This window comes from Ixodes scapularis, unplaced genomic scaffold (genome assembly GCF_016920785.2).
Source record: "Ixodes scapularis isolate PalLabHiFi unplaced genomic scaffold, ASM1692078v2 PGA_scaffold6__148_contigs__length_123643588, whole genome shotgun sequence".
NCBI lineage: Eukaryota > Metazoa > Arthropoda > Arachnida > Ixodida > Ixodidae > Ixodes > Ixodes scapularis.
Genome location: NW_024609881.1, coordinates 63001113 through 63073201, shown reverse-complemented (window position 1 = coordinate 63073201; position 72089 = coordinate 63001113). Strand labels below are relative to the sequence as shown.

The 72089-nt window shown below is 44.9% G+C and overlaps 2 protein-coding genes across 3 annotated transcripts; both read left to right on the top strand.

Moving 5' to 3' along the window:
- The first annotated feature begins 20063 nt into the window (after positions 1-20063).
- Positions 20064-26609, top strand: LOC120841412. 2 transcript variants are annotated; one of them, XM_040212303.1, is made up of 6 exons: positions 20713-20761; positions 23110-23267; positions 24255-24347; positions 24726-24843; positions 25868-25909; positions 26593-26609. In XM_040212303.1, exons 1-6 carry the CDS (start codon positions 20713-20715, stop codon positions 26607-26609), a joined length of 477 nt encoding a protein of 158 aa, XP_040068237.1. The 2 variants fall into 2 exon arrangements, 1 of the variants encoding a protein (XP_040068237.1); XR_006078445.1 differs by lacking the exons at positions 20713-20761; positions 24255-24347; positions 24726-24843; positions 25868-25909; positions 26593-26609 and adding an exon at positions 20064-20118 and having other exon boundaries at positions 23110-23160.
- An 18419-nt stretch (positions 26610-45028) lies between these two features.
- LOC120841363 (venom metalloproteinase antarease-like TtrivMP_A) lies at positions 45029-71518 on the top strand. Its single transcript, XM_040212245.1, has 5 exons — positions 45029-45059; positions 46154-46265; positions 46492-46659; positions 53983-54115; positions 71429-71518. The coding sequence occupies exons 2-5, from the start codon at positions 46171-46173 to the stop codon at positions 71459-71461; spliced, it is 429 nt and encodes a 142-aa protein (XP_040068179.1). The 5' UTR covers positions 45029-45059; positions 46154-46170; the 3' UTR covers positions 71462-71518.
- The last annotated feature ends 571 nt before the right edge of the window (positions 71519-72089 follow it).

The following is a 72089-nucleotide window of genomic DNA, read 5'->3' as shown; positions in this document are numbered from 1 at the left end:
CCGAATGAGCATGTTTTCGTAAAGAAGATATTTCACCATATAATTCTATGAGGCCGCTCCTTCAATCATTTACAACTTAAGAAATTAAGGGCGTGGTGACTCAAGAGCACCTCGTTACCGCTTTTCAACTCACGAGATTGCGAGATTTACCAATAAGAGCGCTAGACAACCATTTAGAAAAAAAAATCAAAGTTATAATATTAAGCCACACCCTGCGCTTTTTATTGCTTAGCGATTGTGAAAGCACCTATGAATAAAATCACTGCAGTAAAATTGCTCAACCCCATTTAAACCCCATGCCTTCTTAGGCTGTGTTGCAAGGCGTAATTGAAATTCTTTTCGCCCGCAATATCACGCACGGTAACTGCATGATAGCCGTTGACCTTGTCCAGAACCTTGGAGAATTCTCCTATAGAATTCAAAAGTTCGATTTTACGTAACTTTGTGAAGGCATTCAGATGCTTCTTGATAAATAGGATCATACATTGGCGGCAAGAGCTGCAACAAGGCTAAAAATAATCAGTGCAGCCGAATACATTTTACCGTGTAACAACACACATACAGCTGAGAAATGGAGAGAAGAAACTCGAAGAATGTCTGTCAGAAACCGTTTCAAAAAGAAAAAGCATCAGCGCCCTTTACAACCACAATATACAACATTTAGAATATAAAAACGAAGAAAAATAGCGGCGTACTCGGGAAATGGCATTCATGTCGCAGGTGGCACCTTTGACACTTGAGAGCCATCTAGTAGCAGTGCGAATAGCTCCGATTTCTTCGCTAGATGACGGTGATAGGAGAACAAGGTCGTCTAACTTGAACCACCCCCGACTTGGTGCCTCAAAGGCGACTTAGAGGGACCACATTGTTTGCAACGATTCCTTCCTTTCCTAGGGTATTCCTTCGAAGACGTTCGTTTTTTCTAGTGACGAGAAGCTGCGTATTGCCGCCATTAGATGGTCGAGTTTGGCTCGTCACATGGTGGGTAGACTACCTTTTGAAAAGGGCCTATTGAAACGTTTAAAAAAAATACACCAGCGGTTTGCTTATCGCGGTGGATAATAAACATGGCTTGAACTGACGACACATGAGCGGGAGTTGCTGTGGCCTTTCCTTGTTGCGCACGTACCTCCTGCGGCAAGGCATGAGCACTGGTGTGTACGATGACGTAGCAAAAAAAGCCACATGTTAACGCCGTGGTTAACGAGGCATATATATGTCACGTGACCAGCCCCTGGGAGGCGCGGAAGTACAAAGGCGGTTTCCGCTGAACGTCTTCCGGGAATTTCTTCTTCTTTTGATTTATGGAGTGCGATTATTGTCGCCGAAAAACAGCAAAAAACTGGAATTAACCGCATATTCGTTTACTTTACGAGCGTCATTAAAGTTGCCGGCAGGGAAGGTCAAACCAGCATTCGAGGACTACGTCGGCTAGAGGGTGTTTCCAAGCCAGATCGTGCAATGATAGTCCGGGTCACTGTTTTTATATTTATGTAAAAAAATATATGTTAAAGCCATAGAAGCATTGAGCTCTAGGCGAACGTCGTAGCTAATTTTCTACAGGAGATAGAATATTTCGAAGCTCTAAGCGTTGAAATTGCCAAGGTTTCGCATAGACTTCTGCCTATCTCTAATACTCTACTCAAGACACTGTATTTCAATTACTTTTGTTAGGAATTCGGTATCTTGCAAATATACTTAAAAATATTTACCACTTTTTCTTAATTACATTTTTGAGCATCTTGTGCTCATTATTTCAAATACATTTTTCAGTCTTTGAGAGAAGCGTGTAAACGGAATGGTTTACCGGAATAGACCACTTTCGAAAATCGCCGCTTCAGAAGGTCCATGTGTGAAAATAGGTGAACCCGTGCTCGAGCGAGCGCAGGTACTCCCTGTAACAAGGAAGCAAGCACCGGCTGGATCTATTGGGCTGCAGGGACTTAGATTGGGCTCCTGCAGACTTGCTTTTGTTCTTATTTTTGCTTATTTTTTGTGGGTGCGAGACACTTTTTTTTCGAAAGCCAATAAGATGTCACTCTGCTGATTTTTTGTGTGTGTGCTAGTATTGCACGTTTGAGCCCTTCATCAGTTCTCCCTGCCCTCCGTCGTATGCCGTAAAACGCTTAAACTAGACGGAATTCGCAAAACCACGGGCACTTACCACAACGCGCAATGCCATGGAGTAGGAAGCGTCATCTGCTCTTGGATACAAAATTAGATGTCATGAGTTGCTCCCCTCGTTGTGTCCAATATAGCGACAGTAGGTGATTATGCAACGCGTTATGGGAACGTCCCATAACGCGTTGCATTATGGGACGTTCCCTATAATGACGTCACGTGTGACGTCACGAGGGTAAATCTTTCCCGCTAAATTAAACGGGCAGATTTTTCCGCTAAATCTAACGAGGAAATTTTCCCGCTAAATTTAGCACGGAAGTTTTTCCGCTGAATTCATCAGAAGAATGTTCCTGCTACATTTGGCGGAAAACTTTTCCACCAAATTTACCGGAAATATCTTACCATCGTAACGTGACATCACACGTGAAGCCTCAACCCGGAAAAATGTTTCCGCTAAATTCAGCCGTAAAGTTTCCTGCCAAATTTAGTGGTAAAATTTTACACTCGTGAGGTCACAAGTGACGCCACGTGTGACGTCAAGTAAATGAATATGATATCACGTGAAATTTAGCGGAACACTTTTTAAATTTAGCGGGAAAATTGGCGTCATGTGACCTCAACTTCAATTCAGCTTCCTCGCTAAATCTAGCGGGGAAATTTTCGCTAAATTTATCAGGAAATTAATGCAAAATGTCACGCTAAATTGGAGGAAAGGGTACGGAGGGGGAGGAGGGGTATGCCCTACCCTCCGTACCCTCTTATCCCCCACCAAAAGATCTGCGCTGCAATTCGCCATTAGAGAGATTTATAAACGCCTTTAATTTTTTTTTTTTGTATAAATTAAAATTTTTACCTCAATTTTCTGCCTGCATTGATTAAAAAAATACTACTAAAATGATCTTATGAGAATAAGACTATAAATATTACCCTTTGAGAGCCTTACACAGGATACTAGGGCACCTGAGGCAAACAAGTTATCATCGATGCGCAGAGAAGTGTAGCTCGGAATTTCGCACTGTTCCCACTGCCCCTGCTGCAAGTCCTTTAAACCTAATGTCTCGTTTTAAGACTTAACTTTTTTTCATGATTGTGTCAATGAAAACTTGTATACACCCTCGGAAACACAGTGCTTCCTTAATTTAACGCCGACACGAAGCTGTTAATTTTTACACTTTTTGTGCTATTCCCTGGCTGTTCATTTTTACACTTCTTGTGCTATTCCTTGGCCTACGGTCGAATTATGTGGTGAAGTCTTGACTCCCCGATAACCACCCAGCCTGTAGAGTTATCTACTTAACGTCCCCGAATGAAAGCCAACTTGTTTCTGAACAATGTCGGCGTGTAAATACTGTTGGTTTTGGGGGAATGTCACGCTAAATCTTCGCGAGATGGAAGTTCGTTTTATGCAGCACTGCATGCGAGAACCGGATTTCCCACGCCACTGTGCATCTCTAATTGTGAAGCTTCTAATGGTGTCCTTATTCCACCGAGATTTCCTCCACAGAGAGAAGCAAACGTCATTGTGCTTCGAGGTCACATGCGCCACATCACGGATGCTTGCTCATCCGGGTACTCCGCCAAGAGGCGAGGATTGCCGCATGGTTCCGGCAAGAAAGGAAGATGGCGTCGAACGACAAGTTCGTTGGCGTGTGCAAAAGCCTTGTGGGAAGCTTGAACTCGCCGCGTCCTTACACCAAAAGCGTAAAAGTTGACGGTGCCATATTGCTCGTGTGGTGGACTCACACGACAAGAATTTTCTCCAGGTAGAGGAGCATATGTCACCGTGTTTTGAGGTTATGTGGGTCTCGTCACTGACGGTTGCTGTTCCCCGTACTCTGCAAGGAGCCAAGGACAAAGTGTTCCATTCCTACGGACTGTCCCATCGCTCCGGCGAGAAAGAAAGATGGCGTCGAACGATGAGTTCGATTAGTTTTTTGTGATCGTGAAAAGCATGGTGGATGCTTGAAGTCGCTGCATCCTTAAACTAACAGCGTCAAATTTGACAGTCCGGCGTCGCTCCTATTAACGTCGTTGAAACAAAATTATTCTCAATATCAGTCTGTCAACCTTGGCGTTGTTGGTGCAAGAAGGTGACACCTTCAAGCTTCTACCATGCTTTCAAGACACAAGATCGAACTTGTCGTTTGACGCAATATTATTTTCTTGACGGAACGGTAGGAGAATTCCCAGCTCTCGGCGGGGTGGCTTAGAGGATTAACAAGTATTGGTGACATGGCGCACGTGACGCCGAAACGCGATAACGTGTGCTGCTTTATGTGAAGAAAACCTTTTTGCGACTACACGTAATTTGTGGTTCGATGTTTAGGCAGTGGAAAGTTTAACAAAATTGTGCATTTGCAGGCGAGCTGGTGCTTATTAATCATGATGTTGAAACAATGACTATTAGCAGTGCGAGTAATAAAAAAAGAAAGAAGAGGGACGAGCGGGATTTGGATGCACGAGCGCGGACAATACCGAACGATTCGTAACGCTTTCTGATTAAATCAGTTTTTTTTATAATCCTAACATGGCGCAGTCGACACCAGCAAGAATCACAGGTACGTGCTAGCTGAGGCACACGACCCAAGCATGCATTTTATTGAACGCCTGCCAAATTGACGCAAGATATGGCCGACTCTACAAACGATCTCGCGGAGCGCTATGAACAGCTTCAAATTGCCTACGAGAAGCTTGAAACTGATATGACGACGATCAAAGAGCAGGTACGTCAAAGTCAAGAACAACGCCCGACCACGGGTTCAGCGCCGCAAACACCGGACACAGTCCCAGTCCCACATCTTGAGCATGCAACAGTCACAGACGCAACAGTCGGGAGAGTCCAAGAGGCGACCGGTCGAGAGCCTGCGATCCCTACCATCAACGAGCTTCTCGCCATCATCGCAGGGACTCAACAACGGATCGTTGGGTGCGTATTGACAAACTCACATCCCCTCGAAGTCCACTCTACGATTGACAAGTCATCCGCCATACCCATTTACAACGGAGATATAGAGACTAACGCTTCTCATTGGCTTGAAGAGGTCGATCGCGTCGCCTCTCTTGCACATTGGACGTCATCCCTCACCATACTGAATGCGTTGGCTCGACTCAAAGGACCTGCTAAGGACTGGCATACAGTATATGGTAAATCAATCCGTGACTGGGAAACGTGAAGCAAGCAGTCCTCGAACGCTTCAAGAGGAAGATAACAATGCAAGACTTCATCGAGTATCAGGTTCAACGGAAGCTCCTGCCCAGCGAAACTCTTGTGCAATACATTTACGCCACGAATGCCATGCTACAAAAGTCGCCGTATAAATCAGTGCCTGAGGACAGAATCTCATTGATCTTGCTTGGCATTGCCGATGACAAATGGGCGAACCCTCTGGCGTCCCACAATTGCAGTTCGGTGCTCGAACTTATTGTGAGAGCAATGTGCATGGATAGCCGACGGCCACTAAAAAAGAGCAACTACGCAAACGAGGAACACCAAGAGCTGTACCGGAGGACAGCTCCAAGCTTCGAAGATAATACACAGTGCAACACAATTAAAAGCTACAACTGTGGCAAGCCGGGACACTTCTCAAGAGAATGTCGCATTCCGAAGACACTCGCCACTCTTCGGGCGGAAGAAAGACGCAGCGCACACGGTCCGACGGCGTCCTCTACAAGACGTTTTGAGCAAAGCGATGACGAACACTGAAGCCGTACTACCATGCCAAGAAACGTTTATTGCTTCCTACGTTCAAGCGGGGACGACCTACCCATTGTTTGTGGCAGAATTGGTTCAGAAAAAACTGTGAAAGTGTGCATCGACATGGGCGCAAACGTCTCGATCATTCGCTCTACAGCTATTCCGCCCAACTCAAACATCATAGTTCATCCTAATAGATCTGATATAAACGTTATTGGAACACGAGTAACACCCGAAAAAGTCAAAGCTAGGACAATCACGGTAGGCACTACTCAAGTTTGGCTACCTGAGGTGTTCGTCAAAAAACTACCTGCCCCTGTCGACATCCTTCTTGGATCAAATTGGAGACGACTTGCCAACGTGTATATTACCTTTCACCCCAGCAACGACGTTACGGTATTTCATCTGCCTCAACGAAACATGCTTTAACGTTTTAGTCAAAGCATATGAAGTGAGCTAGCGGGTAAAACACTCATTGCATTGTCCTGTCAACGCGAAGTTTTTATTGCCACAATTCCTGTGAGTGCAGCAAAGCACGGCGATAGATTTGTGAAACTAGAAACGCGACCCAGTGCCCCAAACACCGAACTTCTCAAGCACATCGAAGTGGCCGTCAAAGAAATGACTCAAGATGTATCGGTCGATCGACAGAACCAGCTTCGTCACATTCTACTGACATATCGCTCAGCCATTGTCGATGGCGAGAAAAAAATAGGGCTATGCCCCCCTTCTGAACACTCGATTGATCTAAGAGAGAATATACCAGTCACATCTTACCCGTATACATGCTCTCGTGCTGATAACGAGCTTCTCAAAAGGGAAATCAACGTTCTACTACATCTTTTTGGCTTCTCTGCCATCTTAGCCATCACGTTTCCTCAACGTACCTTGCTGGCTCGTGACACTGATTTTATCTGGACTGAAATTCACGACAAGACCGTCAATGACGTGAAGAGAAGATTGAAGAGTCTTGCAATAATCGGGAACTTCAGGTACGGATGCCCAACAATAACTTATGTCGACGCTAGTCACACTGGTTTCGGAGCCTTTCTTGCTCAATTTCAAGAAGAGGGAGAACAAGTAATCGAGTATGCAAGCCGCAGTCTCAATGAACACGACTCGGAGCTCAATTCAAACACTCTCGGATTTGTGGCTCTTCACTAAGCCGTCACCGGAAAATTCGCCATTTTTGTTTGTGCAGAACCTTGATTCACGGTTGTCAGGGGCAACATGAGCCTTACGTACCTTGTGAAACAGGGTACAACCAACCGCAGATTCGCTAGGTGGACACTGGACTTAGCGGAATATGAATTCGATCTTGTAAACCGATCTGGAAAACTCAACGTAGCAGCAGACGCGACGTCACGACTTGACATGCCGGGCACAGCCCTGGAAGGCCTCATCAACAACGAGGCGGCTGGATGCTCACTGAAGTGCTCGGCGATTGTGCTGAGTCAGGACTCCCACTTCAGGAGTTTCCAGACGTCTGATCCAGAATGCCAACGTCTTAAGCTACTAAGAAACATGAAAAACAGTCTACTCGAAATTGACAACGGGATCCCTGTACGAAAACTGATCCGCAATGCACGGCAAAGCACGCGAATCGTAGTACGTCTCGCACTGGACAATATTTTAATGTGTTTGCGCCATGATAAGGTCGGACGTATGGACAGAAGAAAAACTTAAGATCAGGTTGACCGACCTTATCATGCGCCATGATAAGGTCGGACATATGGACACGCTCAAAGAAGGGTCTTCTTCCCTATGATTCATCGCACTCTAAGCTGGTCAAGAGAAGGTAGATAACTCTACTGGCTGGGTGGTGATCGGAGACTCAAGACTTCACACAATTCGACCGTAGGCCAAGGAATAACACAAGAAGTGTAAAAATGAACAACCAGGGAATAGCACAAAAAGTGTAAAAATTAACAGCTTCGTGCCGGCGTTAAATTAAGGAAGCATTGTGTTTCCGAGGGTGTATACACGTTTTCATTGACACAAGTATGAAAAAAAGTTGAGAAGTCTTAAAACGAGACATTAGCATTAGAGTGCTTGCAGAAGGGGCAGTTAGAACAGTGCGATATTCCGAGCTAGACTTCCTTTGCGCATCGACGATAGCTTGTTTGCCTCAGGTGCCCTAGTATCCCGTGTAAGGCTTTCAAACGGTAATATTTATAGTCATATTGTCATAAGACAATTTTAGTAGAATATTGTTTTTATCTCAATGCAGGCAGAAAATTGAGGTAAAATTTGTAATCTATACAAAAAATAATGAAAGGCGTTTACAATTCTCTCTAATGCCGAATTACAGCGCAGATCTTGAGGAGAGTGATAATAGGGTACGGAGGGTAGGGCATACCGGTCCTCCCCCTCCGTACCCTTTCCTCCCATTTAGCGTGAAATTTTACATAAATTTCCCGATTAGTTTAGCGAAAATTTCCCCGCTAGGTTTAGCGAGGAAACTGAATTGAAGTTGAGGTCACATGACGTCAATTTTCCCGCCTGACGTCACAGGTGGCGTCACTTGTGACGTCACGAGTGTAAAATTTTACCGCTAAATTTGGCAGGAAACTTTACGGCTAAATTTAGCGGAAACATTCTTCCGGGTTGAGGCTTCACGTGTGACGTCACGTCACGATGGTAATATTTTTCGGTATATTTGGTGGAAAAGTTTTCCGCCAAATGTAGCGGGAAAATTTTTCTGATGAATTCAGCGAAAAAATGTTCGTGCTAAATTTAGCGGGAAAATTTCCCCGTTAGATTTAGCGGAAAAATCTTCCCGTTAAATTTTGCGGGAAAACTTTACCCTCCTGAAGTCACACGTGACGTCATTATAGGCAACGTCCCATAATGCAACGCGTGGTTACGGCGACGTTGACGGCGATTGCGTCGCAGCTCAACCCGGAAACAAACGTCCAAAAACTGCGCCGCAAAAAAAAAAAAAAAAAAAAGACATGTTTGAGAGTAATTTTAGCAACGAACAACAGCGCATACCGGAAGCTCGGAGAATTCGTTTTGCTTTAAAGGTATTGTTTATTGCAGCTGCCAAGGCGGAAACTGACATTTTTTCTACATGTCGGAGATCGCATGTTTGACCGCTCGCTGTGCATTCTCTTCTCGCACCGCTGCAGGAGAATCCTTCTGTGACGCTTGAAAAATAGATTTTATGACGCTTAATAATAATAGTAATAATAATATTAATAATAATAATAATAATAATAATAATAATATAGCCTAACTTATTCACGAATGCATCGATCTCGAAGATGATGATCGAGTCAGGTCAAAGTCGGCAGGGGCTTGTGGGACGTGACTCAGCAAAGAATCAGCATTCAAAAAATTTAAAAAGCTAGTAATTTAGGATAATTTTGAAAAGAGAGAAGTCGAACTTTCTCAATTTTATAAGTTTTGGTAAAGTTTTATAAGTTCTTACATGTGACCCACATAAGTGGGTCACACAGTTCGAGTATTCTTGGTTCCCACCAGTGCCAGGCAGCTGGTGTAAAGTAAAAAATATTCCTACCCAATGTCGTTCCACAGCCCCTTTAATCAAAATACCTTTTTAGAACATAAATTTTGGAATTTAGCAGCGTACCTCCGAATCACCTACTGTCGCTATACTGGACACAACGAGGGGACGCACTCATGACGTCTAATTTTCTATCCAAGAGCAGATGACGCTTCCTACTTCACGGTATTGCGCGTTGTGGTGTGGGCCTGTGGTTTTGCGAATTCCGTCTAGTTTAAGCTGTTTACGGCATGATATGGAGGGTAGGGAGAACTGATAAAGGGCTCAAACGTGCAATACCAGCACACACACATAAAATCAGCAGAGAGACATCTTATTGGCTTTCAAAAAAAAAAAAAAGTGCCTCGCACCCACAAAAAATAAGCCAAAATAAGAGCAAAAGAAAGTTTGGAGGAGCCCAATCTAAGTCTCTGCATCCCATTAGATCCAGCCGGAACTTGCTTGCTTGTTAGACGGAGTACCTGAGCTCACTTGAGTACGTGTTCACCTATTTTTACACATGGACCTTCTGAAGTGGCGATTTTCGAAAGTGGTCTATTCCGGTAAACCATTCCGTTTACACGCTTCTCACAAAGATTGAAAAATGTATTTCAGATAATGAGCACAAGGTGCTAAAAAATGTAATTAAGTAAAAGTGGTAAATACTTTTAAGTATATTTGCAAGATACCGAATTCCTAACAAAAGTAATTGAAATACAATGGCAATTTGAACGCCTAGAGCTTCGAAATATTCTATCTCCCGAAGAAAATTAGCTACGACTTTCGCATATAGCTGAATGCTCCTCTCAAGAATATGGCTTTAACATATATTTTTTACATAAATATGAAAACTGTGACCCGGACCATTATTGTACGATCTGGCGTGGAAACACCCTCTAGCCGACGTAGTCCTCGAATGCTGTTTTGACCTTCCCTGCCGGCAACTTTGATGACGCTCCTAATGTAAACGCATATGCGGTTAATTCCAGTTTAAAGTTTTTCGCCGTTTTTCTGTGAGAGGAATCGCACTTTTTTCTAATTTGAAACAAGGAGAATTTCGAGGGAGGCTTTCGGCCGATACCCCTTTTGTACTTCCGTGCCTCCAAGGGGCTGGTCACTTGACATAATCATGCCTCGTTTACCGTGGCGTTTCCATGTGGATTTTTTTTTTGTTACGTCATCGTACATACCAGCGCTCATGCCTTGCCCCAGGAGGTACGTACACAACAAGCAAAGGCCTCCGCACCTGCCGCTCATGTGGCGTCAGTTCAAGCCATGTTTAGTATCCACCGCAGTAAGCAAACCGCTGGTGTATTTTTTTTACACGTTTGAATAGGCCCTTCTCAAAAGGTAGTCTACCCAACATGTGCCGAGCCAAACTCGACGATCTTATGGCGGCACTACGCAGCTTCTCGTCACTAGAAAAAGCGAACGTCTTCGAAGGAATACTCTAGGAAAGGAAAGAATTGTTTCAAACAAGGGGGTCCCTTTAAGTCGCCTATGAGTCACAAAGTTGGGGGTGGTTCAAGTTAGGCGACCTAGTTCTCCTATCACCGTTATTTTACGAATAAATCGGAGCTAATCGCACTGCTACTAGATGGCTCTCACGTTTTAAAGGTGCCATCTACGAAATGAATGCCACTTCCTGAGTACGTCCCTATTTTTCTTCGTTTTTATATTCTAAATGTTGTAGATTGTGGTTGTAAAGGGCGCTGAAGCTTTTTTTTTCTTTTTGAAACGGTTTCTGATAGACATTCTTAGAGTTTCCACTCTCCGTTTCTGAGCTGTACGTGTGTTGTTACACGGTAAAATGTGTTCGGCTGCACTGCTTATGTTTAGCTTTGCTACAGCTTTTGCCTGTAATGTATGGATCCTATTTATCTAGAAGCATCTGTATGCCTTGACTAAGTTACGTAAAATCGAAATTTGATTTTTATAGGAGAATTCTCCAAGCTTCTGGACACGATCAACGGCTATCACGCAGTTACCGTGCGCGATATTGCGTGCGAAAAAGAATTTCAATTACACCTTGCAACACAGCATAAAAGGCGTACTGCTTAAATGGGGTTGGGCAATTTTACTGCAGTGATTTTATTCATAGGTGCTTACACAATCGCTGAGCAATAAGAAGCGCAGGGTGTGGCTTAATATCATAACTTTGATTTTTGTTTTCTAGATGGTTTTCTAGCGCTCTTATTGGCAAATCTCGCAATCTCATTAGTTGAAAAGCGATAACGAGGTGCTCTTGAGTCACCACGCCCTTAATCTCTTAAGTTTTAAGTGATTGAATGAGCGGCCTCATAGAATGGTATGGTGCAATATCTTCTTTAAGAAAACGTGCTCATTCGGTCCGTTTACTATGCTGGTAGTTTACTATACTGAAAATTATTTCTTTAGAGACAAAGCAAAATAAAATTGCTACTAGGCTAACTCAAACCTAGTGTCAATTTGTTTATATTTGTGACATCAAGGTTCCGAGGAAGTTTTGGTATCGTTGTGTGGATCTGCTAATTTTAACCTTCTCGAGATTCGTCAGTCACTTATATTGAAGATCGCCGATCAGGTCACGATTTCCAATTTTTCTCAACCTCTTCCTCCCCTCCTTTCTATCCTGTCCATCGTTGCCCGTTTCCTCCTACCCTAGGGTGAGGAGGATGCTCTGCCCAGCAGAATATCGTATCTGGTCGTCGGCCTTTAATCAGCATCCACATGCTTAGTGCTGACTCCAAACTATGGGCCCGTGAACGCACCTCCGTCTGGTGCCGGGATCGCGTCCTAAAATGTAATTCCTCGATTCGCGTCTGATGACAACGTAGAATTGCCATGCTGTCGCCCGCCGGGATCCTTGCGATGTCACACCAGTGGTGGTACGGGCAAAAGTACGAGCGTTCACTTGTACGCTTTGCTGGCACTTCTAGCGCCTACCACCGGGACCCCGACATCAGGCAGCGTGACACTTCGGCTTCTGTGACGTCGTTCGTTGCAAATTTTGGATCACTTTTGATCTATTCTCTAAACTTGTATCAGCCAAGGGGCCTCAAGAACAAATAGAAAGCAAAACCAAGCTCAGCAGAACGGAAACAGATGTTTTCTTATCCGACAGCTGGTGTACGTCGGCTCTACGTAAAGGTCATGCGCTTTGTTCCTCCCGCTACACGAAGGAATTAACAGAGGGAGTAAATATAGCATACTGATGCAGAACGCAAGTTGCATTGTACGTGCACGAAATGCGCACTTATGCAATGCTTGTGTTTCGCCAAGCTACAAACTGCCAGCATTCCGTTATGGTTGTTGGGCAATGCAGGAAATTACTCTTCGCGTTGTTTCTAGCCTCTCGTTTGTTCCGTTCAGAAGGTATTCAATCTACGTTACTACATGTGGGTGACCGCCTCAAAACGTTCTCTCATCCATCATCGTAAAGTCAAATTAGATGGCCGAAAAGCGAAAAAAAGTTACGAGTATCTAGAAGATTTTTATATGAACAGGTGCGGAAAACGTAAAAAGATATAATGATTAATGATATAAAGGCTGGTAACAAGATAGCCTAGATCCTTTAGTTTTTTTTAGTTCATTGTGTGGTATGGGGCCACCCTAAAGGCAAATTGAAGTCATAATGCCTGCACGAGACGGTGGGGGTGCCACAGTTTTCCGGAAGGGTCTATTAGAAGATTTGGGGGGGGGGGGGGGACACATGAATCATGGGTTTATTGGCTGTGGTCTGCTTTTACTATTTTACATCACCGAAGTATTGACATTGTACGGGGGTTATTTTATTCTAAATTTATAGGCTTTGTTAATTTATTTTTGCTTGTGAATTGAAACTTTACATGAGGGTCTAGGCGCGATTTATTTTCTAAGAATAACACCGTGACATGTGACCGCAGATTTTTTTTTTTCATTTTCTTTTTGTCAGCAAGGATATGTTTGTTGCGGGTACCGCACGGTCAGATGACACTAGCGGTTACGTTCTAGGTGTCGTGTATCCTACCCTGATAGAAATTAGAAGCAGAAATCTGGGAGGCGCTGTTCAACTGGCTGAAGACTATGCCATAGAATTGAAGGAATCCAGTGTTTTGGGGGACAGTCTGTTTTTTTACCGAGGCATGGAAATGAAGAGGAGAATCACGAATTGGTGAGGAATGTTTATCTTTCTTAGAAAGGTATAAATTTTGCTCAGGTTTTCAAACTAGGCTATGTATTAGAAAATAAATATATGGCGCCTGTTCAGCTTGGTAGCATTAAAAAACTAAAACCAAGAAATTAGGACACTCGAAGCTAGGGTGGTTAAATGATGTGGATGTCGGTCAAAAGTTATTTTATACATCTGCTAGTAAATTTAGAGGTTCTTGCATAATTTAACCCGCCATGCAAACAAAATTGTTACTCTAATTATTGACAAAATAATACAAAACCTGTGACCATAAGTGTATATAGGCTGTCCAATGAGATCTGCGGTTCGCACGATATAGACACTATTGATAAAAAGGTTAAAAGGCGCGAACAAACAGGACGAAAAAAGACGCACGTAAAGGCAAGTACGACATAATTTTTAGTCTTTTTTCGTCCTGTTTTTTTGCGCCTTTTAACTTTTTAATTGATATGAAAAAACTAGCCCCAACCAAAGTTTTATTAGATACTATTTCCATTGTACTGATGTAAGTGGCTGGTACCACGGAACAACGGCCTCTCAGTACGGTCATTATCTATTCCGATGAAGACGTGCTGCGTAGCTTGGTTGTAGCGTGTTTGTAGCTCGGGTGTCGCAAACGCCGAGTGCATGAGCGCCTCTCTTGGGTAATTTCTACTGTTAGCGGCGTGTTTTTTTTTCGAGTCGCACCTCGCGAACGGGACTGGATATGTGGCCGTTTCTGTTTTACGGGAGATCGTTGTTAGTTTTCGAAGTGTTATGCGTTTTCGAGAGTGGGTTAGAGATTAACATTGTTGTCATAAGTGTGCGGTTCTAACGCTTTGGTAGATTGTTTTCTGTTTTAAAAGAATGCGGTTGAGCTTTATAGGAGCAAACGTTGTATAGTGGGCGTATGTACGATTTCGGTATACAGTGAGTGGTCATAATTTTTAGTTAAGGAATAGTTTTCCTCTTACCTACCTCTTAAACGTGTAACATGACGGTCTTCATGATTTGTTTTTATTTCGTAGCATGTCCAACGATCGAAGGACTTTGGTTTCGTCCCGCTCTCTGATATAGCGTGCCGGTATTCGTTTTTGAGCGATTCGCTGTCTGGAATATTAGGGACGAAAGCGAACTTTCAGAGCCGGCGTGTGCCTGAGTGCCCGTCCGTGTTGTGAGCTGTGGTGCACCCGACCAGTTCGTAAACCGTGCTTCGGCGATCGCGAGCTTCCTAGTGAATCAACGTTCACCGCTGACCTGCCTGGATTGGTGCCACCACCATCATCATCGAGGGTGCTCGTCATCATGGGCGACACTCAGCTGAGCGAGTTCACTGCTGGAGGAGCTTCTCCCGGGAGACCATCCGCCACCCCCCCCCCCCCCCCCCGCCGACTCAAGCCCCCGGAGTCCGAGCCTTGAAGGAGGGGAGGTGTGGAGACCCTTTTCCCGGCCCCTCGTCCCTCCGTGACCTTCCCGTTTCCCACAGCCGTCCTGTCGTGCAATGTCCGATCCCTCCGGGGGGACGGGGCAAGCGCTCCCTCATTCAGCGCTGACGTCCAAGGGTCGGCTCGCGGCAAGGTTTCCGATCTAACGGTTGGAGGGACAAAGGCAGGAAAGTCTTAAAAGGGGAAGCGAGAAAAAGGGTGGGTCTCTGTTGCTGCCGACCTGGGGGTAAACGAGTGACGGAGTGGAGCTCGGACGGCGGGGGACGGGGGCGGGGGGGTGCGGACACTACGCCGAGTGATGGACTCGACCAACGGACCGGACAGCGACCCTGGACGATGACGTCCCCATGACGCGGTGTGGATGACTACCGCTGGGACTAGGGGCAGCTGCCATGGACGTCCCCAAGGCCTGGCTTTTGACCATTCCCCGACCCCAAAACACCTCAGGCAATAAGTGAGTAAACAAACACCTTCGCCGAGAGCGAAGTATTGCTTTGTCATGTTCATACGGAAAGAGGGTCTTTGGGAATCGGACTTAGATGCCAGCAACACATATCCGAAAGCGTCTGTGCCCGTAATATTGCATGGCTCAGTCCATGTGAACGTGGCCCGCTACTCTTCTCATCCGATACCAAGGGAGGAGGCCAGACGTGGCCTCTCTGTGCCCACACAGACTTCGTACACTTGCTACTCGTCTCGAGCGTGCTGTTTCTCAGAGAGATACCACCTCTGCCGGCAATCTCAGGTCGCAATCCACGAAGGTTTCTGTTGGAATGCGGCTAGGCAAAACTCGAGGACTGCCATCCATGCGTCATAGCGTTGGCGGGTCTTCACGAAGGACCGTCACAACAACGATGCCACCGTATCGTTTTTTTACACCGTAACAGAAGACATTTGTTCCAGGATGATTCAGGTGGTCCACTGCTCTCAAAAATTCCAAAGTTCCTGCACAATCTTCAAGCAGGTAACCTACAACAAAATTACGTATTGTCCTTTCATACAGTAGCCTGGGTAAAGTTTTACGTTCAAGGCCACTCCTACAGATACACGAATACCAGATCATTCCACCGTGACGTGATGTGATCACTGTTGACCGGGGCGCCCATTTTGAACAGGAGCATGATGACGTTTTTATAGGATTTAGGGTGACATGAAATTTATTTGAGGTCGAAGTCTTTTTGCATCGCTCATGAGACACACAGAATTCCAGGGGAGAGACCTCGGTCAATCCTAGACTGAAAGTTTTTGAGCCCATTGAAGACTCCTTGCCGCTTGGAACCGTACAGCGAGGCGACGTCGCTTGGCACTTTAAGGTGAAGTGCCAAGCCTGCGAGAAAGTAATCTCGTCATCAAAAACTTCCATTTCAAGCTTAATCTCAGTTGGCGTCTCAAACATAATTTTAAAATATATTGCAGTATCAGTATTTGAATATTTGTATTTCTGCCCTCAGTGAAATGTATTCCTGTATTAGTATTTCTAAAGACTTTATGCTTATTTTTAAAATGTATCTCCGATACGTATCGCGATAGATTTTTCCAAATATATTGCATTATCAGTATTTTTGCTCCTCTTTTCATCTCTCCCGGTACTTGTATTCCCAAATACATTTTTGAGTATTTCTGCCCAACCCTGGTATGAACCTTAATTTTTGTCGACATGATTTATTGCCATTCGCGTTGCGAGCGGCGCTATCATGTTACTGAGAACTATAATAGTTGCGTGTCGCTTTTGCGTATACCATGTGAGATAAAATGCTGTCACAGGCTCAACGGGAACTTCAATCAGCTTTACTAACCCAAGACATGACGAAAGTATGGTCCTGCTCGAGGCGGCTCGGCGTGAAAGCGTTGGAGTCTTGGGCTCCCGCAGGGACATGTACCGATATATCAGTACACCACAGGCGCAAAAAGGTATGTTTGGATGAAAAACATGGATGGATGTGCCGGAAAGATCGCGGCGTGCTAAATGAGGTATGACAGAAGCTTATTAAAATAGACCCTGACGAGTATTGGAAACTGCAGTGCGTCAGCCTGGAACAGTTTCTGCATCTCCATTCGCGCGTGGAACTAAGAGCCGCGCCACAAACCGAACAAAAAACACAATGACTCGCCAATTTTGTTTTTCTAAAAAAAAAAACTTTTTTAGATGTATTACACTAACTGCTTTTCAAGCTAGAGGGAGACTGAAGTGGTTTTATATTTAAGGGGACAGATCCCCAAAAGGGTCAACTTTTGAACCCTTGGCGTAAAATTAATGAAATTTACAGGGCAGGCTGATAGTCATGCTAGAGGATGCGTAACAAAATTTTAAGTCTGCCGGTTTAATCTGAAGGAAATTAGAGCAGCTTCTATCAGTAACACGCCTACATTGCTTAGTTAATCCATCGTTGGAAAGCTATCACAATATTAAAATCGTTTTTCTGCTAGATATGTAGCGGAGTGCCTAGGGGGTGCGGCTATGGAAAGATTCTTGTAAAAAGTAATTTATTTCTTTAAATGTTTTCTTTTGCAAAATTGGTCAACTTTTAGTCTTCTCTGGCGTTGACAAAATGGTAACATTTGTCAACGTGAGAAAACAATTCCACAGCCGCGTTCCGTATTAAATTTGAGTCAGGAAAAGCGAAGAGCGAGCCGTCCCTTTATCGCCATTATCAAACGATAGATTGACTAAAATAGAATTTCTAGCAAAAAGCGGAACGGAGAAAAGTGTGCTCAATTTGCTGCAAACCCTACCTTTTGTTTAGCTTCACTGGACAGAAAATAATGTATAAAAAAGTTAACCATGCAGTGGAAACTAATTAAACTTTTTGCGTTAAACCTCTAGATGTTAGTGGATGCAAATATATCATTTTTCAGAATCAACTTTTCTTGCAGAATGTTTTTTCTTGTTTTTTGGGTAGTGGCTTGCCTTAAGAAAAAACACCAAAATCGTCTTCATTTGGCCTCCCATGATCACGAGTATAAAAAACTATTTTTCAATTTGGCTCACGGAGGCTGCAGAAACTATTTTTTTAAAGTTAATATCAAAGTGCACGGGGCGTGGCGCGATACTAGGAGTTTTCGGAATCCCTGCTTAGCGCATCTTCAGCACCTGTCAAAGCTATCCGCGTGCACTCTTCCTGTGTTCGAAAAGGTCAGAGATAGACGTCACGACTGACGTCAGTGCGGAAAAATACACCTTGCAAGCTTCCGATTGCACGCGCTGCCCAAACGAGCGACACGCGCTTGGTGGAACAATGGTTACAATACGACGTCACTACCGGCCGGAGGTTTTTCGGGTTTTCTCATGTTTACTATAAATCATCGTGGAAAATGAACGTGGTATTCAAAGTCACGGGATAAAAATACTCTAGAATTCTTCTCTAACTCGTTTCTATTTTTTTCAAGCATTGTTTCAGCTTCTTTTCAAAGGCTCTCAGCTATTCAGTCTTTTCACTCCGCGCGCCCGCGGACTGAAATAATACTTTAATTTATTGCAGTTATTTGTTCTATGAAGAACATAGAAGCTTCGTTGTTACTAAATGAGAAAAAATACGAAATCTTTTTTGACGATTTACGATCAGGAACGAGTACAAGAGGACTCCGTTCATTTCGACCAATCGCCCGACGTGCCTCAATTGATGTCGAGGTTCACGTCATTCATAAGCTGGTTTTTTCCGCCGTCTCGGGCGCGACGCCCGAGAAAAAACATGGAAGGGACCATGAAGACCACTTTGAAGTTAACTTTAACGATTGATAGGAACGCCAAGCGCTTGCGCGCAGCACAAATTTATTGAATAGAACCAGCAACAATCACACCGGGACCGATGAGAGCTACTCTCATCTGTTCCGGTGTGATTGTTGCTGGGTCTATTCAATTATTTGTGCGACGCGCAAGCGCTTGGCGTTCATATCAATTGTTAAAGTGAACCTCAAAGTGGTTTTCATGGTCCCTTAGAGGTTTTTTTTAAGAGATTCGCGTTTGATTAATGACGAATTGCACTCGTCGTTATGGCGCGTTCCGGGATGCACTTTTTTGGAGGGCGCGTTTGCCACTGGTCTTTTGAGATCAACCTGGATGTCTTTCGCACGTCCTTTTGGAGCAGCGCCGGCTCTGATTTAGGGTTCGGAACGCCCATATCTCGATCGGCTGATCTTCCCGGAGCCGAGTGGAAGGCGATCTTTGGGAGACGTAACTTCCTGCCTCGTCGAGCATGACTGGAACGGCGGTCGACCGACTTGTGATGGCGGTTTCCGGAAATGACGATAGCCCAGTACGATGCGGAATGCCGGGACGACAGTTGGTCACTCTCGCAACCCTGTCGTCTTCCGCTGATGAAGTCGGAGGCGCGGTGGCTCCGCACCAATCGGATGCTCCGTAGTGGATTTAGACTAGGGATCTCAAACGGCCAGGGGAATGGTCGTTTTGAGACGCCTGCGAACGCTTACGAAGAGTGAACACAGTGGCGTCATCTAACGGGCAGCCCTGGATACCTCACGGTCTCCCTACAGTTTTGGGTGTCATCCTTAGGCATTACTGTATTATCTCGTTAAAAAAGTAAGTTGATTTAAAAACTGAAAATAAATGTACAGAAAGGAGCACTCGCACCCCTAACTAAAGCCAAAAGAACAGCGTGCATCCCGTGATGGTGAGAAGAGACCAATGTCCCAATGTTGCCAGATTCAGCTTCTTTTGTACATACTCTGTATTCTAGAACATTTCGAGCATGAACGAGGGATACGTTAGAAAATGATAACGTTCTAGAACAGGGGAGAAAGATAAAATGAGAAATTTGGCTGGTGGGGCCTTAGCCCCGTGCCTTCCCGTGGGTGGCGAGCGCGACGCCATCTCGGTCGTGAATATGTCAATAGAAATCACTTGAGTAAACGTATCCCTCAAGAGGTGTTCTGAACTTCCCTAGCAGCAAGTGAGATGCCGCTCATAAAATACACGATTGTTAAATCTCAGTTTTACGTGCTATGACTGTTATATAGTGTATGGAATCGCACTTTTTTCTATCGAAGCGACGAGAGATTTGAGGAAGCCATTTGTCGAAAACCGCCGGTGTATTCTTCCGCATCTTCGACGCGTCTTCGTGACATTAACATGTCTCGTTAGCCGCGGCGTTTATGTGTGGCCGGCATGTGACCTCACATCACATACTTATTTTCATGCATTGATGCAGAAGCCACGTGCTCAGCAAGCAATGGCCACCAGAATGGCCGCTGCTGTGACGTCAGTGTAAGCCATATTTAGTCTTCACCGCGATAACCAAACCGCTGGTATCTCCTTTTTAACGCCCGCTTCAATAGACCCTTTTCAATATTTAGTCTCACCTACTACGTGCAGAACCAAACTCGACGCTCTAATTGCGGCGCTACGAAGCTTCTACACTCTTGGAGAAGCGAACGCCTTTGAAAGCATACCACAGAGAAGCGGAGAATTCATTCTAACAAGTTGGCAATTTAAAGTCATCTCTTATTCACAAAATCGAGAGTGTTTCAAGGTAGACAATCTTGATCTTCTATCACCGACATTAGTGCGGAGAAATTGGAGCTATTGAGACTGCCACGAGATGGCTCTTACTTTTGAAAAGGGTCCATTGCCGGTGTTAATGCTCGTCTCGTGCAAAAGCTGTGTTTAACAACATAATAAGTGCAACTTCCTGTGTGCGTCATTCGACGTATTTTTTTCATGATCTCACATTATTGTATTGCTTTCATTATTATCGCAAAGGGCGCTGAATCTTTTCACCCTTTAAAAAGGTTCCTGACAAAGGCATTCTTTCATTTTGAAATATAAATTTCTCCCTCACGGACGTCTTTATGACGAAAAATGTATTCTGCTACACTCATCATTTTCAGCATAGCTACTGCTCACGCCGGTGATGTATTGATTCTATTTATGCAGAAGCTTCCGCATGGCGTTTTTCTTAGTGACGTAAAATAGAATTTTACATTTCTCCTAGGCTTCAACCTCCGAGCTTTTGGGCACGATAAACAGTTATCATGGAAATTCCGCACACAATATTGCAGACGAGAAATAATTTGTATTACGGCATGCACCATGCCCCCGAAACGCGTAGAATTTAAATAGGCTTCGGTAGACATACTGCATTGATGGTGTTCATAGATTCCTTTATAGTCGCTGACAAATAAGACGCGCAGGATGTGGCTTAATACTATAATCTTGATTCTTGCTTCGAGATTGCTTCTTTCGTGTTCTTATCCTCTAATACCGCAATCCTACTGGATGAGAAGAAATAATGAGATGCTCGTTAGTCAGCACGTCCTTCACTTTGGTTGTCAATGATTGTAGAAGCGGCATGTAGCGGCATATATAAATATATGCCGCTACATCACCCGATAACATGACGGGTTGATTCGGACGCTTTAATTCGTTGGTATTCTACCGGTCATCTAAAATAGCGGCCAGGCTATTTAAATCTACCGCAAAATTCGGTTTCTTAAGCCATCACTCTAGGATTTTGTGCAGCGTTGCCCACAGGGGGCGGGTATTTTTCAATAAAATTCGCAACGAGCGAACTTACCTGAGGAAAAAGTAAAGAAAGCAATATTCTTAATTCCTGTGGAAACCCAGCAGAGCCGCCGGTCTTCTGAATAGGGCGCCTTATTGTTTGAAAACTGGTGATTTCGCTGCGTTTCCATAGGAGTTAAGCCTTTTTTTTACATTTTTCTCTGGTAAGCTCGCTTCTTGTAAAGTTTATAAAACAAATGCACCACCTGTGTGCGAAGCTGCAGAACATCGTGGCGCGATGGGTTAAGAAACGGGATTTTGCGGTCGATTTAAAGAGTTGGCAGCTACCTGATACACCCGGTACTACATCCAAATGTCTTTAAAAACACAAGCAAAATAAAATTGAGACTAGATTAACGCAAACCTAGTGATTATATGTTTTTTATATCTGTGACATAGAATTTGCGAACGAAATTCTTGTACTCTCAACCACTCTGACGTCATATAAGTTCCATGCCGTTGGCCAGGATCCTGGCGGTGTCGCAGTGGTGGTGGTACGAGCCAAATGTACGAGCTTTTCATTCTAATTTTGCCCGGGAATTCTGGCACCAAGCGCAAGGGTTGCGACATCCGAGAGCATGACACTTCGGCTCCTGTGAGGTCGTGTGTAGAAAATTCGGGATTACGTTTAAGGTATGGATGCGATAGGATCTTTAACTCACCAGTCCCAGACGAGCTCTAAAGGCATCGTACTCCACAGTTCGGCCAGCCAAAGGGCGTCACAAATAGGTACAAAGCGACACCGAGGTCATCATACGGGAAACAGTTATTCTCGTATTCAACGTCTGAGGTACGTCAGGTGTGCGTAAAGACCAGGCACTTGGTTCCTCCTATTACACCTACAAATTAAGAGAGGATGCAAATGTTGCTCTTTAATGCGGAACGCCAATTGCATTGTACGTGCACGAATGCACAATAACGTAATGTTTTTGTTTTGCCCAGTTCCAAACTGCCAGAAATCCTTTCAAGTTGTTGGGTCTTTGAGAAAATTACGCTTCGCGCTTTTCTTAGCCTCTGTTCGTTCGGATTACGTGTACAATCGGAGTTACCAAATAGATCTGACTGTCCCAAAAGGATGTTCCATTGATCGTGGTGCCGTACAACTAGAGTGGTGAAGAGCGAAAAGTTTGACAGATTGTCAAAAGGTTTTCGCAAGAACAGGAACGTAGGCGTTGTACAAAAGATTAAGGTTATATCCATCATGAACAACAACTTGGCAACAAGGTAATCTAGATTCTTCAGTGCGTTTCTTTTATGTGGTATGGCACTCTAATAGCATTTTGAGGTCTACCGAAGTAGCATTTCTTCTCATCAGCTGCATATTAAGAAATGCATATGAAAGGATAAATAATGTTGACGAAACACGATTGGAAGATGCCCCCCCCCCCCTCCCTTCCCCCGATTTTCTAATTCTGTTCCGTTCAAACTATCCATATGAGTGTAGGCTTGCTTCCCGCGGTGTACTTTTATTGCATTACGTTTCCAACGTCTTGTCATTGCAGAAGGGCTTTCTTATTTTCGTTGAGTTAATTGTCCTTTGTTTTTGAAAGAGAACTTTGCTGGGAGATCTATTTACGATATTTTTTTTTATTAGAAAAACACCGTGACTTGTGACCGCCGTTTTGTTTCTTCCTCTTTACTGAGAAGTTTGTTGCGAGTATGGAGCGTCGGATAACAGGAGCGGTTACGTTCCAGGTGTCGTGTATCCGGTTCTGATTGAAAGCAGAAGCGGCAACTCAAGAGGCGCTGTTCAACTTTCTAAAGAATACGTCATAGACTTGGAAGAATCCAGTGTTTTAGGGGACAGTCTGTATTTTTCCGATGCTAAGTATGGAGAGGTGAATCACGAATTGGTAAGGAAAGATTACCTTTCACAAGAAAGCATGCTTCCGTCCCATTGGTTGAAATTCAATTAATTAACTTAAAAAATAAACATTCCACCTGTTTTTTCGCTCAGAAGTTTCTTTATGTGCCCGCTAGTGTCTTTGGAGGTTTTCGTACATTTCAAATTGCCGTTCAAGCAGAATTGTCTCCGCTTATAATAACGTAAATAACGCACATTTGTTTAAATGACGTGCCGACTCCCACGATTTCTTTTTTGCATTCTTTGAAAAAGTTTTTCTTCCTGGATAATTTATGCAACCATTCACCCCGATATTCGTTCTGCGTCTTGTTGAAATTCATTGAATGGAATCATTTACTGTGTTTTTATAAAATGCCATAGCTTGCAAAAAAAAGCATGAGCAATTCCACTCTGAGAAGGTGAATGACCAGCGAAGCTGTTTAGCACACTACACAGACGTGTCAAAAAATTTTGAACAAAGGTACGACCAGATTTATTGTCTTGATTGGCGGTCATCGTGACGAGCCGGAGGCAAAAAGACACCCGCAATGCGACGGCCACCTGGCGGAATGAAGACGCGCGCGAAGGGACCGCCAATTCGGGAGGGCGGAAGGAACGGAAACTAGGCTCGCAAGCGCTCTGGACGACGACAAGGAGAGGGCGGTGCGAGAGTAGACATAGCGGACGCGGGTCGCACAAAGCCAAATCTTTGAGAAGCGTTCATTATCTACCTGAGAATCTACTGATCTTGAAAATGGAGCCTATTGATAACTAATCTACTGAAGATGCATATCCAAGTGATCAGACATAAGCTTTTGCATAAAATGAAGCGATTTTGTACGAAATTCGGGAACTGAGCTTTTATAGACGCACACAAAAGATCCACGAAACCCTAGCGATAAATAGCTTGGCTATAAAAATAACCGTTTAGCATTTCAGCTGCTACTAATATGAATATTACTTCGCAGTTATTTTTCTCATTATATGTTCTTTTTAGATGGATACTACAGACATACGTAATAGTGTTTATGAAAATTCGGAACACAAGGCGTCCTTTACAATTACTGAAACAGACGTAGGAATTGAAATGGTATGTCCACATTTTTTAAGTATATATTCTTATAGGAACAATAAATACGATTATACAAATGCACAGAAGGTTATGCAATCGCTATTTATAAATCCTGTACTTGTTAACAACATAGATTTTCGCGAACATTTTATAAAACTGCAGGCTTTTTTAAGTTCCGTATAAAGGAGGGTGTATTAAGCATATTGGTACTTCACACCGCCACAGCGTCTAAAGAACATTATTTATGAGAATTTTAAAATACATATATAGAATACTTTCTCCATAAATTGCTTTCTAACCAATTGAATTTTTATTGAAATGTTTGTTCAGCGATTCAAAAACGGTCTGCAACGGGTAATGCCTGCAATATTCAGAAATCTTTCACTTTTTTAACAGGAAGGATACCTAAACTTTACACATGGAATTGAGCCATTGCGAATACATGACAAATCCGGCCGTGTCCCTCACAGAATATTTACGCTCCCGACGTCTGAAGAGGCGATTCACTCGGAAAGTAGGTGGCAGAATGAAACACTACACACTAGATATTTGTTGAAAATTCGATCTTCAAAGGCTAGACTTCCTAAAGCAAAAATGATTAGAAATTTTGAACGTACAACCGAATTCCTTCCTTCAGCGTTCGCTTCAGGTGCAATGTCAATAGTGGTATGCTCCCAGTTATTTGCCATTTATTCTCTCGATGAATTAATTCACCTCCCGTTTTTTCACTCTCAACACATTCTGTTTAAAGCGTGGCGAAATGACCGCAATAATTGATTATCATTGTAAAATGAAAAGGGGAAGTGCTTGCAAAGGCGACGGCCCCTGAGTGTCTCATTATTTTTTTACTTGCATCATTTCAACGGCTCCTGTATCAGTGATCTGAGTATGTAATCCGATGTTCAAAGTATTCAGAGTATCAGAGTATGTACGATCTCAAATCGTACCAATAATTAGCCCATTCTGAGTTAACGGAAGAGGTCAGTGGTTTGGCAATCGGAAAAAGTTCTTATATCCTTATACTCAGGACAACCTACCTTAAGTGCGTTCAAAGTTTCCGTTCTCTTTTTCTTAAATAATTTATTTGGGAGCACTTAAGAGTTCCAAGCAAACATGTTTCTACAAACGATATTTTTGACGCGGAATATACTCACAATTATAACGTACCTTATATTTGTACTTAATTATGCTTGCGTTTTAGGTAACACATGCAAAAATATCACTTCGTCGTCTTTTCTTTCAAACAAAAATAATTATCTACTTTATTTTGGAATAGTTCAGTTTTGAGGTGATGGTATTTGAATCAACACATATGCGCTGACATCGGATATTGTAACAATTTGAGAAAAGTATCTTGAAGATATCTTAACGACTGAAAACCGCAAAATTGGGACAACAAAAAAAAAAACAAAGAATTTTAATTGACAGCAAAACAGGAACTATTCCTGTATAATTTTGCTGAAGAAGCATGCCTTTCACAAGTTATAACCTTTGACTTTAATTACTTTTTACATTCAGTATCACTATGATGTTTACAGTTCCCGTTGAAGAACGTTCTGATGAAAGTCTACCGCCAAAAAGTAAGCTTATTTTGTTTGTAAAACATTTAACATTTCTCAGCAATCCTCTCAACCAATTCTAGAAACACCAAGGAGCAGGCTGCAATTGCAGTTACATGCGCGGCATACATACTGGCCATTTTATAACCTTGATGCAATTTTCTGTACACAGTAGAAACCCTAATTTTTCTTCTTTAGGTTTTTGCTTTGAAGTATTTCGGTACACGGCAGCTAGTGCTGCACGTTTAACTACAATTCGATATCGCACTTTGAGGATTTAATGAATTGGAAAACTTTCAATTGGAAAGACAGTTTCACTATCTTGCACAGAAAGCAAGCTAACATTTTTCTCGCATCGTGCATATTAAAAAAATGATTACACATTTAATTCTAAACTTGGGATGCACTGAGGACATGTCATGATTTGAAACCTTCTAGGTGACACTGCAGAGCCACCCACCGTGTGGCGACCTGAAATGTACGTCATGTTTGACAGTGCAATACACAAGTCCCTCAATGAAAACAAATTGATACAGGCTCGATACATCATAAGGCTAATGAACATCGTGCGTATGGTTTACATTGGTTCTTGTTCAGAAATAATATAGTGTTTCTAGTTTTCATTGACCAAAAAAAAGTGCTTATTGAGGCTTTTATGCTCCAATTGCTGAGACCCGTTCGAATCCCTTATTTCTTCCACGAAGGTGAATGCAATCTTTAAGACGGTTCGCAAGCCCCGAATAAACCTCCAGCTTGTTGGAATATGCGGGTTTCAGGTGCGTACTCATTGTCCAGCCCCCACACATTGGTATCATTAAATTTGAAAGTCTTGTTATTGCCGACAATAGTGCAACACAATTGTGAACTGAAATTTTTTAGAAGAAAACAAAATTTTTGTCATATAAAGTCAACTTTTTTACTCGAAACCTTTTGGATCAGATTGCGCTTTGCCAAGGAGAATCGAGTGAGCGGAAAACAATAAATATTTGCCTAACTATAAATTATTGGATGTCTATGATTTAAATCAGATTCATTTGCGTTATACCAGATTAATTTATTTTACATTAGTACAGCTATAAAATAGTGTATTTGATGACTAGATGTATTTTCGAACATGACAGGTTGACTAATAAATCCATCCGACCACTAAAAATAATGCCGAAAAATTAATTACAGTAAATTTAAAGCATGGTTTAAGTGACTTTTTTCTTTATTAAACTTTGACTTTGTAGAACAAAAAGAAAACAGCTTAATATTGTGTGGTTGCGCTTCGCTCAGACGACTGCTTTATGCTTGATTTCAGTGCGTTATAAGATTTTTTGTTTTCTTTAGCGATTCCTTGATTTAAAAAGCAAACAATGCATATACAATGCATTGCATGATAGAAAAATGGTAAATTATAAAACTATTTTGGGATTATTTTTGTGGAAATGTTTTTATTTAAAATATTGTAGTGAAACAGGTATGATTTAAAAACACTTTTGAAATAATGACAAAAATCACAATTTAAATCGTCCAGACTTTTATTCTCCACCATGCTATTAGCGCTCATGTTTTCTGGGTTGCTAGAGTATTGTATTGGTCAGCTTGATGCAATGTTGTGTTTTTGATATGATAGTGCTGCAGAGCATGTTTACACAATTGTACCGGATGCAAAAATATGTTCAGTATTGTGATTTATATAATAGGTAAATATTGAAAATATTATTAGTTACTATAGAAACTACCACACGTTTAGCAATTTGTGTAAAATGACAACGGACATGGCAGTAAAATAGATAAAAATGTCCGCAAGTGATTTACCGTTTCTACTTAGACAACTTCTTTTCCTGAATTCGTGTGTTGGTCACGTGTCACAAAGTCACGGGACGTCATTTCTTCTTCTAAGTTTAGCGGAGAAACTGATTTGGTGTTGAGGTCACGTGGCGTCAATGTTCCTGCTAAATCTAGTAGGCAAACAAAAATTTCGTTTAGTTCACGTGACCAAGTCAGATGACATCACTTTTTCCGCCATATTGAGCGGAGAAACAACATTGTTCTATAGGTCACTTGACATAAAGTCACGTGATGTAATTTTCCTGTAAATTCAGAGGGGAAATAGCAGAGGTCGAGCAAAAATCGGGACCCGGAATCCATTCTTCATTTTTTTGAGATGCATCGTGGGCGCTGCAGCAGTATTGTAGGCGTCACCGAAAAAAAAGTAACGAAATACGTTACTCATTACAGCAGATGATATCAAGGTCATACCAATCATAGCTGTTGCCCATCTTTTGTGTTCTCCTCTACAGCATATATCTAACATTCCATTAGCAACTAGAGCGCCGTTCACATATATGCGCCCGAGCACGGCCGAGAGAGACCAGACAGGTTTTTAAGCCGTTGGCGACGTCTTAGGAGCAGCCCCGCTGCAGCGGAGCTGGTCCTAAGAAGTAGCCAAAGGATAAAAACCGGTCCTGTCTCTCTCGGTCGTACTCGGTTGCAAGAGTGTGAACGAGCCTTAATACTTTTCCCCATGGCATGAAAATTCTAAGATTTCCTGTTATGACAAACCCAGGTACTTTTGACAACATTAATAACTATAGGCCCATATCCGTACTTCCCTTATTTTAAAAAGTATTAGAACATCGAAAACAAAAACGCCTAAGCAAATTTTTGAGTGAAAGACATGTCTTTGTAATGCAGCAATACGGTTTTGAAGAAGAAAAAAAAAGTCAACAGAAAGGGCGCTACTTAGTATCAAAGAAAAATCAATCAACATTTTGAAAATAAACTATTTACCACTGAAATATTTTTTGACTATAGAAAAGCGTTTAATCTCATTAAACTTGATATATTGTTTTATAAACTATAGTTTTTTTAGAATTCGAGGTGTGTCTTTAGGTTTGGTGCGTAGTTAACTATCTTGTCCGTCACAATATTAAGTTTTAGGAATTAAAAGCAACCAGTGACGTAAATCCGTCACCCGTTACTCGAACTGCGTAACGTAGATACATTAACCGTTACTGTTTTAAAAAAAGTAACAAGTACGTTAAGCGTAACCGAAAATAAGCAACGCGTTGCCGGTTACGTCATTACTTGTAACGCGTTACCCCAACACTGGCGCTGAGTCATCAAACGCTGAGCAGTCTTTGTGTCAAAACACGGAACTCTATATTTCCCTCACACTCAAAAATATAACGTTGCACTCCGAAATAGAACGCGACCCAATCAACAGTGAGACAACAATCAGGGGCGATGTCAAGGTTTGTATAAAGAAAACGCGCAGAAGAAAAGTGCCGCTACCTTGAAGGTTACATATGTCACAAAGAGCGGCAGAAAGCAAACGGAATGGTTTCGTTTCGTTGCCGTTACAATTGATCAAGATGCGGGGCTCCGATTTTGACTGAAAAGGACAACGTGAAAAGCAGATCCCGTAAGTTGCTCTATCCAATTTGTCTATGACGATATATTTATGCATGATAGAAACCACTGTTATTTGATTCGTTTCTTACTTACTCTTATTAGCGCCACCAGGTATATGCTTAAAGGCAGTTAACATGCCATTGCACATTTACGCTCCTTTTACTTATAGGCGACCATAACCATGCAGCAGACTAGCCGAGGCTTGTGAGGGACCAGCTGCGCTTGGCGCTGAAAACGTCAGCAGCACCCAACCCGAATACGCCCATGCCAAGTTTGTTTAATGAGGAACTTCTCCAAACCTGCTCTGCAGTTTCCTTCCAAAATATTATATCTATCACACCTACGAAGTATCCTGTAAAGTTTCTTAAACGAAATCACAAAATTTATTCTAGGTGCCAGATGAAGACGCAGCAGATGTACCCACCTTTGCCAGCCTGAAGGATTCGATGTATCGCGAAAGGCGCTCAGCGCAGCCACCGGTTCCTTCATCAGCCGACACACCGCAAGACAACGACGCCCACAAAAATACAAAAATAGCAGAGCCCTTTATCATTGACGACCGCAGAGACCCTCGTCTTGAATAGTTGTCTTCGCAACACGAAGTGGCATGCAACGGCTGTCGTCAGTTAAAATTATTTTTTTTTTTTGCGGACGGGGCTTTTTTTTTTTTTTGTACCTTACATGTGTGACGAACTTGTAACTCTGCATGTTGTAACTGACGGAGTGCCTAGCGCAGCCGTTTGCTTTTTTGTTGTCGGGTCGGCTAGCTACAAATTTATGCTCCTGCTTTTGAAGGTGTATGATTACATTCACATCTGCTGGGATTCCTTCCTCGACCCCTGAAAGTTTCATGACGGATTTTGAGCAGGCGCTTTTTGGTGGTCTGCGCGTCGTGTTTCCCCAAGCTGCTAATCGCGGGTGCCATTTTCGTTTTTGCGCAATAAATGTGGGCTTCCGTTCAGGGGGCTGGGCTCCAAAGCGCATATTCAAGAAACAGCCAGCTAAGGGCGTTCATTTGTAAGCTCGTGGCACATTCCTTTGTTTCGCCTTCGTACATCCCTCGCCCCTGGGCGTTTCTGCGTCGGGGCATATCTTGCTCGGTATTCGGGAGCTCATTGGATTACTTGATTACTTTGACGCGACTTCGATACGGGCATTTTCCAACTGGAGCGGTGGAACCATCACGGAAACAGGGGATACAGAACCAACAACCATTTGGAGGAATGGCATGAAATAATTAAAGGCATGTGGGGAAGATCGCACCCGAACCCTTTCGTGTTCGTTGATTTAATCGAGAGAGATGAGGCCCAAACAAGAGTCATCTTGCTTCAAGTTGAAAACGAGGGAGCCGTACGTGCGCGAGGCCGCAAGTGAGCTAAAAAAGTAAGAAAACTGGCGAAGAATGAAGTACGTTGTCACAGTGGCGTCATTTCGCTTTTTTTTCATTTCTTAACTATTCTCAAGTTTCTTTTGAAGTATAGGCATTGCTGAGAGCTTTAGCCGGAGAAATAGGTGTCTGAAAAAACTTGCAGTCGATTCGTTGTACCAGTGTGTGATGTGTGAGAAATAAAACCAATATAGGTTTGTCGCAAACAGATGGTATCACTCTAATCGAATGCGAAAAAATGGTTTTGAACAAGCCTGAAAGGAGGGAGGGGAAGGGGGGAGGGGTGCTAGTGCGTGCCTGTACACATATCTTATATCTGACGGTATGATGGGGCCCCGAAGAACGTAAGAAAGGAGCGTCGGTCTGTGTTGCGAAAAAGGGTTCCTGTGGTTCGGTGAGGGTAACAAGAAACCACTTATTTCCACCATGACCTTGCACTATTTTAATGTCGCGATTGTACTACACCGTGTATATGAATAAGAAAACGAAGACATATGTCTCAAAGTGATTGTGCCAATCAACAGCAATTTGGGATTTATCTGTCTAAATCAAAGTTCCAAAATCTCTCCTGTTCGCGCAGTCAACGCCGTCGGTTTTTTTTTTTTTTTTTTTTCGAAGTAACCATTTGTTTTCTATTTAAATTGTGTACAATATTTATTTTTTTCGCGACAGATGGCGCTGTGAAATCAAAACTAGCTCATTTCTAGTTCGTTTTCGCAAAGGTCCGTAAGTTTCATTTGGCTTATTTTACTTAGTAGACTCAATGAAAAGTATTGCAGAATTTGATAAACAATTAGAGCTAGAGACATTTTTCATATAGAAAGTACTACTTTTTGATGATAACGGCGGTCTAATTTGTGATTGAAAAAGTAATAAAATAAAAATATTTTCGTTTAATTCTTTATGTTTACAGACGAAAGAAGATGAGTATTTCGTTGTGGAGGAAGATAATATAGTCTCAGGGGGTCCGTTACTAAAAGCCTTTGGACAATTTACCAGAAAGACCACGTTCCCAAGGCCTGCTGATTTCTACCTGATGCTCTTTGGGTAAGCAAGATCACGTAATTCCTAAAATCCAGTTGTGCGGTTGAGGCAGAGATAACATATCCTAGTTCCTTATGGCGATTCAATGCTCACAATAAATAACACACTGCTTAGATAAAATCTGTGACTTCCATAACCCCCCAAAACAAGGACTAGCTTTTATTTTCACTCAAAGGCTGTCGGAGAATTTTTTTTTTAGATAAACGAGCATAGTTAGCTTTTACCTCTTTTCCGGAAAAAGTGGCCACATAATCTTCTATTACGGATTCTAGGCAGGCAATTGGCAAAACCTTGCGGAGAACGGATGGGTATTACTACAGGGTGATTTAAGGAGAGGCCAGGCTCTTTAAATCGACCGGAAAATTCGGTTTCTTAACCTATCACGCTACGAGTTTGTGCAGCGTCGCAAAGATATGGTGCATTTTTTTTTTGTAAAATTTGGCAAGAGCGAACTTACTTAGGAAAAAATGAAGAAAGAAAAAGTCTTAGCTCCTATGAAAACGCAGCGACGCCACCGGTCTTCAAACAACACGGTGCCGTTTTGGACGGGAGGCAAGGGATGGCGTAGGCGAACGCGACGCCACCTGCCACCAACGGATGAGCATACGACATCCTTAGGGGACAAAAAACTGTAGTTCCTTCTTGTTACCGCGCCGGCTTTTGTTTCTGAAGCTGCCGCCGCCTGCGGAACGCGCGCCGCTTTTGAGTCGAGAAGATCGTCTTCTAAAAACGCCGGCTCTTGGGGCCGTATGCTCGTTCTTTGGTGGCGTTCGTTGCGCCATCTCTTGTTTCCCGTCCGAAACGGCGCCGTGTTGTTTGAAGACCGCTTGGGTCGCTGCGTTTCCATAGGAGCTAAGCCTTTTTCTTTCTTTACCTTTTCCTCAGGTAAATTTGCCCTTCGGAAAGTTTACAAAAAAAAGTGCACCATTTGCGGGCAACGCGGCACAAAGTCGTAGCGCGATAGGTTAAGACACCGAATTTTGCGTTCGATTTAAAGAGCTTGGCCTCTCCTTGAATCACAATGTACAGTTGGGCTATTCACTGCACCGCAGTGATTAGACGCAAACTACTACTCAAATGTTCGTCTAGCTGTTTTTCTCACGAGCCTAACTCGAGTGATTACGCATTGCTCGTGTCGAATACTCGAGCCGCCTTCGGCACTTTACCCCATATGGTGTGATCCATGTAACTGCGTCGTTAATTTTTACGAAGCAGAATAACATTTTACCAATACAGGGAAGCTCCTGAGCTACTACTGTTTCCTATGAGTACAGTGGAATATATCGAAACGTTTCTGCATTGAACATTAAATGAAAACCGAACCATTTCAAGTTATGGTATTTGAAAGCAGAATCCCCTCGAAGATGAACACACTTGATGAAAGGTCCTTCCAGCTTTTCTTTTCACTCTTGGAGCGGAATTTCTTCGAGGCCCTCAAATACGCAATTGAATTCTTCTTTTACCTTTTCGTTCGACAGAAATCTCTTTCTAGCCAAGAGTGTTTTAGTTTCGGGAAAAATATAAAGTGTGAGGGAATACAAAATTCCATTCTTTTATGTGTGTTTTTTTTTCTAATAGGAGCAAATGCCGAATGCAGATCATTTGCTACGCATTAATAAAATGCGACACCCACCTTGCGGAAAGCTTTCTGTTTTGAATTCAATTCATTACGTAAAATATTATCTACTGGGTGACGAGAGATGCCCACGGCTTCCTCTATTTTACGCACTTTTGTTCGGCGACATGGAAAACGTTTCGTCTACAGTGTCTGACGTGCTGACCGTTTCACTGTGTAGCGAACCTGATTCGTCGCTTAATGTGTGCCACAAACCTGGAGCTTCGAATCCTCCAAAACTTACTGTTGAAAGCAAAGCCAATAAATATCAAGGGCATCAAAGCTGAATTTATTTTCGTTTTCTTCTTTATCTCTATATATATATATATATATATATATATATATATATATATATATATATATACGGAAGAAAACGCACCTGAGACGGTTGTTGGAGTTTTTAAAACATATTATTGGTAAAGTTGGTCGACGTTTCGGCCTGAGACAGACCTTTTTCAAGACTGGCACATGAGAGGTCAGATTGACGCTCCTTGACCACGTCACGTGGCATTCCAAACATCTGGTTTCTCTCAAAAGTTGACGGTACCCCCCGACGCAGGCGTCCACCCCCCCCCCCCCCCCCCCCCCCCCCCCGCGTGAACCCGACCCTGGTGAAAGAACTCGCACCATGTCAGAAAATCTAACTGAAGCAAAGCGGTGGAGGAGGGAGGAGGAGGGGCAGCCCCAAAAACAGCAAACGGCAAACTCTCGCAAAAAAAAAAAAAAAAGTTTCTGGGAAAAATGCCCCGAGCGGTGTCCGAGCGGTGCACCAGCCGCCCCATCTGTCCGTGAAAAAAAAACACATCTACACATCCCCCCTTCACGTAATGAACTTCAAGACAGGGAAGACGAGGGGTGGTCCTGGACTTCCTCGCCGAAAAAAAAAACAAAAAAAAACGGTTGCAGTTTTTGAGAAAACTTGCACCAAGCGGTGCACCAGCGGTGTGCGAGCCGCCTCCTCAGTGCGTAAAAAACAACACACACACGCATACATATCCCTTTTCTCACATAATAAACTTCAACGAGGGGAGGTTGTGGATTTTTAAAACGATATGACTGCTCAAGATGTGTTAACTGCGTGCATGGACTTCATTATTCCAGGGTGTTCATTAAGGAAGATTGCATGCATAGATGACATTATGCCGGGATCTTCATTAATACCTGTCCGGATTGAATTAAATTTGTAAATAAGATACGATTCTCTCTGCTTGCAACTGTTCAGTCAACAATATTATTAGAACTAACTCTATATAAAATAAATTGTGGATGGCCTAAAATCTTTGGAATGTGTACGCTCACGCTGATACAGGAGGATCGTGAATGTTAACCGCGTGAATGGAAGACATAATGCCGGGATGTTTATTGATCGCGGCTTTGAACTTGTGAATAAGGTAAGATTCTTTCTGTTCGCGATCTCGGTTGCTTTTGAAACCAGACTGTAAAAATGTGACTTGGAGCACATCAAATGAGTGTTTTGGATCGCTAACATGCTTTGAAACGGGAAGTGTGGGGTTTGATTTTGCATGTGATCTGTGATTATTAAACCGCAATCGGAAAGGTGTCTCTGTCTGGCCCACGTACTGCGCGCCGCATGTGCTACACTGTAAAAGGTATACTACATTACTGGTGTCGCAATTTAAGTTTCCATAAATTTTGTAGGTGAAGTTGGAGTTTGTACTCTCTATGGAGGTTCTCGGTGTTACGTGTGGGCAGACCCCACATCCCGACTTTCCGCATGGCCGACTCCCAGTGCTCTCAGTGGCAGTTATCTTGGACCTGACTAAGGAATCCTTAATGTTCCGCGAGCGTCTGTACACCACACGTGGGACGGTAGTAATAACTTTTGCGAGGCGTTCACTTTGTTGCAAAAAATTAAAATGTTTCCTTAATATGGCGGTGACATTCGGAGACTTATTGCTGAAGGTCAGCACGAGGCTCGCCTGTCGGCTTGTCTCCGCCTGGGGACCTCTGTCACCTAAAAAGAGGTCTTGATCGAGGGCGCGCGCCCTACTAATCGCGTCATTTATGATTTTTTCTGGGTACTTCTGTTTTTTTAGAACCTCCGGTAGTTGATTGGCGTTGGCGTCAAAATCATCGTTATTAGAACATATATGTTTAAACCCGTGAGCCTGGCTGTACGGAATACTGGTTCGGCAAGGTCGAGGATGGCAACTGTCGAAGTGCAAATATCTCTGGCTGTCCGTGGGCTTTCGATACAGTTGAGTGACCAGAGTTGTGTTCTTAATTATTACTCTAACGTCTAAGAAATGAATGTCAGTTTTCGAGTAACTGTGTGTGAAGCGAATGGAAGGGTGCGCGGAGTTAAAATCTGCGATGAACTTGAGAAGCTCATTTTGTGAGTGTGACCAGATAAAAAATACGTCATCAATATACCTCCTGTAGAACATCGGTTGGAGCGGACAGGATGCGAGAAAAGTTGATTCGAGGTCGCCCATAAATATATTAGCAAAGTTCGGGGCCATTTTCGTGCCCATTACGGTCCCTCTAGTTTGAAGAAAAAATTTGCCGTCGAATTCAAAACTGTTTAACTCAAGAACCAGGCTCGAAGGGACAGCCAGAACTTGGCTCTCCGGGAAGTCATCCCTCCTGTGGGCCTCATATGCTCTCACAAGCGCCTCTATGCCGTCTTTATGGGGAATATTGGTGTACAGAGCAGTTACATCCATTGTCACCAGAAAAGCATCCTTGGGTATTTGAATTTTAGAAATTTCTTTGAGAAAGTGAGTCGTGTCCCGAATGTACGACGGGAAGGTAGGCGGGATGTGTCTGATAAGGTTATCAAGGAAACTAGAAATTGGCTCGGTGAGCGTTCCTGTGCCCGATATAATGGGGCGGCCGGGATTCCCTTCTTTGTGGATTTTAGGTAACATATAGAAGCGCCCAGGTACAGCGTGTTTGGCTCAACTGTATCGAAAGCCCACGGACAGCCAGAGATATTTGCACTTCGACAGTTGCCATCCTCGACCTTGCCGAACCAGTATTCCGTACAGCCAGGCTCACAGGTTTAAACGTGTATGTTCTAATAACGATGATTTTGACGCCAACGCCAATCAACAACGGGAGGTTATAAAAAAACAGAAGTACCCAGAAAAAATCATAAATGACGCAATTAGTAGGGCGTGCGCCCTCGATCGCGACCTCTTGTTAGGTGACAGAGGTCCCCAGGCGGAGACAAGCCGACAGGCCAGCCTCGTGCTGACCTTCAGCAATAAGTCTCCGAATGTCACCGCCATATTAAGGAAACATTTTAATATTTTGCAACAAAGTGAACGCCTCGCAAAAGTTATTACTACCGTCCCACGTGTGGTGTACAGACGCTCGCGGAACATTAAGGATTCCTTAGTCAGGTCCAAGATAACTGCCACTGAGAGCACTGGGAGTCGGCCATGCGGAAAGTCGGGATGTGGGGTCTGCCCACACGTAACACCGAGAAACTCCATAGAGAGTACAAACTCCAACTTAACCTACAAAATTTATGGAAACTTAAATTGCGACACCAGTAGTGTAGTATACCTTTTACAGTGTAGCACTTGCGGCGCGCAGTACGTGGGCCAGACAGAGACACCTTTGCGATTGCGGTTTAATAATCACAGATCACATGCAAAATCAAACCCCACACTTCCCGTTTCAAAGCATGTTAGCGATCCAAAACACTCATTTGATGTGCTCCAAGTCACATTTTTACAGTCTGGTTTCAAAAGCAACCGAGATCGCGAACAGAAAGAATCTTACCTTATTCACAAGTTCAAAGCCGCGATCAATAAACATCCCGGCATTATGTCTTCCATTCACGCGGTTAACATTCACGATCCTCCTGTATCAGCGTGAGCGTACACATTCCAAAGATTTTAGGCCATGCACAATTTATTTCATATAGAGTTAGTTCTAATAATATTGTTGACTGAACAGTTGCGAGCAGAGAGAATCGTATCTTATTTACAAATTTAATTCAATCCGGGCAGGTATTAATGAAGATCCCGGCATAATGTCATCTATGCATGCAATCTACCTTAATGAACACCCTGGAATAATGACGTCCATGCACGCAGTTAACACATCTTGAGCAGTCATATCGGTTTAAAAATCCACAACCTCCCCTCGTTGAAGTTTATTATGTGAGAAAAGGGATATGTATGCGTGTGTGTGTTGTTTTTTACGCACTGAGGAGGCGGCTCGCACACCGCTGGTGCACCGCTTGGTGCAAGTTTTCTCAAAAGCTGCAACCGTTTTTTTTTGTTTTTTTTTTTCGGCGAGGAAGTCCAGGACCACCCCTCGTCTTCCCTGTCTTGAAGTTCATTACGTGAAGGGGGGATGTGTAGATGTGTTTTTTTTTCACGGACAGAGGGGGCGGCTGGTGCACCGCTCGGACACCGCTCGAAGCATTTTTCCCAGAAACTTTTTTTTTTTTTTTTTTTTGCGAGAGTTTGCCGTTTGCTGTTTTTGGGGCTGCCCCTCCTCCTCCCTCCTCCACCGCTTTGCTTCAGTTAGATTTTCTGACATGGTGCGAGTTCTTTCACCAGGGTCGGGTTCACGCGGGGGGGGGGGGGGGGGACGCCTGCGTCGGGGGGTACCGTCAACTTTTGAGAGAAACCAGATGTTTGGAATGCCACATGACCTGGTCAAGGAGCGTCAATCTGACCTCTCATGTGCCAGTCTTGAAAAAGGTCTGTCTCAGGCCAAAACGTCGACCAACTTTATCAATAATATGTTTTAAAAACTCCAACAACCGTCTCAGGTGCGTTTTCTTCCGTATATACTTTTCGTCATCCTGCGCTTCGTTTTCTCTCTCTCTCTCTCTCTCTCTCTATATATATATATATATATATATATATATATATATTATGACCACTGGGCCTTTGATTTTATTATGATTATGAAAAAGAAATTTTTTTCATGGTTTCTTTAAAAAAATGCATCTTTATTTTTATTTTGGCATAGTTCAGTTATTAGGAGGCGGTATCTAGTTAAACACATATGTGCTTATATGTGTCTATCCGATATGTGTTCAAGAGAGGACACATGTGCGCTGATATCTCTCTCCTCTTTGTCTTCGTCTTTCTCTGCGCTGTATTTTCCTTACTGTTGTCAACGACAGGAGCCGTCGGCACGTGTGCGCGAGAACCGCGAACGCATGCCGCAACCGGTCCACGTGATGTGGTATCATCGGCGTGTTACGTCACCTAGATAGGCTGTGTGTGGACAACGAAAAAAAAGAGGAGGTAGACTCGAGATGAACGAGATTCGGAAGGTAGGTACCCGTCTCGGTGACGAACGGGTATCGTCGAAATAAACCGCTTGTTTTTATAAGAAAACGAAAAACGCAACGTCTGTGTGACTACAGAAAAGCTCAGAAGTGGGATCGAGAGGCACGACTTGAGAAGCCGTTCGGATTGAATGCTACAACGTAAGTAGCACTCTACGAATTCTTGCTTTACCAGAGATCCTCGACGAGAGCTTCGTCCACGTAAATCCCGATGTCGAGAAGACGTAAGCTAACGACAGGAGGACAAGGGCAGGGGACCCCACGAGAGGATGATCCGACAACCACAGATATGCTTCGCAGTGCGGAGGTGCGTGACGGACACTCGGACCACGACGATCGCCAGCACGACAATTTGACGACGGAAGCCAGGGACACCGCGACATCGAACGACCACGGCCTAGCTCCTGACGGTGCAACGTCCGGAGTCCTTGACTTTCAAGTGCTCATGCAAGCTTCGATACGAACTGCCGTACGCGAAGCCTTGGAAAGAGCGGCCCAGCTTTTCCAAACGACGCAGTCACCACAACGCCACCCACCAACGGGGGCTTCGAGCGCCATAGACGGACGGCTGGCTACGACGAGCGCTCAGTTGGTGCCAGTATATGATCCATCATCGGACACCCAGCTTACGGTGGAAGCGTGGCTCAACAAGGTTGACAATCTTGCTGCGGCCTATGAATGGAGTAATCGACAAACGACCTGCTTTGCTCTCACTAAGCTTCACGGCGTCGCAAAGACATGGTATGACGGTTTGACCTCTGTTCAACGAACCTGGCACGAGTGGAAAGTGGAAATGAAAAAGGCCTTTCCGTCGGCATCGAGTTTTCAACACGTCTTCAGGGACATGGAGAAAAGAAAGAAAGGGCGCCACGAGACCATCGAAGCGTACTTTTATGACAAGCTGGCGAAAGCACGACGCTGCAACCTGGATGACGGGACGTGCATCGAGTACCTGATCACTGGAGTAGAAGACGAAGATTCAGTGCGGTCTCTGAGCGTGCGAGATTACGCCACTCCAGACGAGCTACTTCGGTGCATGAAGCGACTGCATGAACGAGTCGATGTGATCAAGCACACTCGGGCCAAAACCCTCCATCAACCGCCGACCGGTCAACGTCAAAATCGCGGTTTAGACAACAACGAGCCGACGAGCAGGGCTCCACGAAAAAGATTCAACGAAACAGGCGAGCCACTTTGTTTTAATTGCTCGACATACGGATATTTCTCGGCTGCATGCCCGAAACCTCAGAGAAAACCAAGATGCACCAATTGTGGGAAATCTGGTCACGAGACGAAAGACTGCTTTCAAAAAAGAAACTCAACGAACACGAGTGACAAGAAAGCAAATGTTCTAACCCAACAAGGTAACAAGACGTGGGACTGCAAGGCGCCAAACGAGAAGTATTTCATGCAGGCAATTCTAAACGACAGGCCAATCAAAGCTTTCGTCGACATGGGAAGCCAGTGCGTAACGTTACGAGAAAGCGAAGCGCAGCTGATGAACGTGACCTACGAACCGTTGAATCATCCCTTCACAATCAACGGGTTTGGCTCTGGAAAAACGACGCCTTTAGGGGGTTTTTAAGCAACATCGACGGTCGACCAAGCCAAGGCCAACGTCAGGGTGTACGTGGTGCGCGACGCAGTGCAGATTGTTCCGCTGCTTGTCGGACAGCCTTTTACTGAACAACCGCATGTTACGGTGGTACGTCGCAAGAACACCCTACGCATTATCGAAGAGCGTGACACGTCTGATGATGAGGACGGGACTTTGGCCAATCTTAAGATACTGGTCCTGCCTCCACGACGCGTAAGCCTATGGGTCAAAGAAGCGGTCGTAATCCCTCCAAGCTACGTCGGGATTATCGCGCTCCGCTCCGGAGAAGGGACACAGAGAACCCACGGAGACATCTTTATTGATAGCAGTATCCACGAATCGCGTGGGCATTACATCCCGACCTGTGTTTTGAGAAAAGACGAACTGGGAGAACTGTATATCCCCGTAACTAACATATCGGCTACGCCGCTGGTCCTCGCTGAAAACGAACAGATCGCTAGAGGAACATGGTGCATGGAAGAAGACGCGAACACCAACCTCGACGCGTACGTAAACTACAGCGAAAGAAAGCCGACACCCTTGATTGCAGCAGAGGACGTAGATGTCGGTCCAACCGTTTCTGACTCGCAAAAGAAAGCACTCGTCACCACGATTAATGACTACCGCGACTGTTTTGCTACATCGCTTTCGGAACTGGGGTGTGCGAAGGCAACAAAAATGAAAATAGAGTTGACAACACACATTCCTGTGACGTACCGCCCATACCGTCTAGCATACTCTGAGAGGCAGACTGTTCGGTCAATGATCGATGAACTCAAAGACGCTGGAGTTGTAACGGACTCTACTTCTGACTACGCGAGTCCTATCTTACTGGTCACAAAAAAGAACGGTGAGAGGCGACTATGTGTTGACTTTCGCGCCCTCAACAAAATCACAAAGAAGGACAGGTATCCCCTCCCTCTGATTGATGACCAACTAGACAGGCCTCACGACAAACATTTATTCACAAGCCTAGATCTTGCATCTGGGTATTATCAAGTGCCCATCTCCGAGGAAAGCCAAGAGAAGACAGGGTTCATCACTCCGGATGGCCACTACGAATTTACTCGCATGCCTTTCGGCCTCGTCAACGCACCAAGCGTGTTTCAGCGAATGATAAACACGGTGTTCGGCCCACTCAAGAACACGAAGGTCATGGCCTATATGGAGGACCTGTTGATTCCATCGATTACGTTTGAAGAAGGGTTGGCCATTCTACGCGAAATTCTGGAGGTGTTAAGAGACGCTGGCCTCACTCTGCGCTTGAAGAAGTGTTCTTTCTTCCACGAAAAGATAACCTACTTGGGGTATGAGATCTCGGCTTCGTCCATCAACCCTGACCAAGTCAAGTTGAAGGGCATCTCCGAATTTCCGACGCCAACAAACGTTCATGACCTTCGCCGTTTTCTCGGCCTTTGTAGTTATTTTCAACGCTTCGTGGCCGGGTTCGCCACAACAGCGAAACCACTCACCACGTTACTTTGTAAGGGAGAAGAGTGGCACTGGACGACAAACCAAGAGGCTGCATTCCAGAAGCTGCGAAGCAGTCTTATGAGCAAACCCACGCTGGCACTCTACGCACACGGTGCTAAAACAGAGGTACACACAGACGCATCCAAGTTCGGTATCGGAGGCGTACTGTTACAAGAACAAAGAGACGGTTTGATGCATCCGGTCATGTATGTCAGCCGACGCACGACGCGGGAAGAAGAACACTACCACTCCTACGAGCTTGAAGCGTTAGCTGTGGTTTGGACGGTTGAGAAACTTCGGCCGTACCTGTACGGGATTGAGTTCACACTCGTAACAGACTGTAACTCACTACGAACCACGCTGTCTAAGCGAGATTTAATGCCACGCATAGGAAGGTGGTATCTGAAGTTGCAGGACTATAGATATGGTGTTGAACACAGACCAGGAAACAAGATGAACCACGTAGACGCGCTCAGTAGGGCTCCTGCATCGGGACCCGAAGAAATGGATGTCGCCACGGACGTCAACGTTTTCGCTACAGACCTCTCTGACGATGACTGGTTGGTGTTGGCCCAAAAGACGGATCCAACGTTACAAGGAATTAGAGACTACTTACAGGGGCCTTCAAAAACTAAAGAGTCGCAGCGTATCAAGAACGAGCACGTGCTAGCGGAGGGCAAGATTCTCAAGAGAGTCCATGAAAACGGAGAAGAACGTCTGATGTGGGCTGTGCCACGAGGAGCACGTTGGCAGGTAGTAAGACGATGCCACGATGACGTCGGTCACTTTGCTGTTGAGAAGACCATGGCACTACTCACCAAGAAGTATTGGTTCCCGAGAATGCGTCGTTACGTCAAGCTACACATTGCATGCTGTTTGGAGTGCTTATACCGCAAGGTTCCATCCGGGAAAAAGCCAGGGAAACTACACTGCATTGAAAAAGTCGCCGTGCCCTTTGACACCATTCATATGGACCACTTAGGCCCATTCGTCCGCAGCACCAGTGGCAACGCGTACTTAATAGTGGCGGTGGATGGTTTCACGAAGTTCGTTGTCATTCGAGCCGTCAGGAGCACTTCGTCAGGCTACGCGAAGAACTTTCTAAGGGACCTCGTTAGCATTTTCGGTGCTCCACGAAGATTGGTTACCGACCTGGGCACCGCTTTTACCAGCCGACAGTTCGAGCAATACTGTAAGTCTCTCAACGTCGCCCACGTGAAAAATGCCACCTGCACGCCCCGAGCGAACTGGCAAGTCGAGAGATACAACAGAATCATAACACCTGCCATTGCCAGTCTGTCGAAAAGGAGTGACGGAAACGACTGGGACAAATCGCTCACTCAAGTTCAGTGGGGAATAAACAACACGTTAAACCGAGCAACTAAAGCAACACCCTTCAGTCTTCTCTTCAACTTTCGTTCCCGAAGCGCGACAGGTGACGAAGTCGACGACGCTGTTGCGAAAAGTTTGGACGCTACCGTGCTCAAACGACGAAAAAAGGCCATAGAAAATATACGTCAAGATCAAGAGATCCAGAGAAAATATTACAATAAGAAACGAGGAGTCGCGCCAAATTACGAGCCAGGTGATATCGCGATGCTCCAGAGAGAGCCAGGGGCAACCGGTGAGTCGCGCAAGCTGCGCCCCAAATATCGAGGCCCGTATATCGTTGTGGAAAAGCTACCTCACGATAGGTATAAAGTTCAAGATCTACCGGAGACCCAACGCTCGCAACGTTTCTACGAAGGTTTTGCCGCTGTTGACCAGATGAAGCATTTCACGGCCAGCGCTGAGAGTAGCACCGAGAGCAGCGACGACGGCCTGTCAACGGAAGCGGAGAGCGACACAGGTATAGCAGAGGTAGAACCTCAGCAAGAGCTAGCGTGAGTCGGATGATCACTTCGCCGAAACATTCCAACTTCCAGCGACGGGAAGACCCAGCCGGGGCGACTGGGATGGAGGATGGCCGTGTTGTCAACGACAGGAGCCGTCGGCACGTGTGCGCGAGAACCGCGAACGCATGCCGCAACCGGTCCACGCGATGTGGTATCATCGGCGTGTGACGTCACCTAGATAGGCTGTGTGTGGACAACGAGAAAAAAGAGGAGGTAGACTCGAGATGAACGAGATTCGGAAGGTAGGTACCCGTCTCGGTGACGAACGGGTATCGTCGAAATAAACCGCTTGTTTTTATAAGAAAGCGAAAAACGCAACGTCTGTGTGACTACATTACCTAGTGATGAACAAACTCGCCCAGCATCGCCACCTTTGCTAACTTCGTACTTCGGTACGACTCGTGGCAGCAAGTTTGTGTAAAGAGCATTTCAATCCAAAATCGTAACATGCCCTCTTTTTTTATTTTCCGGTTAAATTGACTTTACGGCAAGGTGACAAGAGACGTGTAAAAAAGTTTTGTTGCCCCTCAAAACGAGCGGTAGAGGTGCATATGTTTGGCTAATATGCGCTGCATGCTACAAGTTATTCGTGTATTATTTCCGAGGATAGCAAAGCCCTGTATTTCTGCAAATCCCAGGGATCTCCAATTGTCAGTATTAAGCTGTCGCAAGCGTCGCAGTTTTGGTTTTAAAATTTCCTGTCAGCAGACGTTAAGAAACAATTTCCCGGAAACAATATTTCTCTTGCAAATATTAAGTGAAGTCTTCAATTTCGTCGATTGTTTATGTATAGTAAGTGAGTTTAGCGGATATTTAATATTTCTTACGGAATCTTTATGTTCTAAATACAAAAAAAAAGCTTATGCTTTTCATGATGCACAATCCTTTTCTCTGTCTCTACGTTTGGTTCAAAGCGATGGCCCAGAGAAAGACGTGGTAAGGGCCGCGGGTAAATATTACATTCAAAATCGAGAGTTTCTTAGGTTGACAGGGCTGGTGATGGGCAAACGCAGAAGATTATATTCTCATCTGAGTTTTTGCATCGCCAACCTTGCACCGATATCACGGGTGGTAACGTCAGCGCGCCACAACCCTTCCCAAAATTTTCTAAAATCGACTACTTTAGTGCTTTTTGATGACGCTCAACTACGTTTTGATTAGAATGATATGTTTTCTTACGAACTGGAACGTTCATTCACAAGTTTTAGTTAATAATCTTACTTATCGTGACAGCTCCTGTGTTACGTCCCAATCGCCGTGTAACTCATCTGCCGAGACTGCATAAGTGTAGCTTTCACAAAAAAAAGGACATGTAAAGCCTAAAAAGCACAAATTATATGTACATACACCGTTTCATGTGATTACTGTTCATAGCAGCAGGGATGCGCATAATTAGTATTTTCATATTTACATTTCAGGCGCCGCTTAGGGACACGTAACAAGACGACTAAAAAATTATCTAATAACGTTCAAGGTAAGAAAGCGGGGTCGGAAGGTGCTCGGGACCACACATTTATGCTGAATCTTGAGAGAATCGCAGTTTAACCAGTTATTTCCGGGAGATGTCTAACGAATAACGAATGATATTCGCCGTTTCTGCTATTTTGTAACATGAATTACTGATTGGGATTGGTAAGTTGGTAGCCGTTTTCACAGAAGATGGCCTTTACTGAATAAAATTCACATTGTTTGCTTTGAAGTAGTTGGAGAAAGTCAAGTTCAAAATGTTTTTCAAGCATGTTTCGGCCACTTAGTTCGCAAATAAAATTTGACGAGAAGGGTTGTCGTCAGATGATGATCATAAACATCACATTCAACGAATATCTCTTGAAAATTTCACTTATATTCGTGGTGAGATTTCTACAACACCAAACGCGAAAATCAACACTACGTAAAACTGTAAGGCCGGAAATGTACGTGTGTCCAGAAAAAATAGTGTTTTCCCATTACAAGGCAGCCAACGCATTGCCTAATGCTTAGTGCCCTCCAAATGGAGGTCTAACGGTACAACCTGATGCCAAAGTTTTAAAACTCAGTGTTTGCAGATTCAAAAGTTAGAAGCAATTTTTTTTTAATTTTACACTGGCAAAATGAGTCCCGTTTTCGGTGGCTGACGTCACTCTTTTTCAAGCGTTTCTTAAATTTCCTAAAAACTGTTCATATCCTTTGAGTCAGCAAGTTCTGAAACTTTGGCATCAGGTTCGAGCACCGAGCGCTGCATTTGGCCAAAGACTGGGAGTTTAGTTATTTGTAATTTAGATTTCCTTTGAAAAAAGTAACTCTTCATATTTGTTTGTGTATTTGTTTTGCTTGTACCTTTCTGAAGAAAATTTTCCCTGTAAGCACACCGCCTTACTTCTTGATACGGCTTGTTTCCTTGGCATTCGAGCATTTTGCACAAGCGGTCACGCCTCGGCTAATTATTAACTTTAAGTGGCTGAACGTCTCATAATTCTAAATACCTGCTTCTTCCAAAGACGGTGATTTTAACATCACAGCTTATTCTTAGCGCTTAAAACAACGTTATTGAATGTATTTGGTAAGCAACAGATGGATTATTATTTCCAGGCCGTGCCTATTCCGGAATGGTCTGCGTGAAAGGCGCTAATGTGGGAATTTCCGAGGCAGTACCTCCTGTGTACCGTGGATTCACCACAATAGCCCACGAAATTGGGCATTTGTAAGTATCTCGTCGGTTCCTTTACAAACACATGTGCTCAGCGTATCACCGGGGAAAAGCTTTCACCATTAGTAAACCCCATGCCTTTTATCATCGCTATGGACAATGCGATATGGGCCGATAAGAAGAGTGACCATAATGAGCCTTGCTTTGCGTTTCTTGATTTGTCCCTGAAAATAGTGTTGACCATTAGACGGTTTTCTTAGCATGAACAATATTTTCGCAGGCTCGGGAGCGTGCACGATGGAAGTGGTCCCTTGACAAATGTCAAGAATCATCCTGGTGCTGTTGACTGCAAGTCCAAAGTCAAATACATTATGGACTCTGGAGGGCCTCTCGGACCGCCTTTCGCGTTTTCGCATTGTAGTGAGAAGGGGATGCAATTTGTTTTGAAGTAAGTATTTGCTTGAACTTCCTTAGGCGCTGGCATCATCGAACCTGTATTTTTCTTTGAACCCGTGACATTTCCTATGCTATTATTTCACCCTAATTTTGAATGCATTGTTTGCCAGTTGACGGGGATGTTACTTGTAATCGTAGTTACTTAAATCGTAGTTCATTTAAAAGGCAGCTAAATCTACCACACGATTGATGACGCTAAAAGCGTTACTATATTATGCGCATCATGTTCCTTAAGCTGTCAGCGATAGTTGAAAGGAACTTGCAGCTCATCTGTCATTGGCGAGGAAACCAGGCGCCAGGTTCACAGCGAAAATACGTTTATTGTGGTTGTCCTGTTATTCTCGATATAAACAAACTATGGTCATTATATCGACATTAAGGAACATCAAAGCGTTTACCAAAATGTAGCTGAATCTATTAAATTTAACAAATAATTTTCTTTTTAGAGTCCTGGTGCGTCCGTCGGTTGGTTCGTGTAAGCGAACTTAACCGAATGAACCATAACAAGGTTGATTGATTCGAACCCCTGAGGCAACTGTCGGACAACTCTAATCGGCAACACGATATAGACGCGTTTCCAGCGACCCTCTCACATCGCGGCAACAAGAACAGCAGGGCAACATGTTGCTGTCACCCGGAATCCGTGTTGGCCGATTTGTTGTCCGTCCACCCTATCACGCCGCGCTAACGGCGGGCCCAATGCTTGGAACACTCCACCATCTTGATTGTTTACCTTCGTTCGTGTGTGGCGAGGCGTCGCTGGAAATGAGAATCTTCAATGTGCTAGAGCATTCGACGGGCCGGAAATTGCCACGGGACCGCATCAACTACTGACTGTGGTTAGAAAACTTGACACGGGGAAGTATTTTCCACCTTTATTTTATGAAGATGCTCTTCATTCGCTGACAACGATATAGCCCTATACAAAGAAGATGATATTGCCGATATATGTTAGGAATCTACGACATCGTATAAGGTGTTTCTGTTCAGTTTTTTCTTTCATGAAATTCCGACATCTACTGTAAAATTGAGTTATCACCTACAGTTTCCTGAAGCGTTTTTTGCAGCGTGGTGTTGAGCTGAACTCACATTGCTTAAAAACTGCGACACCGACAGTATCGGCAAATACCGTGGAAGCCAATACTGGCAACTCCCGCGGAAAACGGGCGAAAAGTGATTCCAGCGCCCCTGGCGAGCTCGGAGTCTCCGCTGGCAGACAAATTCTCCGAAATGCATTGGTTTTGCCTATCTCCGTGCGAGGTGACCAACGAAAAAAAATTGTCGCGGACATTCGCTGCTTTGAAAGTTAAAAAAATGGGTACCAGCTCATGAGTGAAAGACATTCTCTTCGCGTGGGAAAGATGTTACAGCTTTCTGGGTGCAATTTCAGAGTTCTCCCGAAGAAAACATTCTGTCACAACTTATGTAAGCCAAGCAAAACACGAATGTATGCCTTCGCGCTGTTTCGTGAAAAAGAGAAATGTACAAACATTTCAGAACATAGCTTCGTTTCAACTTTATTGTTCTTATCAGTCAATTCGTTTTGTCGTTGCAATTCCCATTTCTCATGAGTGTCTTGCTTATAACCGTTTCGCCGAACAGGCGAGCTGGCTAATCCCGTTAAGATCGTCTCCGGATGAAGAAGCAGAAGTCAATTTCGAACCACGTACGTTAGGGCGATGTCAGTATGCGCCGAAAGAAGGCGTTGTGCATATGCAAATCTGACGCGATTATAGATTAACAAAAGCGAAGTTACGAAAAAAGCAAACTTCTCGCGCTTGCAAAGAAAGAAGGGGAGAGCGTCGTAGCCCCGCGAAAAAAGATGATTTCAGTCACGTTATTTACAGTGCACAAATTCCGATTGTTAGCGCGGGGACGACCAACATCTGCTTCGCTGCTTCTTTTCTTCTACGATAAAGGCCGACACCCGTTGAACCGTCTCCACTCTTTCCATTTTTGAGTCTTCTTTCTTTTATATCTTTGAGGCGACGCCACTCTGCCGCGTTATTTCTTCCTCCTGCTTATATGTTGCTGCGTATATTTTTTTGTTTGCTTTTTCCTTTTTTCTTATTGCCCGACGTGTAAGCAATCGCGTATCCTTGCTTTGTTTGGCTTAGTTTTTACTCCCTTTCCTTCGCTTCCGCGCTTACTACCCCCGGTTCGTCTGCGCTAGGCCCGGGCATTTTGAGGGCCGTCTGCAACTTTGCTGTTGTTGTTGTTGTTTTCTTCCACTGTCGTCTCCGATAACCTCCCATTTTCGCCTTCGATTGAGTTTCTAATCCAAAATCGTCATACGTGCTTTTTGATATTTATTAAATATATTAAAAAGTGTAAGCTCATTACCCATTTTTATTCGAATTGCGACGGGTCATCGTTTGTTGATCAACCGGCCGCATTCAAGAACACGTTTGTGCGATGTGGTGCCTACCACTGCAAGAACAAGTTTGTGCGATGTGGTGGAAAATCTTTCTTCGGCTTCCTACGTCAACCTACGACACCTACGTCAACAAGTACTTGAATGCACTTTTAAACTGCTTCGTCAAGCGAGCGAACGAACAACCCGCCAAAGTCACTGGAAAAAGAAATTCGAAAGCAAAAAAAGGTTATTCACTGCTAGCACATATAAAAGATTGCTGCCTGCGACCAAAACATTTCTGCGACTCTTTTTTACCGGGCAGTGTGAGCTACACTACGTTATTAATTTCCCCTGTTTTGTTTTTAGTTCGTACCGACGCCGCGAAAGCATATAAAGAAATGTACAACAAGCAGCTGAAAAAAAAGGGTCGCTTTCTTCTTTTTTAATTAGTTTTGTCTGTTGATTCCGCTTTGTTTGTCGTGAGCTCAACACCGGTGGCGACCACCAGCTATTCATTTGCTGCTTTACATTTTTCTTTCTTTTTTTCTATAAGCGCCGCAACAATCGTCGTCGTTGAAATAGTTTTTTGCTAGCTTCTTTGTTTTATTCGCCGTTGTTCTTCTCTTTCCCGTTTCTTCTTATTTTCGTCGGGAATGGCGACACCATTTTTTCTGCGAAGTTCGGTAAGTGTTTGCACGTTCATTTTTATCCTTACTTCTTGTTTTGTTTCTATGCTCCAGCAGCTCGTGCGCTTGGTCTGATAATATTAACATGTCGTTTTTGCATGTTTTAACGATTACGACGTAGTTCGAGTAGCTAAACGGCTTTTTTCCGCTTCCCAGACACGTTTCAAACGCGTGTGATCCCCTGAGAGGCTTTTGATACCTCTAAATAAACTGCTCTATCTTTGTTTATGCGCGCGTTGTTATTCGATTGTCGTTGCAGTTGAGATCAGTGGATTCCGCTTTGCAAGCGAACTGACCGTAATAAATAGTTTTCGCTGTTAGGGTGACGATACAGGGCTTGTAAAGCTCGAGGACGTCGCAGTGCCTATACTTTTCCATTGCGACGACTGCTTCCGTAGACTCCGAGTCCGCTAGAGGCGCCACTGTCACGTTCGCCGCCGCTCCTATGTGTTTCCGGAGGAGTTTCCAGTATTGGCGAAGCTATATCGTATTTGCTATCGGCTTTCATAACAATAGGTAAAATAAATATTTTTCCACGCTGTATACTTGCTTCTGCCTGCTATGTGATCGCTTCATTCTCCAAAACGTCCTGGGGATTTTTGAATCAGTTCGGGAGTCTGCTAGCGGCTGTTTCCTAGTGCCAAGCAAGCAGGCTAAAATATCGCGTTCTTTTATTGCATTTGCAAAGTACGACGAAATCTCCCAAATGTGTGTGAATAAAATAATAAAAGCGAAAAATTAGTTCTTTATTGAGGACCTACGCGGCCTTATAAAAACTAACTCAAAATAATTTGGACTGCAGTTAACACCCAAGCACACTTCCAATCCCTTTCACTTTACTGATTCTTCGAGAAACGAGCTGGAGGCTGTTGACGTCTGCGAACGAGTTGGCAATTTCTTTAGTGAAATGTTTTCTGATTAGTGAAATGTTTTCTGACGAGTCCTTTCCCTTGCTAGTTATTTTACCTGAACATAGTATACTAACTCATATGGCTCCAATTGCTATGTGTGCGACTGGTATTCACAAACTGATAGAAAATCTTGAACAAAGTTGAGCTCCAGTCCCTGATATTATTTCAACGAAAGTGCTTAGGCTCTGCAAATAAGAAGCTTCCTCTCTTCTGTGTTTACTTTTCCAGCACTCCTTACATACTGGTAAAATACCTGCAAATTGGAAAGAAGCAAAAGTCCCCACTCTTTTTAAGACCGGTCACAGGAATGAGTTGACGAACTATAGATCGATCCTTCTGACACGTGTACCTAGTAAGTTGATGGAGCATGTAATTTTCTGGAATATTATGGATCATTTGCCGGACAACAACTTGCTCTTTTTAAACCAGCACGGTTTCTGGCGGTATCATTCATGCGAAACCCAGCTCTTTGAATTTCTCACAGACCTTCATCAGAAACTTCAGTCTAAAAGAGAAACCCATGCAATTTTATGGACATAAAAAAAAAACATTTGACAAGTTACCACGTCAACGACTTCTTAAATTACGCGCTTTGCAAATAGAACCATTTGTCATACAGTGTAAATGAACTTCCTCGTCGACCGCTCGTAAAGTGTCTGCTATGAACGCGAATCCTCATGTCATCGGAACGTAAAATCAGCAGTACCACAGGGAACCGTGCTGGGCCCACTACTTTCCTTTCGTATGTACACGACTTGTCCCCTACTATCCAGTGCACCATCAGTTTTTATGCCGATGATTGTGTGATTTATAGAAACTCATCTAGCATTCGGGACTGTATTGAACTTCAGACCGACATCATTATAATAAAGACATGGCGTCTAATGTGGAAAATGAAGATAAGTATTTCTAAAAGCAAAATGTGACAATTTTAGTACTAAGAGAAGTCCAGCAGTTTAGCACTCACTCTCTTCGATGGGGTTCTTGAACATGTGCATACATATAAATATCTTGGGGTTCATTTTACATCAAAATCGTCTTGGGAAGCCCACATCATTCGCATAAGTGTAAAAGAAAATGAAAGCCTCGGTTTTTTAAGTCGAAATCTTCACATGGCAAACTGTGAAACAAAGCTTGTAGCATATACCGCCCTTATTCAATCTGAACTGGATTGCGCTTCTTTAATATAAAAAGCCACATAAGTTTTATTTGACACAAAAACTAGAATCAGTGCAAAATAGAGCCGCACGCTTCATTCTTAAAAAGTACACGCGCACAAGCATAACCTCACTAAAGGAAAAACTCGGAGTACCAACTCTTGCACACAGAAGGAAAATCTCAAGACTTGCATCATTGCATACATTGTACTACCACTGCCCATCCAGGAGATAACTGTATTGCCGGACTGCACCACATATTTCCGCGCGCACTGACAATTCAGAAAACCTCCATTTGGTCACTCCACGGTCAAACCTTTTCAAATTATCTCCATTACAGTTAGCTACATACGAATGGAACTCCCTTCCTGATAATATTGTAATCGTCCAAGAATCCTCTGGTTTCAGAGCTTCTCTTACCACTTACTTAAACGCATAGCAATCGTAACACCTGTTTTCTTGTTTTATTTCTTTTCTGTTTGTGTTTTGAATAATGTTGTACTTGCCCCCTTTATGTAAAGCCCCATGGGCGCCTTAAGGATATAATAAATAAAATGAAATGAAATCAAGAATCATTATCATAGTGGTTGTTTTAATGCTTTTATTTTTTAACCTTTTTCTTTCTTGCGTTATTTTAATAATATCATATCAGCAGCCTAGTATAGACATGTTATTTTATTTCACTAGCAGTAATGTGAGCTGGTCTCTCGGTAGTTCCAAGATCAACAGCAGTTTGAACGTTCACGACCGCCTCTGTGACCATTTTGACAAGCACTTGCAATAATTATGCGGTAAAAACATTCATAAAATTATCTTAGCTGCACGATAGCCTTAATTATTGTTGGATAACGTTTTCCAAGCCTTTATTTTAGTAAGCTCATAAAAAAACGACGTTGATAGCAAACTAGCTCTGCCCTTAAAGCTATAGGTGTTGTCTTGTTGTCGGCCCGCAATTCGCCCAGCCAGTCATAAGAGCAGCACGCGTTGTCCAAAACAAGTTGTTTTTTTTTTTTTTTTTTTTTTTCCGAAAGCTGTCATACCGAGGTAACTTTTTCGTTGTCATTCATGTTGTGCTACTGTTGCGGCGATGTCACAGGGTTGTCGGACAACATGGGAAGGGAGCAACAAGTTGCACGATTTTTGGACAGCATGCTGTGTTGCTGTTGCCGTAGTGTTGCCTCAGTGTTACAGGGCCCTTAGAATTTTCGTAGGCACGCATTTGGATAATCACTCCAATTAAAGAGGATGTAGTATATCGGCTGCTTTTTGCTAGTGGAAGGATACTTTTCTCTATTTCTTCTTGTGTGTTCATTAAAGATGTAAATGTTGTATTATTAAGCTAATCTCATGAATCAGGAAAACATCCGTTATAAAAATATTCCCCGGAGAAGAAGAACAAGGGGGACGAATGACAAGCACATATCTCTAAACACAGTTAATTTCTCCTAGCTGTGTTGAGATTTGTGTTTGTCCTTTGTCCCCTTGTTCTTTTTTTGCAGCGATTATTTTCATCATGTTTTTCCAGCTCGCTTGCACCTTTGAAATATTTTCATTATCGTAATAACCTTAAAAGGCAGCCTTTTATCCTTCCGTATTGAAAATTCTCAATTGTATAAGAAATATCTCCGTTCAATGAACACGTATGAGTCATACAAGATATATAAGAACTATATAAAAAATATAAGAATCTGGTGAAAAGTTTCTCTTATGTTCTTATGTCTTATATAGTTATTGCTATGGTTATTGTGTGGTTCTTATATGTTCTTATATATCTTGCATGATTCATATGTGTTTATTGGACACAAGAATATTTTCATACAAATGGAGTTTTCTTTAGGGTTGTTGGAGTTCGACCGACGGCAGCTGATAAAACCTGTTAGCACTACTGACGCCTAACTCCTGATTAGCTCAGTAGGTAGAGAGCTCCACTCTAAATAGAGAGGTCCCTGATTCGATACCAGGACCAGGCGGATGTTTTCTGTCGCGCACAAGTCACCTAGCTATGTTTGGAGATTGGTGTCTTTCCTTTGGCCCCGATGTTCCTCTTCTCCAGGGAATATTTTCATCACTCTAGTGCAGCTCGCTTGCACCTTTGGATCAATTGCATTATCATGAAAACGTCCGTATTTCTTCCATTGCACACACCCAGATTTCGATATATTGTTATTTTAAAACATATAATGACCGATTCTTGTTTATTTCCAGGCTACGTGGAGAGAAATGCTGGAAAACACAATCCGACTATGACTTTTTTAACATCACCAAGCAGGTTGCGGACGGTTTCCTCACACCGGAGAGGTTTTGTCGAACCATTCACCCGGAGGAATACTATTCGGCCGTGAGCATCACTCCCCTTCCCTTTTGTATACCTACCCTCTCCCTGAAATCCGCTCCCCTACCTCTTGGCAATGCGCGCAGCATGCTGAAGGTCTGTTCCAACAGTACACGGTTTGTGCAACCACAGCATTTGCTGTCGCTACAAATGAATGGTTTCCTTCTGTACCGGTCACCTCGCAAACGTTCTTTTTTTTTCTTTTTTTTTCTTTTTTGCTCGAAAATGCTATTCACGACTTGGGTTCTTGAAGAGAGGATTGAAGGGTGCTCATCACGTGGATCCGGAGTCACACGCTCTGCTGGCTGTCGTCAAGACCCCAATGTTGTTGTCAATCGCAAATCTTCCGAAAACAAGGAAGAGGAGGGTACGACAGTGGGGAGCCGAGGAGGAAAGGCGTGCTGCTTGTATGGTTCATGCCCTCGCTTTAAACGTAGGCCCGCGCAGCAAACTTCTCGCCTTTTGGAAGCCTGCACACTTTTTTTTTTCCGTGCACGGCATTTTTTTGTTTTTGTTTTATTGTTCGTTTGGGCAACCCTTGAGTCGTGCGATAACAAACACGTTTCCAATAAGAAAAGCTACCTCTTAAGTTATGCCGATCATGTCTGTGCTGTGTCATGAACATACGTCACAGCTGAGGCTCCCATAGAGTGACGTTCTTTATGGTTGGAGAAGTACAATCTCGATTTTTTGTCTTTGTAAGAAAGAACAATGACTTGTTTTAAATTTGTTCATTTACATGTATTCAAACGCCTCTTAGGTATTGCATATATAAGGACTGGACCGTTGGATTTGAAACCCAGAAATAAACGTATGTGAAATCGCTAAACATGTACCGGAAATAGAACCCGGCAGATGCCCGTCGTTGGTTTGGCACGTAAAAACCCCCAAATTTGACTTCGCAATAGAACCTAATGCACAACGCATTATCTTCTATAAAAAATAATACAAGTACAACTAAAGTTTAATGTTTTCACCCAGGCATCGATTTCGGAGACCATTACACATTTGCGGTAGCATCTGTAGTTAAGGGAAATATATGTTCTACAGAATTTGATATCTAAATTAATATTGAAAAATTAATCAAACATTTTTCCCACAGCAAATATTTGAAGTTAACTACCTTTCTCGCTACAAATATTTTCAGAGTATGGAGCACTGCGTCATAAGGTGCCGTAATTGGAAATCCGATTGGTCCACAAAGACGAACAGATACTTCGCTCCATTTGGCTTCCCATGCGGGGATAATGGAGAGGTAGGATATCCAAAAATAATTTGTTTTTAAGTTTCCAAGCAGCTTGGGAAGCATGGGTGTTTCAGATGAGTGCAGAGAGGGGAACCTGTCAGTTAGGGGAGCTAGAGCACCAACAATTTAAGAAACGCATTAACTGCCGGGTGCTGAACATCTTACCATTGCTCGGTAGCTAATAAGATCTCGGCATCGGTGGATAAGATCGTCGAAGCGCCGATCCCGCTCTCAGAATCAACACCATAATGGTCCTCACCCTATGATCTTTCAGCTGACAGCAACTCTATGTGTGCTTCAAGATCGGCTTACCAGTATATATCCTACTAGCGAACACTAGGTAGAAATTAATGTTATATATATTGTCACGGGTGGTGACCAAAAGAACAATAAATAGACAGAAAAAAATAAACATTTAATGTGGCTAACTGGTGCCAAAAATAAACGGGTACGAAATATAATAACAGAGCGTTGCGGGCGTCGAAGTCGGCGCAACAGCAGATTTTAATGCTGGGGCGAAACTGACCCTGGCTCGCTATGCGAAGTCCCTCATGTACACGAGTGAGCTTCTGGAATTGTGGGCGTAGAATGTTCAACGCGTAGAACATTCGGACCTCGAACAAGCAACAGGGTTCTCGAGTTTACCAGAAAAATAAATTGCAGGAATAACAAAAGACGCGTCGCTCCTAAGAATCGAACCCTGGCTTTTCGCGTGGGAGGCAGGCGCGATAACCGTTAGGCCATGCGCGCGCTGCCTACTTGTCCAGCTGCGCGCGCGGAATAACTCCCCCCTTTAAAAAGCGCATCGTCACGATGCAACACAAAACAAAACAAAGATAATAAAAATAACCATAGACTAAAGAGTCATCTGGAACACTTAAGGTCTACAGTCCTATCAGCGTAGTACGGCTTCAAACGCACGACGTGGATGACTTCAGGTCGTGATGGGCGGCGTGATGATGTTCTTGTTCCGTCGGGCATCAGATCTCCAAGTCGACGAAGTACAATGTAGGGTCCGAAATACCGCTTCAGGAGTTTCTCGCTCAGGCCACACCGGCGAACCGGCGTCCAGACACATACTCTGTCTCCGGGGTGGAAGTAGACGTCCGGACGACGAAGAATGTAGCGGCCTGTGTCGACACATTGCTGGGCTTTAATCCGGTGTTTGGCGAGGTGACGGACTTCTTCTGCCCGTTGGGCAACGAACTGGGCGTCGTCGCTTCCGTCGACAACCGGTTCGTGGGGTATCATCGCGTCCAGCATTGTCGTCACTTTGCGACCATAAACAAATGGAAAGGGTGTAACCCCGGTGGTCTCTTGCACGGCCGTGTTGTAGGCAAAGTTGACGTACGGCAACACCCCGTCCCATGTCTTGTGCTCCACGTCGAAGTACATGGAAATCATGTCGGCGAATGTCTTGTTCAGTCTTTCCGTCAGTCCGTTGGTCTGAGGGTGGTACGCCGTGGTGCGACGATGGCTGGTGTGGCTGAGACGAAGGACTTCTTGTGTCAGCTGGGCCATGAACGAGGATCCACGGTCTGAGATCAGGACTTCGGGAGCGCCGTGCCGGAGGACAATGGATTCAATGAAAAACTTGGCAACTTCCACAGCAGTTCCGAAAGGAAGGACTTTCGTTTCCGCGTACCGCGTGAGATAATCTGTGGCGACGATTATCCACCGGTTTTTCAGGCTCGACGGCTGAAAAGGACCCACTAGATCCATTCCGATCTGCTGGAACGGCGTAGCTGACGGAGGAATGGGCTGCAGGAGACCTGCCGACTTTGTTGGCAGTTTCTTGCATCGCCGGCACTCCTGGCAGGATCGGGTGTAGAGGTGGACGGTTTTGGGGAGATTGGGCCAGTAATACTTTTCGCGAATATGGGCCAGTGTCTGGCTGAAACCGAGGTGTCCGGACGTAGGGTCGTCGTGACATGGTTGAAGGACCTCCTCTCAAAGGTCGGCCGGGATTACCAGCAGCCACCGCGAGTTGCTGTCCCAAAAGTTCTCTTTGCAGAGTATACCTTGTCGAATGGCGAAGGTCGGCGGGGTTCGTGAGAAAACACGGGGCACGGTACTCCCGCGCCCTTCCAGGTGCTGGTATAATGCGCGCAGCTCAGGATCGTTTCGTTGACGTCGTGCCAGGTCGTCGTTGGTCACCGCTCCTAGGAAGCACCCGTCGTCCTTGTCGTCGCTGCTGCCGGAAGGTATTTCGACAGGGGCCCTGGACAAGCAGACGGCATCGCTGTGGTTGCGGCCTGACTTGTAGAATACAGTCATGTTGAACCCCTGCAGTCGGAGACTCTTTCGAGCGAGGCGTCCTGAAGGGTCCTTGAGGTTCGCAAGCGAGCAGAGCGAGCGGTGGTCTGTGACTACGCGGAACGGGCTCCCGTACAAGTACATGCGAAACTTCGTGATTGCCCAGACGACCGCAAGACACTCCTTTTCAGTCGTGGAGTAATTTCTCTCAGATTTGGACAGCGTCCGACTTGCGTAGGCGAAGACTCGCTCGGTGCCTCCTTGCACTTGAACCAGTACCGCTCCAAGTCCTACATTTCTAGCGTCCGTGTGAATCTCGGTTTCCGTATCCTGATCAAAGTGTCCTAGGACAGGAGGAGTCTGGAGTCTTCGCTTCAGCTCGTCGAATGCCTGCTGCTGCTCCTCGGCCCATTTGAACTTCTTGGCGTCCTTCGTGAGGTTTTTGAGCGGTGCGGAAATCCTTGCAAAATCTCGAACGAAGCGCCGATAGTAGGCACAAAGTCCGAGGAATCTTCGCACGGGCTTCTTGTCTTTCGGCGCTGGGAATGCCGCGACGGCGCGAGTCTTCTCGGGTCTGGGCGGACGCTTTCGTTACTAACCACGTGGCCTAGGCGCTTCAGTTCGTCATAGGCGAACCGACACATTGACGGCTTCAGGGTGAGTCCGGCAGTCCGTATGGCTGGGAGAGCTGCTCGGAGTCGTCGCAAGTCTTGTCGAAGTCGCTGGAAAACACGACGACGTCGTCAAGGTAGACGACACAGCTCTTCCACTTCAGTCCTGCCAGTACGGTGTCCATGACACACTGGAAAGATGCTGGCGCCGTGCACAATGCGAAGGGCATCACTTTGAACTTCTCGGTCCCGTTCGTCGACTTCGATCTGCCAGTAGCCGCTCTTCAGGTCCATCGATGAGAAATATCGAGACTGGCACAGCCGGTCTAGAGTGTCGTCGATGCGGGGGAGTGGGTAGACGTCTTTCTTTGTTGCCACGTTCAGCTGCCGGTAGTCCACGCAGAACCTAAGTTTTCCGTCCTTCTTCTTAACCAGCACGACTGGAGAGGCTCACGGACTATTATGTCGCTTCTCAGCATCTTTTGAACTCGCTCCTGGATTACCTCCCTTTCTTTAACGGAGACTCGGTACAGCGATCGATGCACATGGCGCGCGTCGTCTTCGGTAACGATGCGGTGCTTCGTAACGGCGGTTTGGCCTACCTTCCACGACTTCGCAAAGCAGTCGTGGTATTCGGCGAGGAGATGAAGAAGCTGCCGGCGTTTCGGGCCCGGAAGCTTAGGTTCAATGTCGAGCTGCGCTGGCGACGTACTGTCTTGCTGAGGTGGCAAGGTTTCGTCAGTAATCACGGCGATCTCGGCGGTGTTTTGAAGTTCCTCGACGTGACCCACGGCTGCAACTTTCGTGACGTGTTGAGTTTATTTCGGAAGTTCGTCACGAGGACCACAGTCCGCCCATCGTGAAGTTCAGCTACTCCTCATGCGACGCCTATTCCTCTTCCCAGGAGCAATTGAAGGTTGCCTCCCAGGAGAACTTCGCCGCAAGTAGCTGTATCTGCCGCCACGGGTACGACAACACTTGATCGCGGAGGCAGCTTCACGTGGTCGACGGCGACTCGGACGGCGGGTGACGCTGGTCGGGGTTTCTCTGAAGGCGGAAGAGGCTTCCACAGCGTCAATCTGTTCTCACCCAGGTCGATGACGGCGCCGTATTCGTACAGAAATTCCATGCCGAGAATGACATCTCTGGAACAGTCTTGTAGAACGACCAATTCCACAGGGCACGTTTCGGCGTGAATTTCGACGCGAGCAGTGCAAATTCCGACAGGTGTGATAAGGTGTCCTCCGGCGGTTCGAATTTGTGGTCCTCCCCAGGGCGTCGTAACTTTTCGCAGGCGGCGAGAGAGCCTCCCACTCCTGACTGAGTAGTCTGCTCCGGTGTCCACAAGTGCCGATGCGTCGAAGCCGTAGATAACAACATTTATGTTGTCGGACACCGTTGCAGGAGCTTCGTTGCGACGCATGGCGTCGGGAGAGTGGGAGCGCTCCGGCGTTCTTGGAGGCTCTTTACTTTGGTCGTCTTCAGCAACGCCACCTCCAGGCGTTGCCGCACTTTGTTTTCCCGACGAGATAGGAGAGACAGGCTGTCCCGACGAGAACGGCGGAAGGGCGAAAGCGCACGTCGAGGCAAAGGCGAACGGGAACCTCGGGGTGGAGTCGGCACCGGGGACAGGGGTCGTCGGAGGTACTCCTCGATGTCTCTTGGTCGCTCCCCAAGGCGAGGTCGCGGATCGCTCGGCGCGAAGCCTCGCAGGCCAATTTGTCGGTACGGGCACCTCTGGTAGACGTGATCGGCCTCGCCGCAGTGATAACAGAGTGGTCGTAGATAGGCCGTGCGCCAGACATCTGTCTTCCTAGGCGCCGGTTGTTCGGTGCAGGCGGGGTGGGGTTGCCCTTCTCGACGTAGGAAAGTCTGCGGCTCCGGGAGGTCCCGTCGAGGTGTCGCCGTATATGGGTGAGGGGCTGTTGTCGTCAGGTAGCTGTGCCGTAGCTCAGCTTCGGTGGTTCTGGAGCGGCGCTGTGAGAACTTCTGACTGCAGCGCCTGCTCAAGTTCTTCCCTGACAATCTCGGCGACTGAGGGCGTAACCGGCCTTGTGGCAGCAGGTAGCAGCTTCCTGATTTCCTCCCGCACGACGTCCCGGAAAATCTCGCGGAGGTCCGGGCTGTTGCAGCTGGAAGTCGAGATTGCAGCGACGCCGGGAAGTCACTGGTAATGGGAGGCCCGTGCTTAAAGGGCACGTTCGATGTTTGTTGCCTCCGTGATGAAGTCTTCGACGGTGATAGGCGGGTTCCGCACAAGGCCTCGGAAGATGGTCTCTTTCACCACTCGCACCAGGAACCGCAGCTTCTTCTCGTCAGGAGCCTTTAGGTCGGCGCGGTTCATGAGGCGGAGAACGCCCTCGAAGAAACTTGAGACGCTCTCGTCTGGCCCTTCGCTTCTTGCTTGAAGAAGATCCTCGGCCCGCTGACGTCACTGCTGGCTGGCGAAAGTACGTCGAAGCTCCGCCTGGAAGTCTTGCCACGACGAAATTGACGCTTCGTGGTTCTCGAACCAGGTGCGTGCACTGCCTTCCAGAGTGAAGTAGATATTTTGCAGGCTCTGCTCCGGGCCCCATCCTTTGAACCGTGCGACGCGTTCGTAGTGGCGCGACCAGTCGTCCACATCTTCATGAAAATTGCCACTTAAATTCGGCGGCGACCTTGGTGGGGCAAACACGTAGACAATGGACGTCGGTGGCGTTCCGTCCGGCTGCGACGTGGTGTTCATCGTCGGCTTCGGCAGCTTCATTGTCCTGTCCGGCAGTGGTCCAAGTTCCGGGGGTTGGCCGAGTTTGCGGGTACTTGATCGGGTTTCTGTCCTCTCTTCATTGGGTCCTCGGGGGCTCGGGATCGGACTTGCACTGCGGGCCCTCGTAGGGGTGTGCTGAAGAGACATGCGTACAACTCACCTCCACCAAAATGTCACGGGTGGTAACCAAAAGAACAATAAATAAACAGAAATAAAAAAGTTTAATGTGGCGAACTTGTGCCAAAAATAAACGGGTACGAAAGATAATAACAGAGCGTCGCGGGCGTCGAATTCGGCATCACAGCAGAGTCGAACGCTGGGGAGAAAATGACCCTGGCTCGCTATGCGAAGCCCCTTGTGTACACGAGTGAGCTCCTGGAATAGTCGGCGTAGAATGTTCGACACGTAGAACTTTCGGACCTCGAACAATCCCAACCGGGTTCTCGAATTTACCAGAAACTTAAATTGCAGGAATGTCAAAAGATGCGTCGCTCCCAGGAATCGAACCCTAGCTTTTCGCTTGGGAGGCAGGCGCGTTAACCGTTAGGCCACGCGCGCGCCGCCTACTTGGCCAACTCTGCGTGCGGGAATAGTTTTAGTTAGCTCGACTCTTTAGAGGTGCAAGCAATATCCGGCTCCAATCAATCTTCAGTGATACACAGCCTGTTCTTTTAGGCTTTTTAGATTTGTTTTCAAAAACGCCGTGATTGCTACACTAATACAGTCTGCCATTGTTAATGGTGCTAAAATATAGTGTCGCCGCAGCGACCTGCCACGTGCACCCGAGTCACCTAGGGTGGATACATTGGACAAAAAAAGCTGAACTTCTTTTTGTTGCACCATCAGAGGAAGATAAGCTCCTCTACTCTCAATGATTAGAGGTTTCCTTTTCCCGACTCTCCTCTTCTCTGGAATTCCCTCTGGCATTGTGGAAAGAGTGAAGAAGTTTGTGAGAGGAGCTTATTGTGCAATTTTATAAAATCTACCTTTCTCCGAACCATTTTTTAAAATATAATTTAGGCCTTTTTTGCAAAGGGTTATGGGGCGGGTTCAACAAAAATATGGTTTTGAATGTATGGTAAAAACCGGACAGTTAAAATTCGGCATCGAATGTAACGAAATAACTAAGCCGCTCACAGTTTTGCAATACAAGCGGTACATCGGTAATTTAGTTTTTTTTTTTTTTAGAACTGAGATAAAAAAAAATTATTTCACATGTAGCTTGAAAGAAACATACAAATCCTCAACCGCTCCTCTAAGATACTATTGGGATCGCCAGCAGGAGCAGTCAATGAACTGCGTAGAAGATGAAAAAGACAGCAGATTTACCAAGCGCCGCTTACCCATTTCAAGCATTCTTAGTCTGATGTTAATTACGAACCACTCTTTGACGTGAAGCTCAAATGAATTGGACCTGTGCTATCTGATGGGTCGTTCAAAGCAACCAAACCCATTCGGCATGCCACATGTTGCTCACACACACATTATGACCGGACGGAAAACAAATAAGGAGAGTTCGTCACAAATTGCAAACAACTCAAACCTAAGTAAAAGTGATATTGACGCAGGAGGCGCTATTTCTATGTCAGGATATAGCTCGTATACGTGTATGTCTGTTTTGTATCAAGTTGTTAGCACGTGTATACACAAATGTACTACAACTAAATGCATTCAGACATAGCTTCCTGGTAACCTTGTCAGATATTTGTTGAATGCTTATTTTTAACGTATATCTTGCTCCAAAAACCGAAAACAGACCAGTACGCGTAATAGAGAGATCCTACTTTAAAACTGCGTGGTGCTTAGAATAGCGTACCAAGCATAAATTGACGGCTGGCTAACATTCCTCGGTGTCTCGCCACGACAAATTCGAGAAATCTAAGATGAAAATTGTTCCCTTTTTAGGCGGTGCTGGTTCGGAAACTGCACAAATATTGACCCCGAGGTCTCTTAAACAGTTACAAGGTGGAAATTTCCGGTCTCAAATATCCATGCCTCTGAAGAAGCATAAATAAAAGCGTTTCTTTTTGCCTTTCGTATTGAGTGTTATATGAGAAAAAAATCGCAATAAATATATGTATTTACATTCTCTTTTTCCAATAAAATGCAGATTAAAACTTTCTATGAACTTTATCTAGCTTTAGCTGCAAAAATAACACGGAAAACGAATTACGGAGACTTGACCTAACGGGTCGTTTTGCTTTAATTTTACTAGAATTTAAAAGATTGTTCGCGGTAGTCATTAGTCTACGTCCTGATATCTGCCGTGCTGCAAATCAATGAAGAGCGAGAGCACTGTAGCAACTTGTATCTGATCATTCGAGGCAAATTCATTTTATTTATAAATTGCCGCAGAATACACAACAACATGCACATATCAAGCATTTGTTTCAGTTGCGCAGGATAGCTTTGTGGTTATCCCGTACCTTCTCGCTTGTGTCAGCATATTTTGTCGCCATTGCAACCACACGTCTTCATCACGTGACAAAAATATAAAGTGAGCAAGAAGTAAATCAAAGGAAATGCTGTCTCATTGGAAGGAGTCATGGGTATTTAATATACAAAGATAGTTCTAGGAAATGAAACTGTTTTTTTTTTCTTTTTGCACAATAAAACTACGTATCTCAGAAATTTAGAAGTTCGTTAATAAAGCGAATTCAAACGCATTCAGACGCCGCTGTGTGTAGGAACCTTATTTTTGTCGACACCGTTTATTGCCAATATCGTTGTTCGCGGCGCTGTCACATTACGAAGATCACTAATCGTTGCGCATCGCTGTAGCGCACGAAGTGTGACAATAATCGTTTATCATCGCTGTAGCGCACGAAGTGTGACAAAACACTGTGAGAGACTGAACGCAGAGTTCAATCAGCTTTGCTAACCCAAGATCTGACACAAGTGTGGTCCTGCTTGAGGAGGATCGTCGTGAAAGAAACGCAGTCTTGGGCTCGCGCAGGGACGTGTACCGATGTTTCAGTGCACCACAGGCGCAAAAGGGTCTCGGATGAAAAGCTGGATGGATGTGCAAGAAAGAGAGAAAGATGACACTTTATTAGGCCCAAAGAATATGAGCAGAGGGCCTCAGTCCAGGCCCTCTCTGGTGGCGTACTCCAGAGAGGTCTGGATGTACGCAGCCAGGTAAATCAGCCAGGTAAGCCAGGTAAAAGGTAAAGGGAAATATCGCGGCGTGCTAGACGAGGTCTGACAGAAGCTTTTTGACATGAACGCGGAGGAGTACCGCAAACTGCAGGCGTCAGCCTAGAACAGTTTCTGCAGCTCTCTTCACGCCTGGAACCAAAAATTGCGCGACAAACCGGAAAAAACACATTGATTCCCCAGTTTTGTTTTTCTCAACAGAATACAAAAACAAAAACAACACGATCTTATGTTGATACCAAACTAAACGCTTTTCAAGTTACACGCCTCTCGGCTCTCCAGTTTCTTCCCTCTGCGCGTCCGTGAACTGAAATAATAATTTATTTTATAGTAGGGATTCGTTTTGTGAAAAAACATAAAATTTTCGTTGCTACTAAATAAAAAAAGCACGAAATTTTTTAAAGAAATTACAATCGAAAAAGAGGAGGAGTGGACTGCGCTCATTTCGGCCAATCACCGGACAAGCCTCAATTGATGTCATGGTCCACCCATAAGCTGGGTTTTTTTGCAGTCTAGGGCGCCAATCTTATGGGTCCCGGTGTGATTGTTGCTGTTTTTGTTAAATTAATTTGTGCGATGCGCAAAAGCGACATCGTGGTAAAACTTCGTTAAAGTTGTACACTCTAAGAAAAAGGGGAGCGCGACTTAGTACCACAGGGGAACAAGTTCGTTGCCACCACCATCAGTCCCCTCGGGGAATAACGGGAAGGGGAGTAACAGTTGCACCCCTCCTTTAGTCTCGCGCATTACCACCGTTGGGACTAACTGTTACACCGTTTCAATTGTACCTCAAGGAACAACTGTTAGGCCCTTGCACTTGGTCCTTTGGGACCAACTGTTACACCGCTTCAATTGTACCTCGTGGAACAACTGTTAGGCCCTTGCACTTGGTTCTTTGAGACCAACTGTTACACCGTTTCAATTGAACCCCGAGGACGAACTGTTAGGCCCTTGCACTCTGACCCCTGAGACTAACTGTTACACAATTTCAAACGAACTTCGAGGACCAACTGTTATGCCCTTGCACTTGGACTCCTCGGTCTAAACGTCAGTCCTTGGATTTAGGCCCCTGAACTAAACATTTATCCTTTACATTCCGTCCCGAGCAACAAATCTCCGAAACGAAATTGTGCAGTTCAGGTTAAACATAGCTTTATTGCCTCGTAGATACACATCGCATTCAAGGATGATTGAAATCGAAGTTCCTCAGCGGTAGAATCCACGATAAGGCCAAATTCTGAAGAGTGCACTTGCGTCGACGATGGCTTGAACACTGTGACGTCTGTCCAAACCGGTAGTGGTCCACGCACTGTTTAGCTTCTTGCCTGTTTGCGAGGAATTTGGAATATTAGCAACAGGGGCAGCGTGAAATACACGATCGCTCAGCAAACGTATGAGATATAACACACACGTCATAAAATAATAAATAGGCTACAAAAGTGTTACAATGGTTTACATCTAACATGCGATCTGTTGACAGCAGACCAGCGCAATATGATACTTTTAGTACACTGTTCGCTGCGAATTAAAGACCCAGCGTGTGCGTGCTCAAACAATGCTTCAGACCGACGGAACGAGCTCACGCCATCAACCCGAAAGTCTGTACTATCGAATAAATGGCTCCATTAAGGCCGGTTCTCACAGGCAGCGAAGCGCTGAAGTAGAGCTGCTCACGTGTCGTGAGCTGCTTTTCGTCTGCCATGAGCAAGCGTTTTGACGGTGCGATACAAAGCTGGTGAAAGCTCCCGTCAGCGCGCGCTTAGCGCTAGGTCAGTGCTATGCCTGTAGCTCTCTGCTGCATGTGTGAACAGGCCTTTATGGTAAAGGGATCCTGCCAGGGTCTGCAAAACGCAAAAAATAAGCCGTCGGTAGAACTGGCGTTTTGCTTGATACGATTGAATATCAGGTCTCTGTGCTGCATAACAAAATAAGCAACCATGGTGCCAAAAAGAATAGAGCTTGGCGCGCGCTTCGGAAGCTAGAGAATGCGCTCTAAATAAAACACTTTCTGAAGTCGCAGTTAATGAATATACCATAAACAGAAGTACTTTGACATACCTTTATCGGGTTCCCTTGTATTGTGACTTCAGAACAGATCAAGTGCCGTGTTGCAGCACCTCGAATCCAAACCGGATCTCGCAATGATCGGGGACGACCAACTTCTAAGTTCTGACGAAGAACAGGTTCTTTTCAAACAAAGTCCCCTTCCCATTTTCCCGACGAACCCTCTCTGCCCCATCTGCCCAACCCCCGCGTGTTCGAGGAGCGCTATACTCCGCTTCACCTTCAGTCCGAGCGCAACGGACACTAGGAGTAATCCCAGCCAGTAAAGCGTGGAGAGAGTGTCATGTGACCTTGAGCTCCCTGTGTCCCTCTGCCCAACCGGCAGGTCACGCGATTTTCTCCCGAAGCTGGATCGGCTGGGATCGCCTGTGGCGTCCATTGCGCTCAGACTGAAGGTGGAACGGAGTATAGAAGGAACGCGGAGTAGGTTGTTAGTGGGAGGGGGAACGGCGCGCACACGGAAATCTCTTTTCCCCCTCCCACTGCACACACTGCACACGGACACAGCAATGCTTCAAGGACGGGTCAAAGGTCGCCATTTTCAACACGCCGGTGAAGTGACGTACAAGCAAACACGTTTTTTTTTTTCGCTTTCTCTCCTTTTTCAATTTTCTCGGCGGCTTTTTTCTTTAGTTCGCATTTGTTTTGTATTAGCAGTGTGTTGCCATGGATGACGATCCGGGCGCGGTTCGTTCTTCGTGGTTGATTCTGGAATTTATCTGAAACAGCGACGACGATCGTATGAAGGCGTTTAGATACTGCCCCTGAATGTGCTTTTTAAGTGGAACGTGCCGTGCATCAAGTGTGCCGTTGCGGATTTTGAGTTCGACATTGGACTACTAAGAAATGTTGGTTACTAGGAGACGCAGAGACCAGGCTCGACGTTTTCTCAGTAAGTAAAGTTTGAACGATTGAAGTGACCATTTATTCTGACTGCGAGACTCTGGTGTTGAAAGCGCGTCCTCTACAAACTCTGAAGTTTTATTTAAGAAAAAAAAAGTGCTAGTGTTTGGAGGTGTTGCGTTTTGATATATGCTCATTTTTTTGCGCGAAGGCAAATTACGTGAATGGGACTTGTGAAATGTCAACAGACCATTTTTGACGAGATATTTGGGAGAAGTAGAGTCAACTCATTCGTTGACTCGCAATCGCGCAACGCGCGAAGCTCTATCTACCATGTGATGTCTGAACGTTCGTGGCACATAAAGCAAATTCGCCAGTTTCGTCCGAGTTTTGTCAACACTTTCAGCCGTGCTGGGCTGAGTCTCGCCGATCCCCAAGACAAGCGAAATATCATCCGTCCTCCTGGCGAACATTCCGTTTGTTTTCGGGGACTAAATCACATTGATGCACCCTGACAGAGGGCTACTGATTGCTGCTTTTGAGCATTCTATACCTCCAAGAACGACACGCTATAGATCGATACGACGTACGCACAAAGGCGTCAGCAAACTACTAGGTATTGTTTTCGGGCTTACTGCAGCAATTGATTAAAACTAAATAATACCCGTTGATTGGTTGTTGTGAAAGCATTCTCCTCAAATGATACGAGTGAGGGACTATATACATGATCAGCAGCACTTGTGCAAAGTGTAGGGAGTGGTTCAGATGTCTAAGGCAGAGGGCGGCATTTTAGGTCGCCCTGACTCACCCTCACCTTCACAGCCACACTCACCTAAACCCCTCACTCACCCTCACCCTCACAGCTACACTCACCTTCAGCCCCTCACTCACCCTCACCCTCACAGTCACACTCACCGTCAGCCCTTCACTCACCCTCACTGAACCTCAGGGCCCTCTCGCACTCACGCCCCTCACCGCCCTCACGCCCCTCACGCCCCTCACCGCCCTCATGGCCCTCACGCCCCTCACTCGCTCATGGCCCTCACGCCACTCACCGCCCTCACGCCACTCAGCGCCCTCACGGCCCTCACCGCCCTCACGGCCCTCACCGCCCTCACCGCCCTCACGGCCCTCAGCGCCCTCATGGCCCTCACGCACTCATAGCCCTCACGGCCCTCACCGCCCTCACGGCCCTCCGCTTTCAAAAATGATCAATGAGTTTCAATCGACTTTCTACTGTGTTCCAATAGAGTCAATTGAAACTCAATATAAACTCAATGTCTAATGAGTTTGATCATTAGAAACTCGATTTTGATTCTATTGAATTTACTCATTAGAAATGCAATATAAACTGATCATAAGAAACTCAATATCGATTCTATTGACTTTACTCACTAGGAATGCAATCGAGTTTGATCATTAGAAACTCAATATCAATTATATTCATTTTACTCATTAGGGATGCCACAGAGTTTTATCATAAGAAAGTCAATATCGATTCTATTGAATTTACTCATTAGGAATGCAATTGAGTTTGGTCATTAAGAACTCAATATCGATTCAATTGAATTTACTCACTAGGAAGGCAATTGAGTTTCGTCATAAGAAACTAAATATCGATTCTATAAAATTTACTCATTAGGAATGCAATTGAGTGTGGTCATAAGAAACTCAATATCGATCTATTGAATTTACTCATTAGGAATGCAATTGAGTTTGGTAATAAGAAACTCAATATCGATTCTATCGAATTTACTCATTATGAATGCAATTGAGCTTGGTCATTAAGATATGAATATATATTCTTCTGAAATCGCTCATTAAGAATAAAATTGGGTTTGCTCATTAGAAATGCAATATGTATTCTTTTGAATTTACTCATTAGGAATGCAATTTAGTTTGGTCATAATAAACTCAATATCGATCTTATTGAATTTAGTCATTAGGAATGCAATTGAGTTCGGTCATAAGAAAGTCAATATCGATTATATTGATTTTACTCATTAGGAATGCATTTGAGTTTGGTCGTTTGTGGATTACTGCACCCGTGTGCACAGAACGATTATTGCTTGTACCAATGTTTTTCTATTAAAGGGGTACTCCACCGATTTTTTGAGCTACCTCAACTAACTATATTTTCTGACTCCCCGGCCTTTACTCTCTCTGGTATGCTATATAGAATCGCAAAATTCATAATAGGTATTGTGAAATCGGCAAATGAAAATGATGCAAAAACCAACATTCAAATATACGCGCACTTTTCAGTGCCGTGACGTTAGTGGCAGGCAGGCTTTCCAGTCAAGCAAGCAGCCAAAAAATAGAATATGCCAATCATTTGTTCCGTGCTGGAGCGCGAGTACTGCAGCGAGCTTCCCAAGCATTCATTTGACACCATGAAACTGCTTCGAATCAGTTTAAAAAAATATCTACAGCCCAAAGAGTGAACCCCTGCCTTCCACTGACGTCACTTTTTCATTGTTGCCAGTAGAGACTTCGAGCTTGAAAAACACGGTGAGGACCAAAACTGTAAATTCAATAACTTTGCAAAAAAACAATATTTTGATCTAATATTTGGGATACCATTTTCACGATGTTTTTTGGTTAGTTTAGCAAATTTTCAAGTAAATCGGAGACAATGAAAAAAACAGTGGAGTACCCCTTAAGGGATAGAGTCCAAGACGTCGAAACACTGCTTATCATTTATAGATTTCCAAGGAGGAAATAGCAAACTGGGAACCTTAGTAGATGCTGAGGTGGTAACCGGCTAAATGAATACCTTTCTTACATAGGGTATATAAGGCGGTGGGGTAGTCAAGTGAAGTACGATTAGCGGGTTGTGTGTGCTTAGTTACGATGATTGTGTTCGTTTCCTTTATGTGCTTTGTTTCCTTCATGTTGCATGCTTTAAAGAATTATGCAAACAAATTCTCAACCAGAGCAATTTTTTTTAAACGCAGTTGCAATTAATTCTGTTGAAGCACGTTGCAAAAAATTCAAATGAAAGTCAATTGCAATATTTTTATTAAAACTCAATAGCAAAAGTTCTATTGAAACACTATTGCCAAAATTCCATTGAAATGCAATTGCTAAAAATTCAATTAAGACTCAGTGGCCAATACCGTGGGACGAATCAATAACGACTCAATAGAAAAAGTCAATTAAGTTTTAATTGAGACTGAATGCGGTGTATTGAGTGAGTCCTTTACACTTTCAATTAAAAGTCAATTCATTTTTTTGTAAGGGTCACCGCCTTCACGGCCCTCACCGCCCTCACGGCCCTCACGCCACTCACCGCCCTCACGCCACTCACCGCCCTCACGCCACACATCGCCCTCACGCCCCTCACCGCCCTTGCAGCCCTGACACGCCTCACGCACTGATGGCCCTCACACCACTCAGGCCAGCTTCAGATGGGGCAATTTCGCCCAGAAACTTTACGTCGCAACACCAGCAGCACGGGTCGCCCGCGATCACACGCAGCAACTAATTGCTGCAATTTGCCATCGTCACCATAAAATTTTATTTTTCTTGCACTATTTAGACACAATTACGCATTATAAACGTGTTTTTGTGCATTTAAATCTCGTTAAGAATACTAATGCACCTTTCTGAAACAGTTTATTTCCAAAAAAAAATCGATTTTAAACCAGAACCAAGTCTTTCTGTGTCATCATCACCGGCAAGAGGTATCACGTGAAAATGTTGCGTCCCTGATTGGATGCAGCCGCTTCAAACAAATTCGAATTGCTCCGAGTTGCTTGCTTATTTTGAGCCGGACCCGATCTCAGCAATTCGTGTCGATCTAGGGAAAGCAAGAGAACAACCCGCCATTAATACCAAAAATGCTGAGAAAGATGCTCGATCTGAAGGGGCCTCACACACTCACCGCCCTCACGCACTCATGGCCCTCACACCACCTCATGCACTCACCGCCGTCACGGCCCTCACGGCCCTTACGCCTCTCATGCCACTCACTGCCCTCACGCACTCATGGCCCTCACGCACTCACCGCCCTCACACCACTCACGCACTCATGGCCCTCACGCCACTCACCGCCTTCATGAACTCATGGCCCTCACGGCCCTCATGGCAGTCACGGTCTTCATGGCCCTCTCGGCCCTCACGGCCCTCACCGCCCTCACCGCCCTCACGGCCCTCACGGCCCTCGCCGCCCTCACGGCCCTCACCGCCCTCACAGCCCTCACGGCCCTCACCGCCCTCACAGCCCTCGCGGGCCTCACTCACCCTCACACTCATGAATTTTCCTGGTTCAGAAACTCACTCACCCTCACCTCACCTGTGAAGATGAGGGTGAGTGAGGGTGAGTGAGGGCCCTCATGAGTGAGGTTTTCCGAGGTATGGTCTAAGGAACAGTCATACTTCTTTCCATGCAGGCGACAGTGGGTACCCCCCGGAGCCCTGGCTGATGACTGCTGTGCCTGGGCGGCTAGCACTTGTCACACCGGCTGGGCAATACAATCAGGCCCACGCCTTCATGAGGGCAGTCGTAGAGCGCTGCATCGGGCTGCTGAAGAGCAGGTTCCAGTGCTTGCACAGGCACCGGACCCTTTACCATCATCCGAAGATCGCCGGCACGATCGTGGCAGCCTGTGGGGTGCTCCACAATGTCTGCCTGCTCAGGAGAGGCCGAGCCAGAGCCACAGTCAGACTCAGACAGCAGTTCTGACGAGGACAATGATGAAGAAGAAAGCGCTGACGCAGCTCGCGAGCGGAGAGGCCTCCAGTCGAGGCGTCTCTACAGTTAGGGCAAGGCTGTGCGGGACCGCCTTGTGCTTCTGCCGAGCACAACCCACCTGCAACGCGTCCGTGAACGACTGCGTCGCACCCGTCGCCGCCGCCAGCACCAGTGATGCACTGTAACTCGTCACCGGGCCCTCTTTAAATTGTGTGTGTGCGTGTGTGTTTGTGCAGTGGGGTGGATGTTGTGCCGAAGCCATTTTGGACTTCGTGTGTGCTTGTGTAAGGTGATGTGGATGTGCCAGAGTCATCTTGTGCCTTCTTTGTGCACGTGTACAGTGTGGTGGGTGTTATGCC

Bases quoted from the DNA above. Each gene is read 5' to 3' on its own strand.
- LOC120841363 (XM_040212245.1), top strand. From the start codon at position 46,171: ATGGTCTGCGTGAAAGGCGCTAATGTGGGAATTTCCGAGGCAGTACCT. The intron at 46,266-46,491 runs GTAAGTATCTCG...ATATTTTCGCAG, and splicing joins GCCCACGAAATTGGGCATTT to GCTCGGGAGCGTGCACGATG. The intron at 54,116-71,428 runs GTGAGCATCACT...CTTTCCATGCAG, and splicing joins CGGAGGAATACTATTCGGCC to GCGACAGTGGGTACCCCCCG.
- LOC120841412 (XM_040212303.1), top strand. From the start codon at position 20,713: ATGTATTCTGCTACACTCATCATTTTCAGCATAGCTACTGCTCACGCC. The intron at 20,762-23,109 runs GTGATGTATTGA...GTTACGTTCCAG, and splicing joins CATAGCTACTGCTCACGCCG to GTGTCGTGTATCCGGTTCTG. The intron at 24,348-24,725 runs GTATGTCCACAT...CTTTTTTAACAG, and splicing joins CAGACGTAGGAATTGAAATG to GAAGGATACCTAAACTTTAC.